Source organism: Talpa europaea, assembly GCF_964194135.1.
Source record: "Talpa europaea genome assembly, chromosome: 3".
Classification (NCBI taxonomy): Eukaryota; Metazoa; Chordata; class Mammalia; order Eulipotyphla; family Talpidae; genus Talpa; species Talpa europaea.
The window spans coordinates 96,966,462-97,038,550 of record NC_140069.1 but is presented as its reverse complement, the minus strand read 5'-3'; the positions used below and the strand labels follow the sequence as shown (position 1 = coordinate 97,038,550).

The 72,089-nt window shown below is 34.3% G+C and overlaps 1 protein-coding gene across 2 annotated transcripts; it reads left to right on the top strand.

The window, feature by feature from the left end:
• Positions 1-16,465: 16,465 nt before the first annotated feature.
• On the top strand, positions 16,466-48,039 carry HYCC1 (hyccin PI4KA lipid kinase complex subunit 1; the record flags this gene model as incomplete). Of its 2 annotated transcripts, none has more annotated exons than XM_084229381.1 (10): positions 16,466-16,516; positions 22,820-22,921; positions 27,531-27,710; positions 28,572-28,652; positions 29,149-29,264; positions 30,231-30,326; positions 36,495-36,611; positions 39,988-40,075; positions 40,593-40,752; positions 47,465-48,039. In XM_084229381.1, 10 exons carry the CDS (start codon positions 16,466-16,468, stop codon positions 48,037-48,039), a joined length of 1,566 nt encoding a protein of 521 aa, XP_084085507.1. The 2 variants fall into 2 exon arrangements, with proteins under 2 accessions (XP_084085507.1, XP_084085508.1); XM_084229382.1 differs by lacking the exon at positions 47,465-48,039 and adding an exon at positions 46,387-46,655.
• Positions 48,040-72,089: the final 24,050 nt, after the last annotated feature.

Below are 72,089 nucleotides of genomic sequence, written 5' to 3'. Positions count from 1 at the left end.
GAGATTCATAACACAGAATTAGCATTTTAAAGGCTCTGAGAAATCTTTTGATTAAAAAGAAGAAATTCAGGGCTTCCCTGGTGGCATAGGGGTTGAAGTCTCAGCACTATCAAACTATCACCAGCCACTAAAGCATGAGTTTCTTCTGCCAGGGAGCTAACCCACATGGCATAGCAGGCCTCTCCTGTCTGGTCTGCTACTCCCCTCAGCAGTGTATTTCAGTAGATCTGCCTGTTCTGCTCCCTGCTTTCTCTGGTGAATTCTCTCACCACCTTCCTACTGCCCCCGCCCCCCCAGCCTATACACCAGTTCTTGTATACATAAATAAATAAATCTTTTTAAAAAAAAGAAATTCAACTTCTTGAATAGTTACAATTTTCACAGGGAGAGACTTCTTTAGTACAACTGTTAATGTCTTTCAGAATAGTTTTTTTTTTTTAATGTCAGTTTAGGGAGTGCTGGCCTAAATGATTAATTTGCATTTATCTAGTTTGATGAATTGATACAGTGATCTTTTTATTTTTTCCAATTATTCTGCAATGATTATATGATAATATCTGAGAGAAACCAGGAATTTGGGATTCTAGCAATAGATATATAACTAACTAGGAGAGTGATCTGGAATTTAACCTCTAAATGTGCTTTGATTTCTTAGTGTGAGATGGGTAGACTAGATCACTGAAGTTCTTTTGTTTTACCTCTGAAATTCTGAATGAGGTTTTTTATTTTTTCTTTTATCTTTTATTTACAGATATTTCAAAGAACATATGTGTGTGTGTGTGTGTGTGTATACACACATACATATACACATACATGCACATATATTGTAATTGAAATAATGTTGGTTTACATTGTTGTTGGTATTTTGGAAATATAGAATCTCCCCCTTCAGGTGTAGTGTTCTAGTGCTCCTGTCACCAAAGCACCTATAGTCTACAGCAATAGACCATTGTGCACTGTCCCCACTTTTTTCTCATCCCTCTTCCTCCTCACCTCCCATGCTTCAGTTCTGTATTTAACTTTCAAATGTTAGGTTTTAAGTTTGTCTTTATCTGACTCTTTGTTTTCTTTCTCTATAGACTATATCTTTTTCAAAGTAGCAAAATAAATGGGGCAAATGACTATTGGCATTTAATTAATGATGAGTCTTTGAAATGAATTGCCTACTAGATTTGACTTTTTTGTCCTTAGTACTAACTACAGTACAACCAGCCTTGCAAATATATTCTAGGAATAAGAGAGGTATGTTCTAGTTCAAATCCCTGATATCAAATTCATTAGATGTAGTTGCAAACAAAACTATAGCAATTTTGAGGAATCTGGTAAAAATGTTTCTTGGAGGAGTTCAAATTCTAGATATCTAAGTTTGAGGCATTTTTTTTTTTTTTTACAAACTTAAGTTAGATTTCTTTGTCATATTCTGATAAATTTATAGCCTGACTTAAATAAAAAATAAGAAAATCTATCCTCATATATAGATCATTTGTTCAATAGCATTTGCCTAAACCAATACTAATCATGATACTTTACATTCATTTATCATTCTATAATGTTTTCATTTCTCAGTTATGTGTGGTAGGTAGGATAGCACTTCAATGTCACTTAACACACAAATCACTAAATCTTTCTGAGCCTTAGTTTCTGTATTTGCCCAATCACATTTATACCAATGGATAGCTAGAAAATTAAAGATAATAAATTGAAGAATGAGTAGAACTGTTAATAATTAAGATTTTTTAGAAATGAAATAAACAATGTATTTGACATAAACATGATGGCTTTTCTAAAAACTTTAGATAACTAATGATAACTGCAAATAATAAAACATAAAATGTAAAAAAATAAAACTCATTCATATTCATAGCATAAACTAAACCCTACCAGATAATATGTGCTTTATAGCACAGACCATTGGTCATTCACAAATATTTTTCAGTTTTTCCTTAAGAGTAGAACCCCAATGTTTAACTACATTGTCACCTTGTGAAAGATGATTTTGGTTAGCTTCCCACAATGCTGTGTGTGACCAAGATTACTAAATTCTAGTCAATGAGATATATGTATAAGTTTATAATGGGACCAGAGAAGGAAGGAAGAATGCCTAGGGAGGCCATTCTTTTTCTTCCTTATTCCATTTCTTGGATTGTAGACATGATGAGTACAGCAACCATCTTGAGATTCAAAGTAGTCTTGACAATGAAAGCCATTTTGCTAAGGTAGTGGGGTAAAATAGATAGTCGCCACCATACTGACCCTGGACTTCCAGCCTTTGTATTCATTTTCAATGAGAAGGTAATAAGCTTTCTTTCATTTAAGTCATTGTTACTTTGGATTTTGCACTTAATGAAATTCCTAACCAATAAAACACTTAAGTTATAGTAATTAACATAGTATGGTACAGATAGAGGAATAATAAAAAAAATCATTGTAATAGGATAGAGAGTCCAGAAACAGACCGAAGTATATGGCAATTGGGTACATATTTAAAGGGACAAGTTCAGATCAATGGGAAATGATTTAGTAAATGATATTGGTATAATTACTTTTTTGTTTGGGAGAATAAAGTTAGAATCATATCTTGTGTGTATGCATACAAAATCCAGATGCATTAATCACAGAAATATCACATAGAAAAAAACTGTATTGATTCTAGAGGAGAACACTGGAGCAAAATTCTATGAAACTAAAATCAGTATTTATAAAGGAAAACTGTCCAAGGTCTTTTCTTAAGTGGTATCCCTGAGCTTTTTTTTAGCATGGTGGCTACCTTTAAGAGGGAGTATTTCAAGAGGACATGGCCCAAGCATCAGCTTTTATTGAAGCTCTGCTGGCATCATACTAAAGTCCATTGGTCAAAACAGGTCACATTGTCAAGCCTAGCAACAATGTAGTATAAGAATAGTAGGAGAGGTAATAATCTACCATTCATGAATAAAAAAAGTCCAGGATATATTAGATGGAAATAAATCAATTGTCAATACAGAGTGATTGCATCTTTTTGGTAAAAAAGGTCAAAACACAAATTGACTATTATACAGTGTGAATTAAGTAGTTAGAAGATTCCAATTGTGTTCTAAAGTTTGCAAAATTGTGAAACTCTACCAGCCTTCTCAATATTTTTTTAATTTTTCTCAATATTTCCTTTTGTTTAGGAAAACTATTACTTTATTTTTTTTAAAGATTTATTTATTTATTTATTCATTCATTCATTCATACAAGAACCAGAGTACAGGCCAGATGCATGGGAGGGTGAGAGGATTCAGCCGAGACAGAGCAGGGAACAGAACAGGCAGACTGACGAAATACACTGCTGAGGAGAGCAGTGGGCGAGACAGGAGAGGTCTGCCGCACAATGTGGGACTCTCACCAGCCGGTCAAGATCGAACTGGCGCTGCAGAGGCAGCGGACAGCTGCACAGCGCTGCACTCAACCGCCTGTGCCACTAGGGGAGGCCCAGGAAAATTGTTACTTTTTAATAAAGTTATGTATTCATGTTGATTTAATGGAGTAATTACTGTAATGTTTAACTTTTTATTAAAAATATCAAGTATGATCAATGTCAGTTAATATAACCATAAAAGGCTTTTTGGGGGTTCTTAATAATTTTCAAGAGTAAGAGTTTTGAGAACTGCTGATTATATATATATGCATAGAAAATTTTGAAATAATGCACAACTATATGATAATATTTTCTTTTGAAGAGTGGGATAGCAGCAGCAATTGTATGGAAAAGATTTAAGTGCAGCAATTAAAACTCTAATAAAGAAAAATACTAGTGGGAATAAATATTCTACTAAAGTGTATATAACTTGTTTTATTCTTTCTTAATGAGAAAACTTCTAATTTTGTTATTATATAATAATAGAATCCTTGTTTGTACTCTGCATTGTTGACTTTGTGTATCTCTGATCATTTTATTATGGTTCTAGCACATGTAATTATTCATCTAAAATATCGAGGGTGTTTTCTTGATTCAGTTTCCCCTCATCTATGCTCTTCTCTTCCTTTGCCATGTGGATTGTAGAGTCCATGTGGACACACCCTATTTTTTTTTAATTGTTCTTTTGCCTCTAGTACAAAGCAATAGAAACAGTTTGTATTATACTCTGTAGGCACTCAAGGGTTTGTTGAATTATTAATGCTACGATTTGAACATATAGTGATACTGACTTTTCGCATTTGTAAAATTATTGACTGAAGTACTCACTTGACTTCCCATTGTGTTTAGTTCAATTCTTGTTCTCTTTGTTTCCACTCTGGCCCTTCCCAGTTTACAATATTGATAAATTATCATCTTGAGGTTCTGATCTAGTGAATATGTTCAAAGTATTACTGATAACTATGCCACCTACCATGCAATTATCAATAATCATTGTTAATGAATGGTATTGAGGTATTTTTATATATTGAAGCTTTTACATTAATGTCTTCAAATTTGTCGATAAAAATCTTAGTTTGTGTCTTAGTTATCAGGGCCTAATGGACATTTATTTACTGAGGTGTAAGACATGAATCACTTAATATATTGATATATTATACTATAATTGTATTTTATAAAAAATGGTATAAACATTTTAGAAAATTTTATTTCAGTCAATATTAGTTCCTATTGATTTCCACCTATTATTAAATTTAAAAACATTCAATTTGGGGTACTTTTATTGTAATGAAATACATTTATTAGTGGGCTTTTTTAGAATTCTTACAAAATTATGATAGATTTTCTAAGTCAAGTTTGTCTATGTCAATCAATCAATCTTTAAAATAACCAGACCATGCCATTGTGACTCACAGATGCAGTGCCATAATTCTCTCCTGACAGTTTACCTTACCAACCCATATACTTCCTCAATATGCATTGAGTTTTCCTGGTTAGATTGTAAAACTCTGAGGAGTAAGTGGGAAAACATAGGCAAAGACATATTGGTTTGAAAGACATGGTGTGTTTTGGAGAGTAGTGATAAAATTTACAGAGGTAAATTATGACCAATTATAGGGGGTGTTTGAGGTGGAAGATCTGATAGGTATGACGTGGGAAAATGTCTTATTATGTTTCAGGAAGATTAGTCTGGCAATCACTTGCATGGTATGCTGGAGAGGAAACAGGAACACAAAAGTTGTGTGAACTGAGTATGCAGAAGCAATAAATGCCCAGACTGAGGGTGTTACTGTAGTGACGGAGAGTAGATAGTAAATGTGACAGGCATTATGAAGTGGGAAATTTATTCAACAAATATTTATTGAATACTTTATGTATATATTTTATGCTTTTAATATCCTGACTGAACTGCCCCTGTAATTACAACACATTCTGTACTTTAAAATTAAATATACTGGTGAAATAAGCCGGAAGGAAAAAGAAAAGTATCGCATGGTTTCACTTATAGCAGAAATATAGGGGAACCAAATAAGACATCAATGTAAAAAAATAATAACAGTACAAAGCACAACAAAGCAAAAACAGACAATTGTAAATCGGAGACATGTTGTGGGGGAGGATGAGGGATTAGAAGGAGGAAAGAGCACAGGGGACTGGGGTGATGGTGCACGGGTGCATTGGTGAAGGAAACTCTATGGGGACTACATCTGAGGGGGTGGGGGGAAGCAAATATTGTTTATAAATGAACAATGATATAAAAAATAAAAAATTAATTAAAAAATTAAATATGCTGGTGATGAAGTTCTTGATTTTCTCTCGTGATTTGTAATTTTAAAAATAATCTTAAAGATCTTTGTAAATGAAAAGTAAACATTTTTCTTAATCTTACAAAACATTTGTACTTTAACAAATTGAAATGCACCTATTAATTGTGCATATAAGAAATCCTCTGGCAAACAAATGAAAGTTTCTTTAGAGAGGATTTTGCTTTTCAAGGAATCTTACATTAATGGTCTTGAATGATTAAGAGTGTCGGAGAATGTAAAAAGTCTTTTCTCTGCAATTTATAATGCCAACTATTACTTTGTTCCATACTTTTAGCATCTTGTAAGTGTGATTTCTACGTCAAACAATACTTAAAATATGTTGTTAGTTTAAAAGAAACTGAAAGTAGTTTAATCTTGAGATCATGTCATTTTTTTCTGGTGAAAGCCAATGACATAAATTATGTATAAATTCACTCAAAGAGCCACTTTAATCATTCTTTTAAGATAAGAGAATTTTCATTAAATAATATTGATGATGCATAATAATTTGCATGTTGGAATTTTACAGTTGCAAGCATACAGGCAGGGTGAGGTAATGTGAAATCATCGTGTATCATAATTTATACCTTAGTTTGCTGATAGGAAAGTCACCTTGAAAATTTCACCTTATTTTTCAGATGAGGTGAATTAAGGTAAATGTTATATTAAAAACTCAGAATGGATTTTAGGGCCTAAAGAAGCAAAGATCAAAGGTTTGTTTATTTATACATTCACTGAACAAATGTTTATAAACCTGTTATGTGTGGACCAATTTAATAAGTCTAAATTGTAATTTAGATATTTAAAAAGTGGCTGTGTAAGTGCAAGATAGGAGTGACTTGGTTTGGAAGCTGTTTGTATGAAAAAGGTCTTAGAACTTAACTACTCAAACCTTTATGTTGAATTGACTGCTAAGGAAAGAGTTACATAATTTTAGGTTTCCCTTATTGAAATCATGTGTCCTGTGATCCAGCTTATTAGATTTCTTGTGGGATATATGTATTGTAAATATTAGATATGTTCATCATTTCTGCCCATACAAAGCCTCTTCTAAATAAGTCTGTATCTACACAATGGAATACTACTCATAATCAAAAAAGATAAACTCATGCTATTCACAGGCAATGTGGATGGAGCTGGAAGAGATTATGCTTTATTGAAATAAGTCAGAAGGAAAAAGAAAAATATTGGATGATATCACATATAGCAGGAATATAGGGAAACTGAACAAAGGGTCAAAAAAAAAAAAAGACAAAACTTGTAGGCAACTATAGATCTGAGGCTTAAAGCAGGGAAGGGGAGGAAAAGGGATCAAAACAGGAGTGGAAAGAGCATGGTGTTGGCAAAGGAATGGAAAGGGCCATGGTGATGGTTCACAGGTGATGTGATTTTGGGATATTTATGGGCACTACACCTGGGGGAGAAATCAAATATTGTACAATTATGGACAACAGTGTTTTAAGAAAATTTAAAAAATTAATAAAAGAGGGCCTCCCTTGGTGGCGCAGGTGGTTGAGCACAGCACTGTGAAGCTGTCCACAACCTCTGCAGCGTGGGTTCGAATCCGGCCGACCGGGCGAGAGTCCCACATGACACGGCAGACCTCTCCTGTCTTGCCCACTGCTCCCCTCAGCAGTGTATTTCGTCAGTCTGCCTGTTCTGTTTTCTGCTCTGTCTCTGGTGAATTCTCTCACCTTCCTGTGCATCTGGCCTGTAGCCTGTAGCCTGGTTCTTGTATAAATAAATAAATAAAATAAAATCTTAAAAAAAATTAATAAAAGGAAAAGTCTGTATCTATATGAGTTTATACCCAACTGTTGGACCAAGGAGAGCTATCTGTCCCAAGGACTGCCAGGCTCTAGGCTGACTACTGAGTTGCAGTCATGATCAAAATAAAGCACTGGCACAAAAAGAGATTTATTTAAAGAATTTAGATTTAGGGAAATGAGAAATATTGGTAGAGTACAGAGGACAGTATGTTTCTGGAGTGAAAGATCATGGTAGTTAGGACTAGAATAGCCGTAATAGGTCATAGGCAGGATGAGTAAACTAGGAAACCATTCAACAAATAAAGATGGAATTGCAAAACAAGAGTGGTGGGAATTGTATGGGGACTATAACCAAGATGAAAATGCATACATTGTACAAAAATGAAAAGTGACGTTAAAAATATACAAAATTAAAAAACAAAAACAAACAAACAAAAATAAGAATGGAACTGATGCACTAAGCAGAGAATTTACAGTAACATAGAGATACAGGTTCTAGTTTTGAAATCTAATCTCCTTAAGCCCCTTTTGTGCTATCATTCTTGCCCTTGGATTTCTTTAAGATTCTTTGCAAATATTCTCCCTCTTTCTTTGCGTTAGCATTCAGATATCCCTGACTAAAATAATGTGCAATATATCGACAGATAAAATTTATTTTATGTAAGAACAGTCAGGGAACTGCCCGCCTCCCATGACTGAGATGAATACTTCTTGTTGATAGTAAGAAGTACTATCACGCATGCCTCACTTGTTCAACATTATCTTTTAAGTGTTCTCTTTCATACTGTGGTTTGTGATGGCTTCCTGGTAGAGTGACCTGTGGCTTCCTCATGGGGTAAAAATATGTTTCTTGGCGGTTTTAATCTACGGTTACTATTTCTATTGTCTCTATCTTTCTCCCCAACTTCTGCAGAATGGAAGAGTTTGTAAGTTCCAATATATTCAGGTTTAGCTTAATGGCATTTTACATAGAATTATGCTCAGAATTTTAGCATCAAATTAACAAAAATTTTTCCTTTGGAAAATATCAATGCTATGAAAGCAACCTGTGTTCATCCTGTGCTTTGAAATATGGGTTTGGACATTTGAGTTTTGTGGTCTTCTACATATATTCTTTTCTGGGACATTTAAGGTGGTACACTATTAGAAAATGTCTAACAATGTAATAACATATTTTACTAAACTTTCTTCTAAATAATTTGTTTTTAACATGGTTCAAGGATGATTAAGGGATTTAAAAATATTCTGTTTTATCCCTAAGATTCATGAGAGTTTTACTTAAAAATTTCTAGACAGATGGAAAATCTATCACAGTCTTAAGGAATTTTGAAAGTTGTGTATTTTCTCTCAGTCGCCTATTTTATATTAAAGTTCCAATACTAAGGGTTATTAATTATTCTGTCAAACCTGAGTCCCTTATTGTATCCCTGAACTTGTATGGTATAGCATGTCTAAAAACTTGCAAAAATGCTACACAAGAAAGCAGAAAATTGAGATGTAGTTTCATTTTTCTTAACCAAAAATGTAAATGAAAACATTCAAATATCTAAGGAAAGTTCTGAGGTGGTGGTTATATGTACAAAATAAAATCGCTTCAACTAATGAATAAAAAGTGGTTGTGATGTTTACAGTGATGTGTTGGCTCTTTTGATTAAACATAACATTTGTGATAAGATGTATATTAGTTTGTAGGTTTGTTTTGTTCTCTGGCCATGGACTTCACTAAACTTTAAATTCTAGCTGACTATTTCACAGTGTCTGCCATTAATAAGATCAGGAAAAAAAAGTAGACACTGGCAGGTTATAATCATTTATTGGACATTCATAGATATCTGTGTCTATTTGCAATAGGTTTTACTACAACTTTTCAGAGAAAAATCTAAATACTTGGTGGCAGGCACTAAGTCTTGATAAATCTAAAGTTCTCTGATAGGAATGAATACATGCCTTGACCAAAAAATGTATGCCCATAATGTTTGATTAAGTCAGTGTTGTGGTTATCTGTTGCTGCCTAACAAACCATCCCCAAATCTAGTGGCTTCAATCAGAAAGTATTTTTTATCTCACAAATCCAAGGTTAACTTGGATTTAATCGGACATATCTTCTGCTCCATGTTGTTAGCCGAAACTGCAGTCATCTGGAGGCTTGACTTAGCTGGAATGTCTGAATGTCTCAGTCACATCTGGCATTGGTACTGATTCTCATGTGGGCTCAGCAAGCTCCTCTATTCTTTTCCAGCTTTTTGGAGTGGGTTGGACTCCTCGTAGCATGGTGACTGGTTTCCAAAGGCATGTAAGTGGAAACTACAGATTGCTCCACAGCAATATGTTCACTGCTTCATTTTGTTAAAACAAGTCATAGGCCCTGTCAAGATATCAATATGGTTGGTGACAAATAGTTTTTTTTTTTATTTCTCTAATTAGAGTTTAAATTAGATATCACCTGGACAAAATATTCTTTTGAAGTCCTGGAGGATTTGAGAAGAATGGCAAGATGGAAATGAGAAAAAGAATTGTTATTTTTCTTTCTAATTGTTCTCACATTTTCAACAGAAACATAGTGGTCTGGTTGCTATAGCACTGGGATACCCCAACATAATTTTATTTGTCCTTGGGGTAGGAAAAAGATGCTTTTAGTCAAAAACATTTCCCTGAGTAAAAATCTCTGCTCTATTCTTGATAACCAAATACTTGTTTTGTGATTTATGTGTAAAAACAGATCTAAGTTATGGGTTTTGGAAAGTCTTCCCCCACTCCTCTTGTTAGCCCTATTAAGTTATATTTTGTTCTCCCTGTGCTTTGAGAAGCAACTTTATTCACTTGACACAGGTAGACACTGAGTCAATCAGAAGCACTTCCATTAGAGGACTCCAGTTATTCTGTCAGCTTCTTGGCAATAAATTCCCTGAGATAAACTGATTTTATTTTGTAATATGAATGGAACATTTCCTTTTGCTCTCTTCTCCTGAAGTTCAGCTCAGAATATTGATAATCTGTTGGGGGTGCTGAAGTTAGCTTTTGTAAGGTCCCATTAATTGGGCCAGCAGTTTAAAGCATTGTGATGTGTCACAGTCCTTTTATAGAAATTTGGTTGTTCTATAGATTTATGGAAACCTGATTTTCAGAATAGTATATAAAGTAAATGTTTATAAAAATTGTTAGGAATTATAGGAATTATAGGAATTAATGTGAATAATAGTAAGATAAGGAATTTTTTTAGAGTTTCACAGTCAAAGTTATAAATACATTCTTTTTTTTATTTTCTTCCATAATCAGATAATAGTAAGACAATTATAATATTGAATGTCTCTGATGATAGTATTTTTATGGTATGCTTTGTAGAGATCTTGATGAATTTGGGAATCATAACTAGGATTAAAATAAGAATATAATGTAGAGATTGAAAAATAAGACTTTAGATTTAGAAAGATTTTATGTACTGAATGTCAAAAGTTAATTTCACATAGACTAGCTCTGCTTGTGACATACTGTATAGAGTCCTACCAAGCTTTTTAATACCATTTATAACATTCTGTTCCAAGATGTATTTGAGGCAAAAAGGATGTTAATTACACAGCAGGAAACATCTATCTTATTTTCATTCCTTTTGCCTTGGAACAGAATGAAAAAATTTGATATGTGTAAGTTTTGAATATTACTTGAGATATCTAATTAGGTTATAAAGCTGCAAAGGTACATATTCAAGTCTTTGCCATAAATTTCAATGGGTTACTTATTAGATATGCAGTGTTGGGGTGGTTTAGCAACTGTAGAGAACCTCTTGCTGAGTGCTGGCAGACAGAAACAGTTTTTAACTCACTGTTTCCATTTTGTGGTCACTTTACTTCTTTCCCTACCTAGTCTTTTGTGTACCTTTAGTCATAACTATTACTTATCTTGGATCCCAGGGATAATGTAAACATTTTTTTTTTCTATTGTTGCTCTTTGTGGTAAAAAGCAAGAAATAGGTAAGGAGAGAATTTGAAGTGGGGAGGTAACAATATGTCCTGGTATGGTCAAAAGGTTTTGGAGTTTGAGTACAGCTAACGGTACGCTGAAGAGACAGTGGAGAGGTCAGAGTGAATAAGGATGAAAGCTAGGGCACTGTCATCTGGGGACTTCTTTGGAGTCCCCAAGATTCTTTCATGTAGTCTGCAAGCTCAAAACTATTTTTATAATAATATCAGGACTTTGGAAGTGAAGGAGGGGTATGTGGGGACTTTGCTTAACAAAATGTCGGGGGAAAGACAAATACTAGATGATTTCAGTCATGTGAGGAAAGAAACAAAACAAAGGAAGTGACAAAATGAAACCAAAACATACCCATAAATCTGAGGTTACCAGAAGGGGAGAGTGGGGTAGAAGGCAAAGGGGGAGGAAGGCCCAGTGGACTATGGTGGAATATTATTGGTGTTTGGTGGTGAATGTGGTATGGTAACCTACATTTAAGAGGTGTAATTTTGTACCCCTAAGACATACAATATTGTAAACCAATATTACCTCAATAAAATAATAGTACCATTTAAAAATTAATACTAGGACTTTATTTGCCCCCTTTATTCATTTTCTCATGAGTATATACTTTCCTGACACTACATAATAGGTGATGACTAGGACATTTGCTGTCTCGCCTGCTGCTCCCCTCAGCTATATATTTCAGTAGATCTGCCTGTTCTGTTCCCTCCTCTGTCTCTGGTGAATCCTCTCACCCCCTGCACCTCTGGCCTGTACCCCAGTTCTTGTATGCATAAATAAATAAATCTTTTTTAAAAAAAAGACTACCCTTTATGCATTGCAGTGTCATTGTTGCCATGCATCAGGTGACCATGTATGTGTTGATCTGTTTCTGGCTGCTCTGTTTTGTTCCATTGGTTTTTTTGGTTTCCTTGTGATAATACCGCACTGACTTAATTGCTATGTTTTTTTTTTTTATGTTTTATAATAAGCCTTGCTATTTAGAAATCCAAATCTTTCAGTTCTATTGTTCTTTAAGATTGCCTTGCCTATTCTTGATCCTTTGCACGTTTCTCTTGATTCCTTTTAACCTTTACGAAAATAATCTTAACTAGAGATTGATTTTTAATTTTAATAAGTTTTACTTCTCCAGTTCCCTATAATTTGAAGTATCATGGTTCTGTTCGTGATAACTTTCCGTCCTAATTTAGTAAACAATGGTTAAGTACAAAAGAAAGCTGATGTACATTTATATTTACTTTCCTTCATTTATTTGTATAGCAAGATAAAAATAAGTAGATCCAGGCAGAAAGAAAATAAGGCTAAGAATATAATTTGAAATAATAGATATGTTTAACCCAGATCTACATTTTGTGGACAGAATTAGAGCAGAAACTTTGTCTCCGAGGTTATTAGAATCAAAGTGAAGAGCATCACAGTGTCAATAATATTAAAGCTAACCATTCCTCTAAAGGAGAGTTGTTCCTGGTACTAAAAATCGAAGATGTAAATTTTCTCCTCTGTTGGATTTTAAAGCAAATAATGTGATCTAGCAATGTTTTCATGTAATTCTAAAGCCAAATTTATCTGAATGGACAACTGTATAAAATTAATTATATGTGGTTTTCTAATTTACTTGATCCAAGGATAAAATTTAGAATAGAAAAATCTGTAAAATAAGTGGGTTATTCTTTATTTAAAAAGTGTATATTTCAAGTAATTCTTCTTAATGAATAAATTAACATATATTCATTTTTTTCTTAATCATGTTTTTATGGGAATTAGAAACTATAATCTTTTGGCAAGAACTTTTATTGTTTGTTAAGGTATGTTTGTATACTTCGATAGGCAGCCAAGCAGAGACCATGTAAGTTGATGTTCTTTAATAATAATAATATTGCATAATAATACTTTATTGCCAGGTACTGTAATAAGTAATTTTATTTGCATTTTAAACTTAATCTACATAAAAAACCCTTGATATAGTAGGTATTGTGGTACAACTGTTTCACAGATAATTATCTTGCTTAAGGTTCTATCTGCTACAAGTAATAGGATAAAGATTCAGCTTCTGATGATTCTTTTACATAATGCTGATAAATATTAAGAAACCTTACTGGATTTTTGCTTGAATTAGGAGATTCAGAAATTCTGATAGCGCTAAGATATTCTCTCAAGCATGTTCTCATGTAGATGGATAGGTGAAGAAGCTACATTTTTCTTGAATAAAATTTTGCCTGAGATGAAACTGTTTGCATTTCCAGTGATTTACTTTTTTAAAAATATTTATTTATGCATGCATACAAGAACTAGGGCACAGGCTAGAGGTGTGGGGGGTGAGAGGATTCACCAGAGACAGAGTGGGGAACAGAACAGGCAGACTGACTGAAATACACTGCTGAGGGGAGCAGCAGGCGAGACAGGAGAGGTCTGCTGTGCCATATGGGTAGCTCCCTGTCCGGGAATTGCACTCATGTTGCAGTGGAATAGCTTCATAGGTTACATCTTAACCCCTTGCACCACCAGGGAGGCCCTACTTTTTTTTTTAATTTTAATTAATTTTTTTTACATCATTGTTCATTTTTAAACAATATTTGCTTCCCCCTACCCCCTCAGGTGTAGTCCCCATAGAATTTCCTTCACCAGTGCATCCGTGCACCATCACCTCAGTCCCTTATGCTCCTCTCTCCTTCCCTCTGATCCCTCTCCCGCCCCCTCCCCTGCAGTATGTCTCTGATTTATAATTGTCTGTTTTTCTTTGTTGTGCTTTATATTGTTACTATTTTTTTACACCAATGTTTTATTTGGTTCCCTATATTCCTGCTATAAGTGAAACCATCCAATATTTTTCTTTTTCCTTCTGACTTATTTCACTCAGCATAATTCCTTCTAGCTCCATCCATGTTGCTGTGAATGGCATGAGTTTCTCTTTTTTGATTGCTGAATAATATTCCATTGTATATATATATCACATCTTCCTGATCCAGTCATCTATTTTGGGGCATTTGGGTTGTTTCTAGGTTTTACCTATTGTAAATAGTGCTGCAATAAACATAGGGATACAGGTGGTCTTTTGAATTAATGTGTTTGTGTCCTTTGGGTAGATTCCCCAGGAGTGGAATTGCCAGGTCATATGGTAGCTCCATTTTTAGTAGACTGAGGAACCTATAGACAGCTTTCCATAGTGGTTGGACCAGTTTGCACTCCCACCAGAAAAGTAGGAGAGTTCCTTTTTCACCACATCCTCGCTAACATTTGTTGTTGTGGGGGGCTCCCCTGGTGGCGCAGGCACTGTGAAACTGTCCGCAGCCTCTGCAGTGCCCATTCGATCCCCACCAGCCTCGGAGCAACCCACATGGCGAGCAGGCCTCTTCTGTCTCGCCCGCTGCTCCCCTCAGCAGTGTATTTCGTGAGTCTGCCTGTTCTGTTCCCCACTCTGTCTCTGGTGAATCTTCTCACCCTCCTGCGTATCTGGCCTATGCCCCTGTTCTTGTATAAATAAACAAATAAATCTTTAAAAAAAACCCACATTTGTTGTTGCTTGTTTTTTTGATGTGTGCCATTCTTACTGGTGTAAGGTGGTATTTCAATGTGGTTTTGATTTGTATTTCCCTGATTATAAGGGATGTTGAACATTTTCTCATATGCCTGTTGGCCATTTGCATTTCTTCTTTGGAGAAATGTCTTTTAAGTTCTTCTGCCCATTTCTTGACTGGGCTGTTTATTTTGTTTTTGCGAGTTGTATTCCAATAAAAATCTCAGTGACATTCTTCAAAGAAATAGAACAAATACTAATGAAATTCATATGGAAACACAAAAACCACGAATAGTCAAAGCCCTACTGATGAAAACAAAGGAGAAAGGAGGCATCACACTTCCAAACTTAAAGCTATACTACAAAGCCATAATAATTAAAACAGTTTGATATTGGAACACAGACAGACACATAGACCAATGGAACCGAATAGAGAGCCCAGAAATAAAACCATAGTTATGTGGACAACTTGTCTTTGACAAAGGAGCAAGAACATGCAATGGAACATGGAAAGTTTGTTCAATAAATGGTGCTGGAAAAACTAGACCACCATATTGCAAAAAAAATGAAACTAGACCACTACCTCTCACCATGCACAAAATCAACTCAAAATGGATAAGAGAACTGGACATAAGACCTGAAACCATAAAATATATAGAAGAAAATGTAGGTAAAACACTACAAGACATATATCACAATAACATCTTTAAAGACTCATCACCAAAAGCAAAGATAGTCAAGGAAAAGATGAACACATGGGATTACATCAAACTGAAAAGCTTCTGTTCAGCAAAAGAGACATTAACCAAAACAGAGAGACACCCCACTAATTGGGAAAAAAATCTTTGCACTCCATTCAACTGATAAGGGACTGATCACAAAGATATACAGTGATTTACTTTTTAAATTTAATTTATACTTAAGTATAACCCAATCTGAGTAACTTGTTGAACATAGTCATTACTTTGTATATTGTCACTTTTACTTTTGTTTTAGGAATATTAAGCTTTCATGGAACCAAGTGGTTTATCTAGTTACTGTTGTAAATAACTAAAATATGAAAGAATTAAGTTACTTTAATGTTTTCTATAAAGTCAGTTGTGGATGATTTTTGTATTTTCACAGTTTTAAAACATTGAAATGTTTTAAAACATTTTAAAACATTTCCCGCAAGTTCCTTAAGATGCATGATTTCTTGGAATTATTTAATTGAAACTAGAGAAAAATGTCCAGTATGTTCTACAGTTGACATTTCTGAAAGCTGAATGAAAATTGTAGAGCGAATTTCATCATGCTATATTTATACTTTTGTCAAAATTCTTTCATTTTTGCACTTGTTTGTGTACTCACTTTTGATATGAACCCAGTAATTTATGTTTGAAACTGCTTCAATTTCACAAATAAGAAGTAGCTATATATTTTTTGTAAGATTAACTCTATTCATGGTCATTTCAACATAAAGAAATTTTTAATATTTTCTATGTTTATTTGCAGGTTGAAGGTTTAGAACAGATGTGGAAAGATGTTCACTTCAGAGAAAGGGGTTGTGGAGGAGTGGTTGTCTGAGTTTAAGGTAAAATTTACTGTTTTGATTTAATAATTATATTCCAATGTATTTTTTCCGGGGCTTGAATTCCATTGACTTTTTAAAAAGATGACAAAAAAGTTATGTTTGTAACATTTGATTAATTGACAAAGCAAATCAAATTTCTGTTCCTTGTCTCACGAATCTTCACTGTGATAGTTAAAATTATGTTTTTTTTTTAACCACTAATCGCCTTCTCCTTGTCCTCTGGCACTCATTGTTACACATCATTTTGTGAACTTCATCATCATGAACCACAGGAAGGGAGGGTTTGGGTTTCTATTGCATTTTGATTTTGTCGAGCCCAGTCAGCCAAGACCTTCAGGGACCAATGAATAGTCTGACAAAAGTCAGACTTACTGACTTATTTAGTGAGGAAATCTACACAAGAGGAACCATGGGGACAGCTCATCAAAGAGAAATACAAAATTATATTAGAGGATTTGGAGTGGAGGGGATTTAGATGAAATTTAAATGAAGTGTGATTTTTATGGGCTCAAAACAAAATAGAGCTGTACGTAATGGCATAAAAATATGTTTTGGACTGTGAAATGGACCAAGGGTCTGTCATCTTAGAAGCTACAAATTGGACATCTGTGTGGAAGATTGTGTTCAGAGGCTACTTCTCTGTCAAAGTGACTTTGATTTTCCAGATAAGAGGGGGATGTTTCACTTTTTCTAATATGTTTTTAAATATCAGAGTTTTTGATATCTGTGATTTTAGATGAGACTTTTTAGTGAGTAGGAATATGGTAGTCACTCAAGAAAGGAGGCTATTATGACACTTTTCATCTGCAATGTGTCCTTGGGAGAAGCAATGATTCCTGTTAATTTGCAGCTGGCCTTATCTATCGTTATCATCTTATCCTGGAGAATGACTAGGCAGATTTTATTTCCTCAGCTTTTATAGTTACCACTTGAGTATCCTTTTGTGGATCTTATAAGTCTTCATAGGATGATGTAGACTATTATAAAAGTGCACAGTGTATAGTGCCTTCTATATTTTATAATAGTTTGATTATATCTTGTTTATGATTTTTCCCCCCTACACATGTTGTCTTTGTGAATAAGTATTCAAAGTGTTTTTTAGACCTTTTGCTACTTCAAGAGTGTTTAATATGGTTAATTTTATGTTGATTTTTTGGGGAGCAGGTTGATCGAAATTTTCAAGTTTAACAGCTAGAATGCCACTTTTCTAGGGCATTCCTGAGTTTAATGGAGAAGTCAATTTTAAAAAGCAATTATTATTAAATTTTCATTCTTTAATATGGGAATTATAAAAAAAGGACATATAACAAGGTGGGGCATAGGGATCAACTATGAAGGAAAATAATTGAAAATTGTAATTGATTCCCTTCCCTTCTCCTCCTTTTGTCTCTTTTCTTCCCACTCCTGACTTGGATACGCAGACATCCAAAGGAAATATGTCAATGAGTGATGAAGGGTAGGGTAGCAGTGTGCCCTGGTCTCTGGCAAAGAGGGTGGTTAGGGTGAAGGCTTGCAGAACTGGCATGTAAAACCAGTCAGACAGAATGGCTTTATTGGTGGAGTGGAGTACATTGAACAAATAAATAAATATATGGAGCATAACGAGAGTTTGGTTTCTGTGTCTCAGAAAGAAATTGTAAACATGGAATGAAAAAAGACAAGAAAGAACCCTGAAATGTGTTGCACTGAGACCAGAAAAATCATTATGAACTCATGTAACTGAATATATATATATATTCAGTTATATGAATATACATATATATATATATATATATATGTCCACACATATATACACAGACATTTCTTAGCTTTGTTCACTGAGGGCCAAGAAACAATAGCATACCTGTCCCAACGAGTACTCCAAACATTTTGTTTTCTAAAAAAGCATCTTCCACTAAAAAAAATTAGGATTTGAAGAGACAAAATATATTTCCAATTGTTATTTAACCAATAGAACATTATTTTCTGGTAGTAATACTGTTATAGTGTTACAGGACAGGAAGAGGGGCAGCCCAAACCCCGCAAACCTGCCTATTCTAAATGGGTTCTGCCATCCGCCGCATCAACACAAAACATAGGAGACTTTAAGGGGAAGGAACTTTAATTAAACTAGGAAACAATACAGGTAAGGCAGAGTCTAGTTTTTAAATGAAGCACCCAAAGTTACCCGTCCCCTCGTGGGTAAAAGTCCATCCAAATGGGACTGGCCCAGAGCAAGGCCCCAAAGCCTGCCACAAGTCTAAAGCATCTTCCAGTGGGGACCCACAGAAAAGGGCCAGAAACAACCAGACAAGCCCGGAAGGAAAGGAGCAAAATCAACATCAAGATAAAAGCTGCCATTGTCCCCTCCCCATGGGTCTCACCCACATCTGTGTCACCCAGTCCATGACCAAAAGACAAGCGCATTTTTTTCACGTGTCTCTAGGCTCCATGCGCCTCCTCCAGGTCTCCTTGCTCCATCCTGCTTCCTTCCTCAGTCTCTTCTGCAGCTTCTCCTCTCCCTGCTCAGCTCCACCCTCCCTTGGGTGGGGCAGGGAACCTCCCTAGGGTGGGGCAGGGAACCTCCCCCTTTCCTCGGGACCACCCTGTTACAATACTTCATTAATTTTTTAATAAATTTAATTCAGGGGTAAGGAACTTTTTCCATTGAGAGGAGGGGTGTGAAATCATGTGTCTCATGAAATGAAAGTAATTTAATTTTTCTGTATTTCCTCAATTAAATTTGCCCAATTTTAAATCAACTTAATATAAGAAATGTTTCAAATTATTGTCAAGACTATATTATAGGTAGTTAAAGGTAAGGTATTTCCCTTTCCTTTTTTAATTTGGTAGATGTTTCTAAAAATTATTTTTTTAAAAGATTGATTTTATTTATTCATGCATACAAGAGCTGGGGTACAGGCCAGAGGTGTGGGGGGTGAGAGTATTCACGAGAGACAGAGTGGGGAACAGAACAGGCAGATCTACTGTAATACACTGCTGAGGAAAGTAGCTGGTGAGACAGGAGAAATCTGCTGCACGATGTGGGCTAGTCCCACTGGGGAATCAAGCCTGTGCTGCAGTGGCTGCCAATAGCTAGATAGTGCTGAGACTTAACCCCTTGTGCCAACAGGGAGGCCCCAAATTATTTTGAGCAGTATTCTGAGTTGTATTGGTATATGATGAATTCTACTGTTAGTTTGAGAAAGAGATTAAGGTTGTTGGGCAAAATCAGCAGCATACTAGAGGTAATGGAAGATAAAAAAGTGCTTGAGAACAAATCTGTTAGTACTTTTTAATTTAGAGTATCTTGTCCTTTGAAATGACTAATGATGTTAAATTGCATTAAAATATTCAAGGAAGGAAGTTTGTAGGTATTTATATATTTAGAAAAGCCTGTTGTTTAATTGCTTTGGTTGTTAAATTTAATAGCTATGGGCTTAATGAAATCAAGGTCATCATGACTGAAAGTGGTACAAAGTACTTTGGGCTGTGAAGTCAGAAACCCTTTGATATCATCAAGATACTTCTGCTGGCTGTAGACCCTCACTGAATCTGTTTATATACAAACAAAGCGATTAGAATGGGACTTCATTGTTTTGTGATTTTGTGACTAGTTTAAAGATTTACTTGTAAAATATTTTCACATTGTATTATGTTTTTCTTAATATTATGTGTAGATTTACTGGCAGATTTCCAGACTCCTAATTTTTTCAGTTTTCTGGTAGTCACTGAATATCAATATATGACTCAAAGTTCAGCCTTATGTGTAAAGTTGAACAGAGTTATTTTATTTATTGGTTCTCCACCCATCTGTCCATCTTCATTAATTCTTTTCCACCAACCCATATCATATCCTTACATTTAAAAAGAACCATCTGTCCAAATGATACTTTTGTATGAAGCATCTGTCTTTTTCAAATTTTGCCAAGACTAATTTCCCAACATACTTTCCCATTACTACTTGCTTTTTGTTCTTCAGTTTTGCCTTCTGAAAAGTGAGAAAGCTTAGTGCTAGAAAATGTAACTGATGTTAGACATTTTTGGATCTTAGGTTTTCCTGACCACTATTTTCATATATACAACAATTTTATTTTCTCCCCATCTTTAGACAAAAGTAACTTTCTCTACACTCACAGAATAAAATACTAACAGAACTGTGGTAAAATCTAATTGTTCATTACACTAATTTTTTGGACCCTTTCTCTTATTTAGCAACAGTCACCTAGGTCCAGGTATTTTCTAGATCTTGTCTTTTAGAAAAGAGCTATCCTTTTGTCTAAGGCTGAAAATATTTTACTTTAGGAGGGTTAATTGGAAATAGGTATATAAACCGAAAATTGTAATATTTTTGAGTGTTTCAGTTTTAACCTAGATAGTATATGGGATATTATAATAATCCTTTTATTCACTAATAATTTTAAAAAGAATTATATTTCAGTTCATTTGTTTAAAATTTAATAGTTAGGCACACATATATTGTGTTTTGCATGGACAATCAGGTTTATTTCCATTCAGGGGATTAGAAATCAGCTCTATATTTGACTTTTATTACCTTTTATATAAATTCCTTCAGTGTTATGTTACTCTTGATCAAATAATGGAAATGGAATGTTGCCTGGAGATCTTTTGTTACAATGCTTTTGAAATATTGAAGAATGCTCTAATCTCCTCTTTATGTAAGTGGTTGAATTGAAAATATTTCCCCTCCCTACCTCTAAAGAATGGTGGGAGGTTCCAGATCACGTTTACTAACCATTCTGGTAAACAAAACTCTCTTAGGAAAAAAAAAATCTATTTACTTATATATCCTAAGGTAAAATGTGACCTATTTTTAAAGAATCTACTTAAGTATAAATAGTAACAGTGTTTATTTCTTATTCTGTTCTATGATAAGTTCCTTCAGCAAAGATTTTGGTATGAGGCCTTGTGGTGAATGCTGTGGAGAGATGATAAGGTAGTTCTTGCCCTCAAGGAACTCACAGTGAAGTAAAAATGAATCAAATATTCTTAATATAAAAATATATGCTGTTTCATTTGCTATGTCTGTTTATGCATACTCCTGCACCTATATTTTAAATCATGAAAACACTAGGATATGGAACAGCTAAGAATAGAATCAGAATATTTTAGGATATATCTGCTTCAGGATTAATATTTGTTGATTAATTAAAGGAGTAATTTGCTTGAGAGTTATACTCTAGAAGGATAGGATTTTATCACTTGTAATGGTAGTGTTTTGTTTTTGTCCTTTCCAGACTTACTTGTACTCAAAACCAGTTGACTTATTTTTGACCTTCTATCTCGCCCCCTTCCTCTCTGGCTATGGTATCTTTTTTGGATGGTTGATGCTGGCAAGCTGTGATTAGTTGTCAGTATTTTATTTTATTTTATTAAAAGATTTGTTTATTTATTTATACAAGCACTGGGTACAGTCAGAAGCACGGGGTGGGGTGAGAGAATTCACCAGAGCCAGAGCGGGGAACAGAACAGGCAGACTGATGAAATACACTGCTGAGGGGAGCAGCAGACACAGCAGGAGAGGTCTGCGTGCCATGTGTGACCCTCGCCGGTGGCTGGGAATCAAACCGATGCTGCAGAGGCTATGGGCAGCTTTGCAGCCCAGCGCTCAACCGCTGCGCCACCAGGGGAGGCCTAGTTGTCAATATTTTTAATGGCACTAGAAAAAAAACTCGGGTTTTGGTGGTGTGGCTCTCTTTTTCGCTAATTCTGAGAAGTCTAAAAATGTCCCATAGTTCTGTAACAGAGCAGCCTTACCTAACTTAACAATCTCAATATGTAACTCAGGAATTATCAGATGATTTGTGACCTTTTAGGTTTCAAGCATTTTCAGATTCTTATATAATAACTTTATCAAGAAGCAGGATCAATATAGATAATGAGATTTGTAATTTATATGATGCTATTAAAAATACATCTTTGGCTTTACACATAATTCATATTCTCATTTCTAACCCCTAGATCAAAGATGAGCTGTTGATGTTAATTTGTGTTCCTTTTGATGACAAGATAAATATATTTTTTATGTTTACAATTTTATTATTGAGATATAATTCATATAACATAAAATTCACTGATTTAAGGTGATAAGGCAATGGTTTTTAATATTTTTACCATGTTGTATAACTAAAATCAGCAACTAAATTCCAGGACATTTCCATCACCCTGAAAAGAAACTGCAGACTTCTTAAACATTCCCAATTTCCCTTATCCCCCAGTCTCTAGCAACAATCAATCTACTTTTCCACCTGTATTGATTTGCTTATCACAATATTTCATAATGTATTTTTAAAATTTGTTTAGACACTACCGGAAACATCTTTATCAAATTATGCTACAAATTTGAAAGACAAGAATTCTTTAGTTTCTTCTCTCTATAAAGTTATCCAGGAGCCTCAAAGTGAGGTAAGTACTCTTACTTTATTGTGCTAGTACTATTGAGTCAGTTAATTTTAATGTTTTTTTAATAATGAAATATAGCATATGTGAAAGAGTATGAAAATGTATCTGTTTAAAAACTATAATAAAATGAACTCCAGGGTGCTATCACGTAGACCAAAAATAGAATTATTTCCATATTCTAAAAGCCATCTTGAAATAGTTCTTCCTCTTTTTTCTATTATCTATCTATCTTATCTATCAATCAATCAATCATCTATCCACCCACCCACCTGTCTATTTTGTTAGAGGAGCCTAGAACAGTGTGGGTCACTGCATTTATTCATGCAGCACATATTTGTGTGCCCATTATGAGCAATCTGAAAAGTTAGGCAATAGAAAGAAGAGGCTTGGAAATAGTATAGAAAATAAAAAAAAGCATGGCATTTGGGGGAAAAAGCTGATAGTCTAATGCAGTTGTTACCAAGAGAGGATAAGAATGTTAGGAACTGAAGCTGGGAGGATAGGTTTAAGTTGTAACCATGGTGGGCCTGGAATTCCATCATAAGCTTTTCAGACATTTTTTTTTTTTTTTTTTTACAGTAAAGGGGTAAGTTGATCAGATTATTGTTTTAGGAAGGTGGCTATCTGGAACATAGGTTGGAGAATGGAAAAATTGAAAGAAGACTAGGAGACTGTGACAATAGCCTAGGAAGGAACTGTTGAGAACCTGAATGAGGGCAGTGCCTTACTGGGAATGGAAACTTCTAAATTTGTGTAGTATGTATAGATAGCGTGTTTTCTTTAAGGGTTTTACTTTTTAAATATTTGTGTGGAAGCCAGTTTGAAGTTCTCCATATTTGATTGAGAATTACTTCACCAAATAGAGTAAGTATAGCTATGTGCTTTATTATTTTTAAAACAAATTAAATATTGTTTATATTTTTTACTGCTTAGTATTTTAATAGACCTAAAAATTTTATTACTTTTTTGGAGTGTATTTTAACTAAGCTCTTTGAATGGAGTTTGTGTGGCAGATTGTGATATACTTAGAATATCTGCCATTAAATACAGCTCTACTAGTTTAGAGCAGTATTTCTCAAACTATTTGTGTGATGGACTATTTTATATTAAAAAAATCCCTAATTTTAAGATAGACATATGATTAGAAGCTAATAATGTACAAGACTGTTATGAAACCAGGTGTTTTGAAAGAGTCAAAGAAGGTCTTTTTGGTGTTATACACAGAGGGAACCCAGAATGAGAAGTCCATTCAGTGGCTACTGACACCTGAATATTAGTGTCCTTCCAACTTTTCTGTGTCTTTTTCCTACCTGTATTCCTCTGTAATTGTTCAATGCAAAAAAAATTTGCAATATTTTCTTGCAAATTTATTCAGCTTTAGCTGTTTCCTGTCTTCTATCTCTGCCTTAGTCATTTATAGGCATTTAAATGTCAATCCTTTTAACATTAGAAATCTCTCTTAGGATACAGACTTCTTACTTATGAATGGATTATTATAAAAGCTTGCTTGTAATTTAGTTTTTTTTAGAATTGAGAATGTGTTTTAGAATGAAGAAAAAGGTATCTTGATGGTTCACATGAAAATATACTTGAGGTGCAGTTCTTTCTTAATGGTATTGTAAAACCTAACCATCAAATATGACAATATTTCTATAAGAAAAGACATTTAAAAATTCAACCCAAACACTAGAAACACAGCATGTTCTAATGCCGCATTTGTTATCTCAAATGTATTTAAGTTATGTAGGTCCAACATTGTTTTTCCAACATTATCATTTTTTTCTTTTCTCACATTTTTCAGGATATTTGTAAAGGGTCAACAGCCATGGCTGAAAGTTGTGAGCTGTGTGATTTTGGTCATGGTAGATAGCTTCTTTGTTTAATTTCTATATGCACTAAGTATGGATAAGGCATTCCCTTGAAGTTTGTATTCATTTGGTTCTGCTTTCATAAAGCAAAAACCTTTTCAATTTTGGATTTTAAATGTATCATAAGGCCTTTTTGAGGGTATTTTGGGTAAAGTTATGTGTCCATGCAGGTTATTGAATACACTTTCAACATAGGCTTCATAATTTTGCAAATAGTTGCTAGACACATATCAGTTGATTTTATCAGTTTTCCCAGGTGTATGAACTCCACCCTGAAAGCTAAATAGTCCCCTACTAGTCTTTCTTCATACCACCTCCAACTCCATTCCTCTAAATTCCTGCCCTAAAAACTTTTCTTGCTCTTTATGAAGGAGCTTACTTTCCCTCCTGATCCTCCAGTTTCCAGTTAATTTCAAGGGTGATAGTAGACATTTGTTGCCTTCTAATAAAAAATTTCAAAATTTTCCATTTTGAAAGTAGACAAGTATTTCTTTCTTTTTTTAAAGATTTATTTATTTATATAAGCACTGGGTACAGTCAGAAGCACGGGAGGGTGAGAGAATTCACCAGAGCCAGAGGGGAGAGCAGAGCAGGCAGACTGACAGTACACTGCTGAGGGGAGCAGTGGGCGGCAGGAGAGTTCTGCGTGCCATGTGGGACCCTCCTCTGGTGGCCGGGGAGCAGCCGGGGATTGAACCGGTGTTATAGGACAGGGAGAGGGGTAGCCCAAACCCCGCAAACCTGCCTATTCTAAATGGGTTCTGCCATCCGCCGCATCAACACAAAACACATGAGACTTTAATGGGAAGGAACTTTAATAAAACTAGGAAACAATACAGGTAAGGCAAAGAGTCTAGTTTCTAAGTGAAGCACCCAAAGTTACCCGTCCCCTCGTGGGTAAAAGTCCATCCAAATGGGACTGGCCCAGAGCAAGGCCCCAAAGCCTGCCATGAGTCTAAAACACCTTCCAGTGGGGACCCACAGCAAAGGGTCAGAAACAATCAGACAAGCCCAGAAGGAAAAGAGCAAAATCAACATCAAGATAAAAGCTGCCATTGTCACCTCCCCACGGGTCTCACCCACATCTGTGTCACCCAGTCCACGACCAAAAGACAAGCGCAGTTTCTTCACGTGTCTCTAGGCTCCATGCGCCTCCTCCAGGTCTCCTGGCTCCATCCTGCTTCCTTCCTTCCTCAGTCTCTTCTGCAGCTTCTCTTCCTGCTCAGCTCCACCCTTCCTTGGGTGGGGCAGGGAACCTGGAACCTCCCCCTTTCCTGGGGACCACCCTGTTACACCGGCACTGCAGAGGCTGCAGGCAGCTTCGCAACCCAGTACTCAGCCGCTGCACCACCAGGGAGGCCCTAGACAAGTATTTCTTTCTTTTCTTTTTTTTTTAATTTTTTTTTTAAAGATTTATTTATTTATTTATACAAGCACTGGGTACAGTCAGAAGCGCGGGAGGGTGAGAGAATTCACCAGAGCCAGAGCAGGGAGTAGAGCAGGCAGAAGGACCGAAGTACACTGCTGAGGGGAGCAGCGGGCGGCAGGAGAGGTCTAGCGCGCCATGTGGGACCCTCCTCTGGTGGCTGGGGAGCAGCCAGGGATCGAACCAGCACTGCAAAGGCTGCGGGCAGCTTCGCAACCCAGCGCTCAACCGCTGCACCACCGGGGAGGCCCTAGACAAGTATTTCTTAATGTCAGAAATTAGATAATTTTTCAATCAGAAAGATTAGTCTGACTTATTCAATGTTCACTGAAGTATAACTTTTTCTATACCTCTTATAAATAATACTGATTTGAATTATACTCAGTTTATTTTATATATTTAATTTATTTGAAATCAAAACATCTGCTATAAATTAGGTTATATTCATTACAATTATTAGTAAATTATCTGTTTAATACATTGACTTAAATCTTTTGCCAAAGTTAGTGAAATGAATGAATTGAAAATATAATACCTTGATGGTTTGAAAAATCAGTAGACTGTGACTCTCTTGACATGGGATTATGACTTGTGATCATTGTGTATGCTTTAAGATAATACTTTTAAGAGTCTCTTTTATTGCCTGTCTGATTTTAAAAAATGCCCATTATAAAGATAAAGCCAACTCTATTGACTGGATAATGTTGGGGGTGTGATGGGAGAAGAAAGTTATAGATAACTCCAAATCATGCTTAAAACAAAATGACAGCAATATTTAGATTACCAATGGGCAATTAACTATGGTTATAATAGGGTTCTAGATCTAGGGGTTCAATAATTATTCAACTACCCCACACACCAGTTATGGCTGTCAGATGCTGTGTATCACATCAGGAGGGAAAGATATGACAGCGACCTCCTAGGATTGATTCCCATTTCAATTTCTGCAGTCTTGTAGCCAATACTTGGTATATTTTATCAGGAAAAAAGAATATTTAGGAAGAAACTTCTTACAACCTAGTTAGTTAATTTAAGAAGTTATAAAGATACAATTTAATAACAATACTACCTTAGATTTAAAGAATATTATAAAGTTTTCAAAGTGCTTTCACATACATTTCTTATGCACTGTCTGACCTTCCACCAGAGTTGAAAGTTGTATTACATTGCTTACCCATGAATAGTTTTGTTTTTAATAAGATGGAAACATTTATTTATTTTAGTAATTACCAATCAGGGAAGACCTTTTGTATTTCATGTATCAATATCATTCAAAACATTTTAGTCCTTAAATTAACATTTTGTCTTTTTTTTTCAGTTGCTAGAACCTGTCTGTCACCAGCTCTTTGAGTTCTATCGCAGTGGAGAGGAGCAGTTACTTCGATTTACGCTGCAGTTTCTCCCAGAACTGATTTGGTGCTACCTTGCTGTCTCAGCCAGCAGAAATGTTCATAGCAGTGGATGCATTGAAGCTCTTCTTCTAGGGGTTTATAATTTGGTTTGTATTTTATGTAGTTAACAAAATGTTTTTCAGCAAAAACAAATATGTAATAGCAACTATTTTTCATTTTAGTAAAACTAATACTTGTTTTTCATACATCAAATTACTCATAGCTCATTCTCCAAAAAATAACTTTATGGTGGTTGAGGGCTATATAAGTATACATATAATTATGTAAATGTGCATTTTGAATTGACTGGACTGGAAATCATAACATTTTAGTTCTCTTATAGAGATATCTGAAAATGTGTTGAATTTTAAAGTTTTAAATTTAAAAACATTGTCTATGTAGCATCTTCACTAAAATTTTAGGAGAAAATAACTAGCTTAAAATTTACTGGTAATTCCATAAAATTTGAACCATCTTGGAGTTTACAACACTGATTTTAATACATAGTTTGCATTAGTAGTGTTTATATGAATTAGTATGGTATTCTAGATACTTGATGTTTGTACTTCTTAAAATATAAAAAGAAATTTAAAGGCCTTCTATTTACGTATTTTATAACTGTGTTAATTAGTACTGAAATTATAACTTATTAATCTGAGAAATATCAATGATTATTAAGACACAAAAGATGCTGGTTTTTAAACTTTCCTTGTTTAAAAAAGATTGAGCCAAAGGATTGGGTAAATAAATTATGATAATCCTTGGGTACTTTTCAGCCATCCTTAAAACTATATGTTACTTATATTTTAAAAGTAATATTTAATAGTTGGTAGTTTAAAGTCATAGTTTAAATTTTTAGTTGAGTTTAAGATTCATTTCTTAGTTCTTTTTAAACTAATAATTTTAAGTTAACTTTTAAATTATGTGTACAAAATGAAATATTTTAAGATCTTTTTTCACTTTTGTAGGAAATAGTTGACAAACAGGGACATAGCAAAGTATTGTGCTTTACAATTCCATCTTTATCCAAACCATCTGTATATCATGAAGTAAGTAACATTTTATCAAAGTTTATTGGTTCTAAGTTCTGAAGTTGCTATAAATTAGGGTCTGGTTATTGAGGCAAAATAAATCAGTTTATTTTGTACCTTAAAAAGTATAAATACCACACAAAGTATTTACTATTCCCCAAATGAAATGAGAAATCAAAATCATTAAATTTTAAAATTTGGTAATAAGAGATCTATTGAAGGTATTCATTTTGAAATACTTTTTTTATATAATCAGAAGAAAACTAGTCTATTTTTGTGTGCGTGGCAATTATGTATAAACATAGTAGAACTTTTGAAGTTAAACTTTTTTTTTTCTATTTGTGGTATGGTTTTTAGTTACTTGTTAACTTGTTCTTTGTTTAAATAGAAAATTTAGTAAGCAGTCTGAATACTTTTAAGACATTTGATCTTCATTCTTTGTGATGTATACATTCTAATTTTTATATTTTTGACAGAATGACTTTCCTCCCTCATTTAAATGTCTTTTCTTTAGCCTTCCAGCATTGGGTCCATGGCTCTGACGGAGAGTGCACTATCCCAGCATGGTTTATCAAAGGTCGTGTACAGTGGACCTCACCCCCAAAGAGAGATGCTGACAGCACAGAATAGGTATACTGTAGAGATCTTACCACACCGAGTTAACAAAATTATTTCAGTAGATTTATAAATAATGTTTAATGACTTGTGTGTAAGAATTTTTTAAAATATTGAGTCATTTCATATAAGAGAAAAACATATCTCAATTTGTCACTTTGTTTGCTTCAGATGTAATCTAGATCATTGAATTTTTTTATTTATATATTTTTACATCATTTTACATGATTAATTTTTTTGTACAATGTTTGATTTCTCCTCTCAGGTGTTGCCCCCATAAAATTACCACCACCTAGGCACCTGTGAACCATTACCATAGACTCTTGTGCTCTTGTCTCTCACTTTGATCTCTTTCTTGTTCCCTCTCCCTCCCCTCATAAATATCTCCAATTTGTAGTTTGACTGCTAGTTTTGTCTTTTTTTTTCTAATCCCTTGTATGGTTTCCCTAGGTTCCTCCTATAAGTGAAACCATGAGATACTTTTCTTTTTCCTGTTGACTTATTTTACATAAGCATAATCCCTTTCCGTTCCGTCCATGTTGCTGTAGATCATTGAATTTTTTTTTTAAAGATTTATTTTTATTTATGCATACAAGAACTGGGGTGTAGGCCAAAGGTGCAGGGGGTGAGAGGATTCACCAGAGACAGAGTGGGGAGCAAAACAGGCTGATCTACTGAAATACACTGCTGCACCACCTCGGTTAGCTCCCTGGCTGGGGATTGAACTCTTGCTGCAGGGGCTTTAGATAGCTTGATAACACTGAGACTTTAACCCCTGTGCCACCAGGGAGGCCTGATCATTGCATTTTAAAGATGATTTTTGTGACTGTTACTTTTTCTTTTTAGTTTGGTTTTGTTATTGTATGATTATACTGTACAGGTCTATTCCATAACATAATACCTCTCCTCAATGCCTGCTTAATTATGGTTGACTAATTAGAATTTTAAAGATTTATAAATATTCTTTTGGTTTGTCTTTAGGTTTGAAGTGTTGACATTCCTTTTGTTGTGTTACAATGCTGCCTTAACCTATATGCCCAGTGTTTCTCTTCAATCGCTGTGTCAAATTTGTTCAAGGTAAATTAAAATTCAAATGTTTTTAATATTGAAACATATGAACTTAGGATTCCTAAGTTATTTTTGTTTTGTTTAATTATTTGTTTAAAATATTAAATGAGTTAATATTAAGTTCAGCCTACTCAATACCTAGAAAGCTCCCTGTAAATGATATCCACAAAAACATGACAAAGAGTGTAAAGCTAAATATAATTCAGTGGATTATTTAATTAGAAAAGGGTCATAATATATATATAAAAGGATAGAACTATATGATTTCAATTTTTAGTATGTGATTAGCTTATATTTTCTTTACCTTTTATTATTTACTTTTACTGTGCTCTAATTAGGTACCAAGAAATCGTAAGAGATAATGGTTTTTAAGCTTTTGTTGTTGAAAAAAATTGAGCCAAAGGACTGACTAAATTATGGTAGTCCTTTAGTATGCTATGCAGCATTTAAAAATTCTGATTTTAAAGACTATTTAATGATAGTATATATGATATGATTCTAACATTGGCTGGATATGATCAGAATATTAACAGTATTTATTTCTAATTGATGAACTTATAACTAATTTAAAATTTTCTCATGTTGATGTTCTGTCATTCCCTAGATTTCCTATATGAATATTTTATCTTTAGAAAGAAAAGCAAAATGAAAAAAAAAAGTCATAGAGAAAATGCTTTTGATAATTCAAGTAAAATTAGGGAAAATATAGAAATAAAGAACTTGTAGAGTAATTTAGATTTAGGGTATTGATTCAGAAAATACAACCAGGGAAATTTAGTCAGAAGAAGAGCAATACTAGAAATCAAATCAAAGCAAAGTAAAACAGCAAAAACTGATATTGAATAAATTAAAAAATTGCACAGGACTAGAGGGAGAAGGGAGATAGCAAGGCAAAGGGCTTGAGAAAAAAGGAAGAGAAGTGGAGAGTCTTCCGATGATTCCTGTATTTGAAAATACTTACTTACATTTCCTAGACCTTGGAAGGTGGTACCAATTTTCTTTCTCCTTCACTTACTAAATCTTTGTAATATGTTTCTTGTTTTAATTCTTTTAAAGCAGAGATGCCCCAAGTTTTGAATTTCACGGATCTATAAAATTCAAAACAATCTAGAGTGGATGGGGTATCTGCATCGTGTTGTGGACGTTATATAATGAGTGTAAGAATAAACACTTTGTTTAAGGAATAAATTGATGCAACAGTTTTTACCTGTGGAACTTAAACCATACTGTAAAGCCTATATATATATATATATATATATATATATATATATATCTTTACCAGAAAGATTTCATGGACTATCTGTGGTAGATTAAGTGACAAATGTACCCATTCTTTTTTTGATCATCTGGTTTTGAAGTGAAATGCAAATATTTAAGCTAAAACTGTACTAAAATGGTAAGTTAAATTCTCTCCCATTGTATAAGGGACTCTCCTGATTTTGTTCGCCTGGTGACTCAGCTAGCTATCTGACTTGGATATGGACTGCTATGAATTCTTGATCAATCTATTTGTTCGTGTGTATTGTTATCACCCCAAAATGGTAGCTATTGTATACGGTACTCTAGTGATGAAGATACATGTTCACTATGGATGCACAACAGCTTTTTCTTCTTACCTGTGTGCTATTATCTTACCAGCAGGTCTAGAGTGTATCTTATCCTAGGCTATCCCTTGTTGAAAGAACCCACAGTTGACTTTTCATTGCTTACTATTCTATTTGTAAACATTTTACCTATCAAAATCTTGTCACTCTTCTGCAACCCAATTAAAATAATCTTTTCTCCAACTATGTGAGCATTATTTTTGTGTGTGCTAGTCTCTGAAGGAAACTGATACAAGATGGAGCTTTTATTAGGATTTTTAAAGAGCAGGGGTTTGAGAACAGAAAAATGCTCATTTCTAGCGCTATTTCTACGTAGCATTCTTCCATTTTCTATTTCCTCCCTTACTTCCCCCTTTTCTACTCTCCTGACTTTTCTACCTTCCTCACTACTTAAAAAACAGAGCAGAAAAGAAAGAGGTTTTGAAATTGGTGAGTTTTATTTCACATTCCTCTCTTTTACCCAAGTGCATAGGAAATAGAACTAGACCAAATTTTAATATTTCCCAAATGAAAAGCTAGAAGAATAATCCTCTTTTTCAGGCTATTTCTACTCACTGGTCTGATGATAGTATTACAAAATGATTAGTGTGACTTGTAACTTAGAATATATTGATAACAATTCCAAGAGTTTACATTTCAGTGTAAGAATGTGACACTGTCTCTCAACAGATAATCAGAATCATGGCAAGAGTTTCCTCACTTAAAAATTGATACTCAGAGCTTTCCCATATACACACCAACAAAATATGTCTTCTAAAAGGATTTTTGCTTCAACGTGGTTTATGAAATACATACGTATTTTCTGTTGAGTAAATTAATACAAAAATTGGAGTTACGCCATCTCAGCTACCTTAGTTACTCTTTTGTGTGGGATTTATAAAGGGAAATCAGATAACTTCCAGGATACTCTTCTGATGAACAGAGGAGTCAGGTATTCATGTAGCATGTAATGTTAATGATTGTTTTTGTTTCCCTCTGAATTTTATTTAAATTTAGTGAAGAATCTATGAGAAAATAATATCCTTAAATAGAGAGATCAAGAACTAAAGAGTAAATCACAGAATTTTTAAGTTTTAAAAGAATGGAATGGAGAAATGAGGGTAGTGATATCATTCTCAGTTTAATGATACAGCTGAACAAGATTAGATTGGGTCTCAGCTCAAGTGTTAGCTTGTGGGAAAGACCTTCATAACTGTCTTTTAAAAAATAGTGCCTTCCCACTTCAGTTTACTTCCTTTTAGCACTTCTAACACTATAATTACCTTGTTTGTTCATTTGGTGTAGTCTTTCAACTGCAGGAACTTCATGAGGTCAAGAGCTTTGATGTTCTCTTCATTGGTCTGTAGAGTTTACGGAAATAACTGGCATACAATAGAAACTTAACTATTTGTTGAATAAATAGAATGATAGATGAACTCTGCTACTTTATGATTAAAGGAAATAATTAGTTTTACTTTTTAAAATCTTTCATTGATATATGCAGAATTTCTGTTGTCAATTTCCAAAGTTTGAGTAAAGTTTTAGTAGTTACAAAAAACTAATTGCTGTGGTCTGAATGGTTGTGTCTTCCCTCCCCAAATTTATATGTTGAAATCAATACTGGTGTGACAGTATTAGGAGGTGAGGTCTTTGGGAGATGCTTAGAACCATGGGCAGAGCCCTCATGAATGGGATTAGTGCTCTTATATAAGAGACCCCACAGAGTTTCCTTACCCTTTCTGCCATGTTTAATGAAAAAAACTATAGCCTTAAAGCGAGCCCTCATCCAGCTACACTGGTGCCCTCACCTCAGACTTCCAGACTTCAAAATTGCTCAAAATGAATTTCTGTGTTTATCAACTACCCAGTCTGCAATATTTGTTACAGTAGCCAATGCCTTAACTCTAATCCTTTGCATTTCTGTATAAAGATTCTAGTTGAACCTCTAGTAGATGATTGCTTATTTTAAAAAAATCATTAATTCTTTTCATTGAGGTAATATTTGTATCCTGCCATCAGCTATAGCCACTGTAGTGCACCCTCACCAGATCACCCATAATCTACCCTATAGCCCATTGTGCTTCCTTCCCTCTTTGTCTTTAGCCTTCCCCCTCCCCTTCACCCCTCTTGATTGCTTATTTCTTAAATGGATAGCTATTAGAGAAAATGAGAGAATCTGGAATCTTATCCCCCTGACTGACTCTTTCAAGCATTTTGATATTTGAGAAAATTGCCCTTTAGTTCTTAGAAATTTTAAATACTTAAGTCATTACATTAAAAAATATGAAAAAGCAAATGAAGTCAGTTTAAATAGTTTGAATTCAATATGTCCTAAATAGTATCATTTTTACATGTATTCAGTATAATTTAAGATATTTTTTTTTTCATAAAAAAAAAGTTGATTGACCATCTTAAAACTATGGCAAAGTTGTCTTTGAAAGAGCTATGGAAAAAGTTGCTTTCCTGAACAATATACTTGTCTCTTCATTTTTAAATTTGTATATCCAGAGCAGTAATCATCTCTATCACTATATCCCATAGATAACTTATCAAAGTTAGAACTCTTTGTATTGCAACTAACTCATAACTATGTAAAAATAGATTATACCAAAGAGAAAACTTTGTGGCTTTTGGTACATTGGGAAAACAGGGGTGGAACTGATCTCAGGGTCAGTTAGATCCAGAGGCTCAAATGTTATGAGGATATCCTCTCCCAATTCTTCATCGGTTGGTGTTTACTTTCTTTCTGAAGGTAAACTTCTTTCATGTGGTAAGAATAGTGACCACAGGCAGCTGAAAGTTTACACTGTCTACTTTTACTGAACTCAGAAGAAAAAACAACTCTCCCAGCTTCTCTGTGAAAAACAATCCAGCAAAAACGCTCTGATTGTGCCAGCCTGTGGCTTCTACAAACCCCTCTGGGGCCATCTTGAGTACTATTATTAAAAGAGCATACTGTATCAGTTTAAATATTGATTTGGCTCTAATAACATAGAAAAGTCATGCTTACAAATCAAGTGGATGTTTGTTTATTTACTCTGTCCAAGTTGGTTGATGGCCTGGGAGTATATTGGCTGTTTCTAAAGTCTTCAGGCTCCTTCTTTCTTGGATTTCTGCCATTCCGTAGAAAGTGACCCTTGCGTGTATAGACCACTGTTATTACATCTGCTTTCTGTCTTGCAACCAAGGAACCAGCATGCAGCTGCTTCTATTAATAAACCATTGTCTAGAACAAGCTGCATGATCATAATGCAAGGAAGGCTAGCTTTATGATATTCCCTATCATAAAGCTGTAAAGTGTAAGACATTTTTTTCTAAGTTTGCTTCTTTAGGTTATAAGAGAAGAATCTCTGTTCTAGTTTGGATGTACATTTTTTATAACATCAAACAAAATTTGAATTGGTTTTATTTGAAGCACAGCTAATTTGTCTTAGTTTCTGTCTTAGTCAGATGAGGTTACAATAATAAAAGACCATAGATTAATTGACTTAGCCAGTATGCATTTGTTTCTCACAATTCTATAGGCTGGAAAATCGAAGGTCAAGGTGCTGACAGTTTTTGATTCCTGGTAAAACAATTTTCCAGGCTTGTAGGTAACTGCCTTCTCACTATGTCTTCACATGACAGAGACAAAATTTGGTGAACCAAACTGAGAATCTGATTCACTTGCTATATAATAATATACCTCTAGTTTTATATGTTTCTAGTAAATGTTGCAAGCAAATGTTCTACTTGGAAAGAGTCTTGGTTTCATATAGATATTAGATTTGTTAAAAGAACAAGTACCTTGTTGACTTATACATGTTAAAAAAACTACTTAATTTTTGAAAAAGATTTATTTATTTATTTATTTGTTTTTTAAATTTTATTTTTATATTCCCCATACAATTGCAACCCCCCCATTTTGACCCCAATCCCTCCCCTCCCCCCCCACCCCCCAAAAAGTGTCTCTGGTTCATAGTTTTTTATTGATTTTGATTTTCACTTTCTTATAGTTATTCATTTTCCTGGTCCCTTATTTAAGTTTTCTAGATTCCTGCTATGAGTGAGACCATCCAGTATTTTTCTTTTTCTTTCTGGCTTATTTCGCTGAGCATGATCCCTTCCAGTGCCATCCATGTTGCTGCAAATTGCATGTGTTTGTCTTTTTTGAATGCTGAGTAATATTCCATGGTGTATATGTACTACATCTTCTTGATCCAGTCATCTATTTTTGGGCATTTGGGCTGTTTCCAAAGCTTAGCTATTGTAAACAGTGCTGCTATAAACATAGGGGTGCAGGTGTTCTTTGGAATTGATGTTTCTGTGTCCTTTGGGTTAATACCTAGGAGTGGAATTGCTGGATCATATGGAAGCTCTATGTTTAGTAGGTCCAGAAATCTCCACACAGCTCTCCATAGTGGTTGGACCAGTTTGCACTCCCACCAGCAGTGCAGGAGAGTTCCTTTTTCTCCACACCCTCGCCAACATTTGTTGTTGCTAGTTTTTTTAATATGTGCCATTCTCACTGGTGTAAGATGGTATCTCATGGTAGTAAAAAAAACTACTTAAATTTTTACCAATTTTACAAATATATTTATTTTCATCTTTCTAGGATCTGTGTTTGTGGATACCCTCGACAGCATATAAGAAAATACAAAGGTATAAGTAGTAGGATTCCAGTTTCTTCAGGATTCATGGTGCAAATGTTAACGGGGATTTATTTTGCTTTGTAAGTTTATTTCATATATGAAGTAAACCTAGATGTCTGTGGAAACGATAGTCAGTTTTTATTGTTACTGTGTTATAATCTCATCAGAAAAAATCAACAATCATATTTTTGCAAAAGTATGAATCAAAATTTTGATAATAGTTTTATTTAAATTATACTTTTAATAGAAGAATTTGTAACCAACTGAAATACTTCATCCTCTTTCTTTAATTCAAGTACAGTATGAAAATAAGTAACATTCAGTTATACTCAAAGTCACTTTCTTCATTATTCTTTTTTAACATAATTTCCAAATAACTTTTACCCCGATGAATTTTTTTCAATATCCAGAAATTTTTGCCCTTAAAAAAACTTAGAGACTTTTTGATAAGAAGCAATATATTAGGAGTCAAGTATTAACTTCTAATATTGATACTTGGTTTTATTTAATGCCAGATACTAGTATTTTTCTACTACTTTTCAATTCTCTTACTACACGGCATTATATTCAGTTGATACTGAATATAAATGATTATAAATGAACTTCCTGACTAAAGACAGGAAGTTTATTATAAAATTTATTATAAATGAACTTCCTGACTAAAGACAGAATTTATGATCTTTAGGCCATATCTGGCTTGTGGCCTATTTTGGTAAAGTTTTATTGAACTATAGTCGCATCCATTTGTTTACATATTGTGTATGACTACTTTTGTGCCACAATGATAGAGAAGTTGTGGTAGAGAATATGACCCACAAGTCTATAATACTTATTTTTGGGCTCTTTAAAAAAGGTTTATTGATCCCTATGTTAGACCATTAATATTGTCCCACAGTTCTTGGATGCTATGATGTATTTTATTTTCTCTCTCTCTCTCTCTCTCTCTCTCTCTCTCTCTCTCTCTCATCAGAGAAAAAAAGCCATAGAGAAGTTTTTTGGTTTTTTTTTTTTAGATTTTTATTTTTTATTTATACAAGAGCTGGGGCATAGGCCAGAGGCATGGGAGGGTGAGAGGATTCACCAGAGACAAAATGGGGAGCAGAACAGGCAGATGGACCAAAAGCACTGCTGAGGGGAACAGCGGGCGAGACAGGAGAGGTCTGCTGCGCCATGTGGGAATCTCCCTGGCTGGCCAAGAATCGAACCCGTGCTGCAGAGGCTGTGGACAGCTTCACAGCGCTGCGCTCAACCCGCTGCGCCACCAGGGAGGCCCGAAAAGTTTAATAATACCATGTCTACCTCCTATATACATTGGAGAGACCCAGCATGATGGAGAACTCCTATTTTCTCCCTTTTTTGCTTTGTGATCAGATTAAGTAATTTCTGTTATTCTATCTTCACATTCACTGATTTTTTCCTTGTTTTTCCTGGACTGTATTGACTCTACCAGTGAGTCTGCTGAAGGGGTTCTTCATTGTTACTGTTTCATTTCTGACCTTTCCTGCACATTGCCCATCTTTTCTGCTAGAACCTTTAATATGATAATCACAATTCCTTTAATTTTCCTGGTAATTATGATATCACAGTTTCTTTAATTTCCCTGGTAAACTACAAATTCTGAATTTGGTATTGTTCTTTGCCTCTTGACAGTGGGTGGTTTTGTATTTTGAACACCTTGAACTATTTAATTGATCAGTATTTTGTTCATGGGTTGATCAATCGCAACTGCGGTCACTATTATTTATGTCTGGAAATAAGCCTGCCTCTTTTCTTCTAGGGGTCTTGTTGGATTTTTTTTGTTTCTGTTGTTACTTTCAGGGCACCACATACTTCAAATTCCTCTCCTATTACCTGGCACTTAGGGTAAGAGCTAGATTGCTGGAGGGTTTTTCTCAATATTCTTTCTCCATCCTCAGTTTCTGGCTTTCCCAATGTTTCTGCACCCAGAGTCTCTCCATGTTGTCACCCCTCCTGTTACAGGAGAGTGCTTGTTTCTAGATGTGTACTAGCTTGGTTGAGCCAGTAGCCGGGAGGGGCACTGGAAGGAGGGAGAGTGGTGTTCTCTGTTGTGCTGGCCTAGCCTCCTCAGTTCTGAGCAGGTGCTAAGTCCCTGCCTCAGGGGGAAGGGGTGTGTGAAGGCAAGGGTGGAGATGTGAGTTTCTCAGTGGTCCTGTTCCAAGGTAAAAGACCTCTAGTAGACTCTGTATGGGATAATTCCTGATTGTCTCCCATAGGTAGAGTGTCTTTTATTTTATTTTTTTTCTTTTCCTCACAGTAATAGTCCACTCAGTCTTCACCTCTGCCCTCAAGGTGAATGGTTTGCTGCTCTTTCTTTAGAAGCTTTAAAACTTTTTGTTTCACATGAGAAAAGGGTCTGGCTGGATCTTCTTGCCTTTTCTGCACAAGTGGCCACTCTTATTTAAAAGGCCTGCCCTCACAAGAGGAGCTTTTTCTGTTCCCCTGCCTTGGCCCCAGTTTTCTTGTGGGTGCCAAAGGAGGTTTGTGGAGAGGAACTTGTAAGTGGTTGCAAGCTCTGTTTGTATCTGCTCGCAGTGATGCTGCACGGTATTATTAGCCCTCTGTTTGCATTTTAGCAATTTATTAGAACATTTAGCTGAATTCTTTTGGACCCTTGCATGATGTACTGTCTCTTTAGAGGCACTAGTCTAACCTTAGATTTCAGGCTGTTTGGGTGCTCTGGGACCTCAGCTTCTGCTAAATTTGTGAAAAGCCATGATTTTGTACATTACATGGTTCTATCTTGCTTTTCGGGTAGGAACAATGCTCTTTCCAGTTTTGAGGGCTCACTTGATATTTTGATGTAATTCACATTTTTTATTTTGTTGGCAGATAATCAGGCCATTATTTCTCAGTCCATTTTCAACATTAGCTTACTTTAAGGAAGTGTTTGACCATACCTTTGTAAATTAATACACACACACACCTTTTCTCTCAGTATCACTCTGGTATTTCCCACAAACATCCCTTGTACTTCTAAATAACTGTCAAAATACAAAGAAGTAACAATTTAGGATGCCACAAGCCATACTAGTTGTAGATTCTCATTAAAAACTGTGGGAGTTAAAGAGTAATTTGACCATAAAGTGTTCTGTACAGTATTCGAAGGTATATAATTTACTATGCTCTGCTTTCCTTGAAAATGTAAAGTGCTTTGAGATTGCCTTAGCTTTTTTTTTGTTCTATAAATAGACATGTTCTTTAGAGAAGAAATGTACATGTATAAAATTTCTTTGCTATTAATAGTCTTCCAGATACAATTGAAAGGAATTCAAAGATTTAAAAATATGTTTTTAAGAAAGGAGGAAGCTAAGCAAAGTGCTAAAATGATCTGTTAATTTCCTCACTAATCATAAGCAGTTTCTTTTTATATTTTAATTATATAGAATTAATTAGCAGTAATTGTGCTTTCTTCATTTAACTCATTTAATTTTACAGTTATAATGGAGAATGGGATCTAGCTCAAAAAGCATTGGATGATATCATATATAGAGCTCAGCTAGAATTATATCCAGAGCCATTACTGGTAGGTACCTTATTTGTTTGTATAAATTTTGTAATTTAAAATTTCTCAATTAAGAAATAGAAATTGAAAGGTTGCCATTGATAGTGCATTAGTATGTCTTTACTATGCAGTGACTCATGCTTCTGTTATACTAGAAATTTGACACTAGAAAAGGTATATATAACAAAATTTGAAAATTTCATTAGTTTAACTTCCAGATACCTGAAAAACATAACTTTTTGTATGTTCTTTATACCATGCTGGAGCTGCATTTATTAATTAGCACTAGGCATTTAGAAATATAAGTTTATATTTTGGAATTCTTTTTAAAATATTTTGGAACTCAATGACTTTATACTAATTACGTAAGTTTCCTTCTGAGCTCTTACTCCATATTCTAGAGAATTTAGGTGTTATCTTATGAAATGCCTTGGAGAAAGTAATCTTTTAAAAAACCTGTTAAAATTAGCATCTTGTTTTATCTAAGAGTATGCACGTCTGTTAATTTTCAGTTTTAAGCTATATGTTTTCTCTTTAGGTTGCTAATGCAATAAAGGCTTCATTGCCTCATGGTGCCATGAAATCTAGTAAGGAGGGTACAAGGTGCATTCAAGTTGAAATCACACCAACTGCCTCTAGAATTTCAAGAAATGCAGTAACCAGTATGTCAATAAGAGGTCATAGGTGGAAAAGACACGGTAAGAAATAGACAACTCTTCAAATTGGAGGATTGCTGATTCTGTCACATTTTTCTCTACATTTACAGTGCTATAATTTCCAATTTTAGTAAAAAGTATCATGTGGCATGGATCAAAAAGTCTTTGGATCTCCTTTAACTCCCAATTTATTATTTATCATGACAGGCAGGAAAGTGGTGTCCCTTATATTTAAGCGACAATTTATTTTAAAATTGTACGATTTGTAAATTTTGTTTCAATAGAGGGGAGCGTAGGAAAGATCATTTTAAAATTATTCATACTTTTTGGGTTTCTAGTCACAATTATTAGCATATATTCCTTAATGTTTCAGATTTCAACTAACTCTTTCGTTGTAAACTAGCATATTGAAGTAGAACAACTAATAAGGACTTTAACATATTCTTCAGGACTTCCTGGCAAAGCACTAATGCAACTCTAGGTGTTTCCATTTTCTGGAAGTTAATTTTTATTCCAAGGTTCTTTGTTTTCATATACCTTCTTGACTTCCTCATATTATTATTTAGCAGTTTTAATGGAAGCAAAATTTCAGTGGCCTTCTCAATGTTTTTCCCTTTCTCGTATAATTTATTATATTTTAATTTGATTTCTTGATTCTTTGTGTAACTTTTCTCCTACCTAGAAGGGTTGTAGTGGCAAGAATCAGTGTAAGGAAAAAAAAAAAAAAGGTGATAATGATTATCACCTTCCTCAAAGGTAACCATTAGAATGGGAAGCAGGAGTCACTTTTTTACCCAACCAAATATGTTAGGGGTAAAACAAATGTCATTGTTCATTCTTTCTATAAAACTGAAGTGAAAATAGTAGTTCCTTTTGATATATTTGGTTCTAGTTTTCTCTGTGGTCTCTATAGAGGAAATTCAAAAATGAAGAAAGAACAAAGTTATACCTGGTGAAACTGAAGGTCGATGATGAGAACAGTTGCTAGTTTTCCTATTCAGGGAAGATAGTAGCTAGCATGTCAAAAAAGAACAATGATGAAAACTTCCAGCTAAACCAGTGATCATTTTCATTTTTAAAGTAGTGTGACAACTTTTATAATTTTTTATGAATATGTAAAAGAGGCAGTATGTTCACCATTTGTGCAAATTATGCTACTATTTAAAACATACAGTCAGAATCTAAACATGCTTCAGTTTCTTCAATGAAAATGACATTATTGAATGGGGCTAGATTAAAAGTAGAAAGTCATTTAATTGAATATGGTAAAGTGTGAGCAACTTGTATCTTCTTTTCTTGTTTTATTGAAAAACAGTATAACAAATGATAGTAAACTGGGTAGGACATATGCTCACTTATGTTCCCAGTATTTAAAGAGTTATTGTTTTATAGGTTTTTTCCATGTGTGTATGTATTTTTCATATTTGCACTTTACTTTTTTTCACTATTTTGCCTTTATTCACTTAACTTTGTTGAATATATTTCCAAGTTCTTCTATAATTCCAGTTATTTTAATGGCTACATAATACCACACTTAGTTGATATTCCATTATTTACTTAACCATTTCCTGACTATGATAATTTGTTTCTAATTTTTTGCTATTATAGATAACACTGCAATGAATAGCTTAATCAATATAGATATTTTTCTTCCAGTGAATAAAATGAATTATAAACATAAAATGTCTAGATTAAAGGGTATGAAGTTATTCAGGTATTCTATGACATTTAAAATATTTATGCCTTATAGTTGTAAAGAATTTTCTTTTGAGGTTTACTCTAAAATACTTTTCATAATATCAGATATTTTATGATGTAGATATTTAAGATTATTTTTTAAAGCTTCATCTTATGTTATTATTTTTGCCAATAATTTTGTAAGTGCTTTGTGTTATAATGAGAATCCTTTAAACTCATAAAGTAGTCTGTGTATAGAGTGGTATAAATCCTATGAACTAATAAGTTGTTTTTTTCTTAAAATTATCACTATTTGTATAGGTCAACTCTAAAATATAAGAGCAAAAGTTAGGATAAAGAGTTTCATGCATGTTATAATGGATTAGATATTTAGGATAATAAAATTACATTTGAGAAAAATCACTACTTAACATGATCATTTTTAATATTTACAATTTGTTTCACTTTTTTTCCCATTAAGCCAGAAGGAATTTTTAGGGAGAAATTATTTGAGTGCCTTTGAGAGCCAGTTTGGAAATGTCTATTAAAAGTATTTTTTAACTCTCTTCATTTCTGTATATGGAGAGGAGGTTATCTATTAATAGTGGTTATAAAAATAAAATATTCTGAGAAGTTTCCCTTTGGATCTTTTTTTGTGAACTTTTTGAATTATTTGAAGTCAAATGTAAGTATTGTTTTATAGTTATAGAACAACCTGACACTTTTTGCATAGATTTTTAAGTTCTGAGCTTTTAAACATTTTCTAATGTACTTATATTCCCTTAAAGCATCTTCTAATATATATTTTAAAAGGGATTTATAAAAAGGAAATTAACTTCTTTCTTAGCTATTTATATTATTCTCTGACAAACATAAGAAAGCTATAGATTAAAAAAATCTTTTGGATATTACTAAAAATTTCTACAAACCTACATTTAAGTACTATTTCACTTTTCCAAAAAGAGAACCCATTTCTGTTTTTTTTCTGCCATCTAATAATTCTTACTAGCATAAACTGTATATTATTTTTTCCTCTTATTAAGTCAAGTAAGACATTCTCAGCTTACCTTTCTTATGTCTTTTGCATGTCTTTTCACCTTTATTTATTATAATAATTTCATCTCATAATAAGAGATTCATTCAACTCATTAAACAAATATTTATTGTTTGCAAAAATGCTATATACCATCTACTTTCCCAGGTACTAGATATATAGTAGTGACCAGACAAAAATCCCTCCTTCTTGGAACTTAAATCCAATAGACAGATAAATAAATAATTTTAGGCTAAAGAGTAATTAAGTGCTAAGAAAAAAATAGAGAAGAAGGTATATGAAATATGGAGAATATTGACATGTAAGAAAGAAGTAAGGTGGTGAACCATGTAGTTTGTGGGCAAGAGCATTCCAGACCTAAGGAGCAGAAAGATCAGTATGAATGTGTCTGTCGGTGGATTGGGTCTCAGAATTATACAAGGGAAGAAGTTGGAAAGATGATAAAACATGAGATCATGTAACAGATGTTTGTTTGGGTTACAAAATTATCTCTATTGTGTAGTTTTCCTGAGAATTGTTTCTGTTCTTTCTAGCTCTGTCCAGAATTACATGCTTTTGATGGATCTACTTAAATAAGCAGTTTTTTGAGATCTGCCATTTTAACCATTTATGAGTGATAATATAATTATCAAAGAGTCATGATCTCATTTGTGTAGTTACCATTTAATTTCATAATTAAGAAAATGAATACCATTGTTTCTTGGATTATGGATTTGTACCACTGTCCCAGTAAATAAGATTAGCAATTCATTTTCCCGGTGTTGCTTTATATCCTTTTAGTCTATTTTTCATTTTTCTTGCAAAATTCTAAATTTTCAGTAAACAAGTTAAACTCCATTAGAGGTTATCAGAGGATATTTAAATCTAATTGACTTTCATGAGTTGGAGATAAAGATTTATAATTAGAATGGACATTTGAAGCCAAAAGATTGTATCATTCTGATCCTCCACTGAATAGCTGGGTAGCTCTTTCTGAACTTTAGTTTCCTTTTCTATAAATGAAAATCAAATTGCCTACTTCAGAAGAAACTCACCAAATGCTGTTTTGAGATATAATTGAATAACATGTGAATGCTTTCACAAAATTATTTTGTGCCTGTTAATATAAGTAGTATTGTTTTTTATTGTTAGCCATCTCTATGTGTATCTACTAAAACTTAAATTTTAATATTCATTGCCTTTGTTATCTTTCTCTCTCTCTTTTAATTTTTTTGGACTGATGGTCCCTTTAAAAGATTTTTTTGTGAGAACTGCTCTGCACTGTAAACAGACAAGTCTTGGTTGTCACTCAGCAGTGCTTTGGTGGTTTTACTCTTAGTTGCAGTGGCCTCTGGCATTTACCTCAGTAAGATTTTACTTGTCCTGGCTTTGAAGACAGCTGTCAGCCATGGGCAACAGCATGACTGGAATGTTTTAGTCTCATGAAACCATTATCAGGGTGCAGCCACAAATGGCAGTGTGATACTACCTGCCTTGTTCTAGCTAGCAAAAAAAAAATCATTTAGAGAACTTTCAGTCAAAAATTCATGAAGTACTAAGTAAATGGGAAGTGATTATACCAACACATTGGTCCATGAGCCCAGGGCAACACAAGGCTTTGAGGATCTCCAGAACTAATATTGCTGCAGGGTAAGGGGTAGCTAAGGCATTCATAATAACTTTTGTTCCCCGTTTTTAAAATCTGAAATAATTAGAATAAAGTAGTGATTTCCATATTTGCTGCACATTAGTCACCTGAGAACTTAAAAAAAATCCCAATGCCCGATCAGATCTCATACTAATTAAATCAGATTGTCTAGGGTTAGAGTCACTCATCAGTAGTTCTTAAAGAAACCGTGGTTTTACCAAGTGTCGCAAAGTTTGGGATTCACAGGAAAATTTGAGGCTCTGGCCCCAATCTTTTATTACCTTTATTGTTTCATGGTTTTTAGAATTATTAGGGAAAGTCAGATAATCCTGTTATGAGAAACATTTGTAAGTATGTGGTCTATATATTTTGAGTATGTACTATTTTTAGAGTCTTATGTTGTTTTGAGCTGTTTGTTTCGTTACTGAATCATAATATATTCATGTTATTTTTCCCATTACAGATATTTTCTTGACAGTTTTAAATAAGCCATGCTTTGTGATTTAAGTCAGAATAAAATGTCTATAAGTATTAACTCCTAAGGAATTTAATTCCTTCATTTCTTTTACAATATAATTTTCAGAATAAGGAACCAAGAGCCAACTTGTTTTTCCAAACCTGTTTTGCTCTAGTGTGGTAATGAACTGTTACAAGCCAGCCTGTATTTGTGGAATAAGTATGAATCTGACAGAAAATAGACTACTTAATTATATCACAGCTATATTAATATTTACTAATAGACAATTGATGTGTGAGACAAAAACATCTGTAGTATTACTAACTTTGATATCATAAATGAATAAGCATTTTTCCAGTATCATGACTTAGTGAGTCTTTCTCAGTGTAATCTAATTTAAAAAAAATGCAATTTTAAGTGTGTACAGGGGAATTTCTAAGTGACTTGGTTCCACATATTGCTAAGAGCTAGAGTTTTGGCTGTACTTCCTTGGTCATTTGGCTAAGACTTGACATAAGTTTAGATGGTCACAGTCTTATCTTAAAAATAAAGGAGATTTTATTTTGTTTTGTAAAAAATTTCTGCCTCATCGTCCATGTCAAAATGTATGTGAAGAAATGCAGAACATGAATTGATGCTTTGTGAGTTTTTTCATTGTCATTTAAAATTAAAATATGACCCTGTTGTCTCCCAGAGCTGTAAGAGTATTGTAAATTTGGAACTTTTTACAGTGCAAATATTTGGCTTAATTCATAACATCCAGTCATCCAATTTTTGTTTGGGTCTTTTGTTTTTCTTGTTTTGCATTTTTATTTTGTTTTGTTTTCAGCCATCATTTTGTCTTATCATCTTCAATTCTAGAGCAACCTGACAACAATAATGATACTACTGAATTGGGCATCCTTGTCATTCCTGAGATTAGTGTCACAAATGTGGCCGGAGAAAGAACCGGGAATGGGGAAAAAGGCAGAACACTAGGCGATATTGATGCTCAGCATATACAGGGTGTGCAGGAAACAGCCACAGATCCTAGAACTGAGAGCAAAGTCTTGCCAGAGATCAGGAGGCAAAAATCTGTAAGAAAAATGATGGAGGATGGAATAAACTCACCTGGCAGAGTGCAGTTTTAGCAGAGCACTATATAGTCGCACTCCAAGGTATCTCCTGGCAAAGGGACACTGCTGCATGTTTTAAGCAACAGTTACACAGTCACAAAAATTTTGCATGTTATCTAATAATCAAAATGCATGAATTATGCACCAGAATTTCTCGATGATTCTTAATGCTCTTTGGAATGGTCATACCTATATTGTCTTTGAGTAAATTGTTATGAAAACTGAGGCAGAAAATTACTTCCAAAATAATTTCTGCTTATGCGTGGAACTCAAATATATATTTTTTCATTTCTGTATTTTTGTCTTCTTTGATATGAAGGTTAATGTATATGAATAAAAAGTTTGAACTTGCAAGCTATATATTTTTTATTTTAGTAGAATAATCTACAATGTAAAATGCAAACTTCTAAAAACCTTTAAAGTATTTTAGTGGCTATTTTTTTTAAAGTTCCTTGGTAAGAGTTTTGATTTTGTACTGGCTTGCTATACTAGGGGAGAGGTTATCCCTAGTTTAACTGTGTGGTACTTTTCCTAATTGTTTCTGATCTTTTGCATGAATAGTAGAGATCTCTTTCTAAAAACACAGTGGGATGTGGTTGGCATGCTTTTTGTTTAATTTACTCAAAATTAATGCTATTTAATTATAGTGAACTATTTTTGCATTTTTAGAATGTTTTGATTTATACTTTGATTTTGGTCTGTAATCTGTTGCTTTATGTAATTATGCTAAAGTTTAATTTGCTTAAAGTATAACTGATTTGGTATTAATCACTAAAAAATTGCTTAAAATAATGTTAATTCATCTTTGTTATTTCTTTGTTTAGGAAATGCAGAATTAACAGGTCAAGAAGAACTGATGGAGATATCTGAAGTTGACGAGGGATTTTATTCCAGGGCCGCGTCTAGTACTAGCCAGTCTGGTTTATCAAACAGTAGTCACAATTCTAGTAACAAGACAAGTGTAGGAAAGACTCAGAGACGTTCAGGAGGAAGCAAAATTGGAGGAAAAGAAAAAGAAACTTCAGGGGAATTTTGCAAAGATCATTTTGGTCGAAAACAAACCCAAAGAGCCCAAAGTGAGAATCTTGAGCTTCTCTCTTTGAAGAGACTTACATTAACAACCAGCCAGTCCCTTCCTAAGCCTAGTAGCCATGGTTTGGCTAAGACCGCTGCAACCGTATTTAGTAAATCCTTTGAACAAGTCAGTGGTGTCACAGTCCCACATAACCCATCACCTGCTATTGGCTGTGGGACTGGGACAGATGCCAACAGGTTTTCCGCTTGTAGTCTCCAAGAAGAAAAGCTTATTTATGTTTCTGAAAGGACTGAACTTCCAATGAAGCATCAATCAGGTCAGCAGAGACCTCCTAGTATTAGCATTACCCTGTCCACAGATTAATTTGTAATAGTTCTCTCACCTAACTGGTGAATCCGGGAGTACGACTTTGCTTCTTTATGAAAGTGTGCAGGGTCTTGCATTCCTGTTCCTGACAGGAGCCCTGTGTCTTAAATTCTGAAGCCTACCTTGACTTTATGAAGGGAGTAATCTCTAGGTTGCAGTTAGTTGACATAATGTTTTGTTACTTCGTGGTTGTTTTTTCTCCCTTGATTTGAGTCTTTTTTTCTTATTTGTTGCTGTTGCCCTAAGATTGTCAGAGTGAAAATACATTTTGGCAGGTTCCCTGATCAGACTGGTCACATCTCATGTGAGGTTGTGAGGTGGGTTTGTGTGTGTGTGTGTGTGTGTGTTTAATAACTCCCATTTTGGTAGCTGTAGGTTTGCCCTACAGCAGGGAATCTGTAAAAGGGAATCTCCATGTATGGGAACTGTTTTTTAAAGGATGAGGCAGAGGTACAATTCCAGGAATTCTAAGCTGGCTGTTCAGCAAGTCAGTCTGAAAAACAGGCTAGCAGAAAAAACAAAAATGATGTGTATGAAAAGTGCTTGTTAATAATGTTTGTAGCCGGATCATCTTTAAGATTAAAACAGTGTATATAAGGTGCTGGAAAATGCCTGTTAACTCAGTAGCTAGACTGTTTGATGATTTCAGGGGATGGGTAGAGGATGTTAACTTTGGAACATTTTTATATCAAAAATCAAAAACTGCAAGTAGGTTTGTTGTTTCAAAGTGTTTGATCTGGATTTAGCAAGTAAAAATTCTTTCACTTCCTAAGATATAGTAGGCCATACAGTTAACTTATTCTGCTGCTGGACTTCGAAAATCCTAGTTAATCTGGATTCCTATAATTCAGAGCACATGTCATTGAAGACTTCCTGGAAATCACTGTAAATCTTGCAACATAACTTTCAAGATGCCAGAAACAACTATGTACTATTGAATTGTTTGTCTGCAAATGAAGGAAATTAGGTAAATTTTTCATCTTTAAAATGTCATGAAAGAAAATAAAAACTTGATATATGGACAAAGGGCATTTATATATTAACTAATTTTGGTTATTTATGTTCAAGTTCTTTAATTTGAAATTATAAAATATGAAAAGAATGAATGGGTTTCTTTGTAAACAGGTCTATTTCAAAAGAAATTATTATAATAGAAATAATAATCAATGTAGTTGTCCCCACCCAAAAAATAAAAATAAAAAAAGGCAATCTGGCTTAAAAAAAATATGTAGCTATAGGAAACTGTGACCTAGATAGATGTGAAAGTTTGGTGATTGTTGTTGGTGGTCATTTCAGCCATGATTGAGGTTTCTGGTAAATCAAGTATACTTTAAGTATACTTAAGTAATAATCCAACGTACAAGGGAGAATGTAGGGCTGAGGAGGAGAGTAAGTTGACTGGGGAGGAAGGCTTAGGGAACCATCTCCCTGCTCTCTTTCATTATTTGTACACATTGGTTTTCTTATTCCTAGTCCCTAGCTGTGGTCACACAGAATTTGCTAATTTCCTCTTGTACAGGTTATGCAGAGGTCAAGTATATGAAAAGTTTGTTTGTCTTGAAGAGTGCCAAAGCACTTGACTATGAATGCAGTTTTTACCATAACTACTTTGGCTATCCTTTTAAATCAAATATTCCAAAAAGTCTGAACTGTTTTCATTCATGAACCCTGAATATAATTTTTAACATATATTAATTTGATTATTTTATTTTCAGTAATACAAATATAAGATTAATTGACATAAATTTAGTAAAAAAAAAATCCAAACACTTAAGGCAAACAGAAAAGGAAAATTGATACTGTTTTTACTTAATAGGTATCCTCTGTACAGTTTAAAATAATTGTAAAATGCCACTGTGAATTTCATGTGATTCTTTTGTAATTTTTTAAAAGAATTTCTCCACAGCTCCTAACAGCGTTAATAGTCTTAAGAACTAATTTAAAAGACTGGCATTTTAAGCAAATTAAGGTGATTAAGAAATCTTGTAGAATTATTTTGAGGAAACATTATCTGGAACAAAAGAAAGATCAGATTTTAATATTCAGCCACTATTATGGAACCTCATTTTGGTATTACTCTAGATCTTTGCTATTTGTGTGGTCTGAGGACGAGCAAGTAGCATTGGCATCACCTGGCATCTTGTTAAAAATGCAGAGTATCCTGGAGCTACTGAATTAGATTCTATTTTTTTTTTATTGAGGATTATGGTAAGTGAAATAGACTCTGCACTTTTACAAGATCTTAAAGTGATTTTTATACATGTTAAAGTTTTAGAAGAGAGTATCAAACTGCAAAGCAAATCACTTATCTCATATTTAGAGTTCTCAGTGCTCTCACATCCCAAGATCAAATATTTTAGCTAACTAGATCAATATAGTTTTGTTTTTTGCAGGTAATTAATTTTTAATAACATTAACACCTGGCCTCATAAGTTATCTAATTTAAAAATATTAATGATTCTCATCTACTTTTACAATAAAGATGTAACATTTTGTATTTTATTATAATCATAATGCATCAGGGCAGTAGATACCTACTTTTAAGTATAAACGGGTTATCATCCTCTTATAGAATGCACAAAAAAAACTACATGTGTAATTATTAAAAATCTCTGAAGGCTTACTCAAAACCAGTGGAGTGGTTCTGAACTTTTGCTCCAAGTAATAAGCACCAGTTAATTTTCTGGAGTGTGGAGTTATGTTGACAGTAAAATTCTTTTTATATGACCTTTGATACTATTTCAAATGAGGGTTATACATTTGAAAAAAATTTATAGCAATTTTAAATATTGGATTATGCTATGTTAACAATTGTTATTATCCCTGTTACTCTCTTCCTACTCACCTTTCTAAATTTGAAAGTTAGAATGACTTTTGTAAGTCAAATTTCCCTGAAAATGTTGAATTGACCATTTGGTCACTGATCTTTTGTATATCTAGAATAATAGCTTTTATCACAAGAATGATTCTGTACAAATTTTGGGCCTTGTACCCCATGACCCAGAGGATCTGAGCAGATCCATTCCATATTTTAAACCTCTAATGATTTTTGTAATTACCCAACCTCTCACTCTTGAAGTACCAACTACCTGGGGTTTACTAGTGAAACAGGGACTCAGAATTTGCCTTTTAAATTACAAGTAGGGTGAGAAACAAAGTAGACTAGACAAGTGAGCAAACTGAAATCCCCTGTACACCACTGTGGAACTGTTTTAAGGCAGCTCTGTAGACTTGAAAGTAGAAATTTTCAGTTCTTAAGTGATGAATGACAAAATTGATTTGAAATTTTCATTGCTCATTTCAATAATGAAGCAACTACTCAGTGAACATTATTCATTTAAAAATAAAAGTTGAGTTAAAGAAAAATATATTTTAAACCAAAATAGATAAAAATGATCCCAGTTTTAAGGGAGTTTGGCTATTTTGGAACAACAAAATTAATGTGTAAAAGCTTAAATTATAAAGAAAAATGTGCTCTGAGACCATAATTTTAACCAAATATCTATAATAAGGCTGTTTAACATGAATCTTTAGGAACAATAAATCTATACTTTATTAAAGGGAAGCACATCAAGGAAATATATATATTAAATAATGTTACTGAAAAATTATTTTTTTAAAAACCATTTAAAGGAAGGATAATTTGATGAGTACTTAAATTAAGCACTGTAGATAGAAATCAGTGTATCATAATATCTTCCCAGGTTTTGGATGAAAAAAACTCTCTACTCCTTTAATTAGCATGAAATTGTACTTTTAGATTTGTTTCTTTGTAAAAGTGTACTGAATACTTTGAGTTAGTCACATTAGTGTTTAATATTATTAAATTCTTCATCAGTGAGCATAAATTTGTTTTATTCTGTGTTTTGTAACTTGTGCATGTCTAGAGAGACTAGCAGTGAACATTTTGGAAATTTTTTTTTTTGATAGTAGAGTTCTAGAGTACCAGTCTTGATAAGAAGATTCTACTAGTACGCACAAGATGCTGTTTCACATACTGTTCCTTTCTCATGTGAAGTTTATTGTGTATCTCTTCTCTTCTAATTATGTAGTGATACTAATCATAGTAAATATGCTTAATTCTAATTGAATTCCTAGAGTTTACATTCCTAAAGAACAAACTATGACTTTGTATATTTTTATGTGTTCTCTACATTTTTAAGGCTGTGGAAATAAACTGGAGTTTAGTTTTTTGAAGTTTTGTATATTTGTGTAAATGTTCTCCATATGCAATACTTTATACAGCAGTGTTGCCCTTTGTTTTATTGAAATAAAAACTGAAAAAATGTTTTTTCCAGATCATTTTACTCATTAAAAATGCGTCATAAAAATTTTCAAAAGTCATGATGTGGAGGAAGAAAGTAAAGGAGGAAGACTTAGGTGAGTTGAGCTATTGAGAGCTTTGGGGAGTAAGTTATAGGACAATGACTTCTCATTCCTGGCTTTATGTTTTACATGGCCTAATGATGAGAAGTGTGACAGGTCCATTAGTGAACATCCAATAGAAGATTAGCTCCATGGGTGATGTTATACCAGATTGTTATACCAGAAGCACAGGCAATCTTAGATAACAATGCTTTGCCCTTTTAACTTTGAGTCTTTATCTCTTGATTTCAGAGATTATATACCCCTAGTACCTAGCATAGGATTTTGTACATGGGTGGTATTGAGACATATAATGAATGGGGAGCGTAGGTTGCTATTAGTTTCAGAAAAGAATCAAAGATAAGATCTCCAGATAGGATCTCTAGTTCAGCAAAGTTTTAGAATTTTATTTTTTGGCTCTAGGAAATCTCTGGTGTTAGTTGAATTACATTACTGTGTGTGCTTAGAAACAAAACCCTCTTAGAAACTTTAAAAAGTGTCCGATGTGTAGTTGATTACATATTTGAATAAATCCACTTCATGTAAGAACTAACATTTCCTAAACTATTATTGGGGGAGCACTTGTAGAGGACCCAAGCAGTGATTTAGTGAGCAGGATGTTACCCCTATGAAGTATGCACTTTTCTAGTGGCTTCAGTAGTCCCAAGAAATTATCAACTCACCTAATAGAATCTGACTTTGACAATACCAATATAAGTATTTTATAATTATTAAGAATGAATTTTATAAATAATTCTAGTGATTCTGTAATTTCCTTGCATTGTAATTGTAGTAGTAATAGCTAATTTTGTCATTCAAATTATAATTTCATTTAGCCTTTATTTTACAAAAGAGGAAATGGAAGCTCTCAAGAGGGCAGGAGACTTGTCCAAGGTCACGTAGCTTCTGGGTGGCAAAGGTAGGCCTTGAACACAGGTTTTATGACTCTCACTTTGATAACACTTGGTAAAAGAAAATGCTAAGTAAATACTGAGTAGTGAACATATATTTGAATTTCATCCATCCTATCTGTTTTATAGTTTTAAGTTAAAAGTTTTCCGAAAATAATTAACATATTTTGTAGAACTTTAGTTAATTATGTTTTAGTGGTAAACTGAATAGTGGTTTTTCTGCTGTCTAAAACATGGTAAAATGCAAATTAAAATAAGATTTTTTTTAACCTAACTGATAAAGATTAAAAAGATTCCTACTATTGTTACAAGTGTGGGTAAATCATTAGTCTCAAGCCTTTGGCAAAGACTGTAAATTGGTACAACTAAGTTGGTCGGTAATCCAGCAGGATCTATCAAATTTTAAAGTGCACATATTTTCTGACCTAGCAATCTTACTCTTCTGTGTCAATTCTCTATTCTACAGAAATTTTAGTACAAATGTATAAACAAAAGCATGCAAGGTATTCATTGCAGCAATGCTTATAATAGCAAAAAAGAAAAAAGCAATCTCAATGACCCTTAATGGAGGAAGGGTGAATTACATGCATACAGTAGAATATGATGTAGCCGTTAAAAACAGTGCAGATCAATCTTAATTTTTTAAAAATGTAGATCCATATGTTTTTTGATATCATCAGATGACCCTTAATAAAACAAAACTAAGTACTAAAACTTACTGCAATAAGAAAGCCACCTTGATATGTTTAGCTGTGTCTCAGAACTAGAAAATAAGGTGTTTGTAGAACTTTAGAACCTGTGCTCAAAAGATAGGTCTGTCAAGACAGGGAACTGAATGCATTTGGCAAGGTTAATGAAATCATTTAGGATTGGTAGACACAGCAAACAAGAGTCATGGTAAGTAAACTGTAATTTGATAAGACAGGTGCTTGCCCAGGTAAGCTGGTATTGTTTCCCTCCTATAGGAATTTCCTTATGTGAACAACAAATTAGAGATTGATTTTGTTTTGTTTATAGTTTTGCCAAGGTTTCCTGGAATAAATAACTAAGTTATGTTAACATAGGTGGGGCATATTCTTTCCTAAGCTGCATTGACATTGATGTCTTTAGGTCTGTTTGTCTCTTCCTGTTCAAAGAGTGTAAGCCAAAATTATAAATGTAGCATACTGATATATCTTTAGTGAGTTTTTGGGTTCATCAAAGATTTCCTCTAGAGCTTCTTGACCCCCGTGTACTTGGTTCTCATTCATGGTGTTCTGACATAATCCTTATCACATTGTACTATGATTATCGTTTTACTAATCTGTCCCTCTCAGAAATCCAGTACTCTATGGATGTTAAATACCTAATGCATGATAGAGAAAAAAAGATTTGTTTTACAAAACAGAATCCAATCAGGAAATGGGTGGCAATATAAAAGATACTGGAGTACTTTTTTGTCATTCAGAAGTCTCCCAAACTTGTTTGATTTTCTAATGTATATCTGCAAGAAATGAAGCTGAAGCACGTATAACTTCACTGCTTTGATTCTTCAAGCTGTAGCTGCATAAAGATTCTTTTTTAAAAAAAAGATTTATTTATTTATTTATTTATTTATTTATTTATTTATTTATTTATTTATTTATACAAGCACTGGGTACAGTCAGAAGCACGGGAGGGTAAGAGAATTCACCAGAGGCAGAGCAGGGAGCAGAGCAGACAGACTGACGAAATACACTGCTGAGGGGTGCAGCGGGCGGCAGGAGAGTCTGCGCGCCATGTGGGACCCTCACCTGGTGACCAGGGATCATACCGGTGCTGCAGAGGCTGTGGGCAGCTTTGCAACCCAGAGCTCAACCACTGCGCCACTGGGGAGGCCCTGCATAAAGATTCTTTAAAAAGTAAATTATGATACATCTTGTTTCTTTTTACTTGGAGTAATGAATGATAGGAAGACTTTTCTGGGCTGGTTTGAAATTTCTTTCTTATTTTTGCACATGAGTAATATCTAGCTTAATCAGAAAATAAAGTAGGAAAGATATAACTTCAACACTACAAATTCTCACTTCTTGCCTAACTGGCTTTTTAAAATAGAAACTGCAAGTTTATTTTACTTTTGTATCCATTATTACCTAATGAAAGCTTGCAAAGTGCATTTATCTTAATAATTTTTCTCTCTTCTTTCAGCCAAAATGCTATTCATAGATTTCAACAATATGGGAATTTTTTTTTCAGGACTAGCCTGATTACTGTTACAACTAAAAAACCAATCTACCAGGAGCAGTGACCAATGCTTGATATCATGCCCTAGAGTGACTAAATACTCACTAAGTACCAAATCTCTTTTCTCATGGAGAGGCAGATTTTGTCCTCATGGAATAGACACTTTGAATCTAGGTTTATATTTGCCTTTCCTGTATGCCATGCTTCTGTGTACATGCTAAGCGCCCTATTCATTATCAAAACATTACATCTAAGCAACTTCTTTTACAGTGTAAGAAGTAAAGTAGAAAGGAAATACTACTTCCAGTAATGGCAGAATAGGTAATTAACATGAAAATTCTATGGCCAACTAAGTAATCTGTATGAAATTTTTTAAAAATATGATCTTCTAAAGAGACAATTTCAGTATTTGGGTCACTTTTTACCTGGATGGATTGGCTAATTCTAAAAGAAATCTTTAAGGGGATAAGCAGTACTTTTTTACTACTTCCAAGATACTGGAAGGAGAAAAATTGGATACTAGTGTCTGCCAAGTTATGGGTCAGTCTTAGAAAGCTCCAAGTCTTGGGTTTGAGACCCACAAAAGCTATACCATGGAAATAAGAGCAAATTAAAGGTACATTCCCCCCCGCTCTGCACATATATATACCAGGAATTCAACACAGTCTCAAATCACCCAGGTTTCCAAAATTGAGATAAAGTGATCGCTTAGATGTCTGGTAATGAATATCCCATAGAAGAATGGAAAATCCATTATCTTAAGTTTCAAATGTTATAATTTTTTTCAAATTAATGTCTAGCAGAGAAGAAAAATAACCAGGTGCTTCTACAGCAGAGCAACACATTGAGAACTAGTAACATTGGATAAAATTGTTTAAAATCACTGAAGCCATAGAAGTTTTAATCAAATAGAAGCCAGAATCCCAGGGAGAACTTGCAGAAAAGAGCTAACATAGCTGGCCTGAGACACTATCCTGGGAAAGTCCTGTTGCAAGCTTGGTCTTTGTCCAACATCTGGCAACTTCGTTTACAGCAATATTCCCCTTATTCCCAAACTGATAAAGTAGGCTACTAGGTGTTAACTGTTTATACAAGCAGTATGCTAACCATAAGGTGCCTGTATGACCTGTTCCCAATACAAACCCTGTGCAGTAAATCTCTAAGGCCACGTATTTCACTTATGTCGCACATCAATCCTGAAAGAATTAAGCACATCTGGTTTGATTCCATTGGAGAAAGTATTCTCTAAATTCATTCTATGCATATTTTCCCTTTGCTGATTTTGCACCTATTGTTTTGCTGTTATAAATTATACCCATGAATATGACTGTATGCTGAGTCATGTAGCCCTCCTGAATTACTGAACTTGAGGGTTGTCTTGGGGACTCTTACCACAGAAGGTAACCAGAGAAGTGAAAAACACCTGCAGCTACTTATTCTTTATGGAATTTGCCAGGTTTTTGACACAATCTGAATGGAAAGTTCAGGAACAAAGTTACTACTAGAAATCAGAAAAGTAAAGAGACTATGATGACTAAATAAGTCTGGAGAGACAAAAATATTTAGGATCATCAAACCAACCAGCACCTGGAAAACCTAAGATACTTAAGAGAAGTGAGCCTGATATTCATCTGGCTTTCTGCCTTGAGTATTAGCTAAATTCTTGCACTGCTTAGAGAGGAAAAATTAAAAAAAGGGAAACAACAGAAAGTCAAAGCAGAGGTACTTCACATATATATATATACATATGTATGAGGCAAAATTTGGATTGCAAGGCCCATTAAGAAGGAGAGACCTTAGTACACACCCTAAGGTGTGTAGAATTAAAGATTATAGGGTGTGTACTAAGAGTTACACTCTAGGAAGAGGAGAAATCAGAGTAAATAATAAACCTTATAAAAATTGCTAACTAGTTTCAAGTTTTCAAGTCAACTGGATTATTTTTGGATTAATGTGATCTACCTGCCATTACTCTTATCTTCCTGCCAGGGAATAGAGAGATCCTGTTCTATAATGGAGATATCAAAGATATCATCCAGAGACTGCACAATGCATCATGTACAATATCTAGCATTAAGTAAAAAATATATATAAACCCAGTCAAAAAACAGAACTATGAGGAAAAGGCAATAAGACCAGATTCAAAGGTGATTCAGTTATTGGTGTTAGAGATAGAAATAAAAATAGCATTGATAATGAGTCAAGATGGAAAATTGCACGAGAACCAGAATTCGTTTTTTAAAAATCAAGTTTTATGGTTATATATTGAAAAAAAAAATCAATTTGAGGAGAATGGCAAGATGGCAGCAGAGTGAAAATGTTGGGCTCACTTCCACCATATTCTCACCACCAGAGTGAAGTAGGACAAAGTCAATAACTCCTGAAAGGAAAACACAGAATTATAGCACACAGTAGGAGCAACATCCAAAGGAGGGGCCCCCAAGTATGCAGTGGAATGGGCCTATTGGCTAGCCAAGTTATGTGAGGTGAGCCCTGCTAGCCCACAGGAATTATAGTGGAACTGATAAGTGGCCCAGATGTAGTAGGCCCCAGCAGACCCCAGTGAGCCCTAGGACTGAGCCTGGAAGCAACCTCACCACAGCAAACCCCAGCAAAGATCCCAGTGAGCACCAGGGCAAGAACTTGAAGCAGTCCAGACCTGGTAGACCCTAGCAAACAGTGGAGCAGACTCTGTCAAGGGCTCATATGAAACAGGCTTCAGCACAGGCAACAACAGGGACTGGTTCCCACCAACTGCCACTTTTGTAGCAGCAAGTAAGAGGAACACTGTTCAGGAGTGGGATTGACATATCCCTTGGACAGTAGAGATTAATACATGCTTTAACAGGGTGGACTCCAAAGACATTCACATTACATGGAACAGGAGGAATATGTAAAGAAAAACCTGGGGGTTGTTCTGGAGTAAGAGACACAAGTAGGAGCTGTTTTGATAGTAATCAAAACTGCATAGTAGGGCCTCCCCGGTGGCGCAGCGGTTGAACGCTGGGTTGCGATGCTGCCCGTGGCCTCTGCAGCGCTGGTTCGATCCCCGGCTGCTCCCCGGCCACCGGAGGAGGGTCCCACATGGCGCGCAGACCTCTCCTGCTGCCCGCTGCTCCCCTCAGCAGTGTACTTCGGTCCTTCTGCCTGTTCTGTTCCCCACTCTGGCTCTGGTGAATTTTCTCACCCTCCCGCACTTCTGACTGTGCCCAGTGCTTGTATAAACAAACAAACAAACAAATAAATAAAATAAATAAAAAAAACTGCATAGTATTGGAATAAAAATAGACACACAGACCAATAGAACGGAGAGCAGAGAAATAAACCCACATATATGGACACCTAATCTGTGACAAAGGAGCCAAAAGTATACAATGGAGAAAGGAAAGTGTCTTTGAAAAATGGTGCTGGGAAAACTGGACCACTCTCTTGCACTCACACGAAAATTAACTCAAAAATGAATTAAAGACTTAGATGTAAAATCAGAAGCCATAAAATACATAGAAGAAAACACATGCAAAATACACATTGCTTCAGTCTTAGGGGATTCAACTCCAATGTCAAGGAAAACAAAAGCAAAACTAAGCAGGATTACATCAAATTGAAAAGCTTCTGTACAGTGAAAGAAGCTGTCATTAAAACAAAAAGACACCCTACTAAATGGGAAGAAACATTTCTACATCACACTTCCAACAAGTAGTTAATATTCCAAGTCTACAAAGAACTCATACAATTCAACAAAAAGAAAACAATGAACCCAATTTAAAAAATGGGCAGAAGAGTTAGACACTTCTCCAAAGAAGACAGTTGGCTAACCAGTACATGAATAAATATTCAACATCATTTATCATCAGGGAAATGCAAATCAAAATCACAACAAGATACCACCTTACTCCAGCGAGAATCAAAATGATGAAAATCACAAGTGCTGGTGAGGGTGTGGAGAAAAAGCAAGCTTCTTACATTGTTAGTTGAAGTATAGAGGGATTCTGCCCCATGGAAAACAATGAGGAGGTTCCTCAAAATATTAAAAATAGCCATACCATGTGACTTAGCAAGTCTACTCCCAGATATCTATAAATATAAAAATGCTAATTCAAAAGGCTATATGTACTCTGATATTCATCGCACCACTATTTACAATAGCCAAGTTATGGGATCAACTTAAATGCCCAATAACAGAGGAGTGGATTAAGAAGATGTGGGGTGTGTGTGTGTGTGTGTGTATATATATATATATATATATATATATATATATATATATATATATGAATGAGATGGAATCTCACTCAGCTATTTAAAAAAGGAGATGAATTCTTGCCATTTGGAACAACAGGGGTGGAACTGAAGGGGCTTATGATAAGAGGAATAAGTTAGAAGGAAAAAGACAAATACCAGATGATTTCACTTATGTGGAATATATAGAAACAAAACAAAAGAACTGGCAAGACGAAACAAATAAAAACCCTAGAAATATGACTGCAGAATTGAGGCTACTAAAGAGGGAAGACAGTTGAGTTTGGGAATAAAGGGCGGAGGGTGTCCAGTGGTCTATGGTAACCCATATGTACTTTGAGACATGGTTTAGATTTTTTTTCTAGAATCTCTATACTCTAAAATTGAATGTATTATAGAACAATCTATGGCCAGTTGTGGAAGAGTCTACATACAACTATGTTTCATGGTGTTTGGGGAAAATCCTTTTGACTTGTTGGCTATACCATTCAATATGGGTGTGTAGCTCCTTGAGTTTTTGAATACATTGGTGGACATGGTGTCATCTATTCTCAGCCATGAGAATAGCCTACAATTAAAATGCCTATTGAAAATCTTTATTGATATTTTTTATGATACCCAAAGATGTCTAAAGGTCATGTTTGATTAGAATGTACAGAATCCTACAGTTTCTAGCTTGTATAGACCTATTATATATGGACTAATAAGAAGTAACTTCTTTTGAGATTTGACCTTTTGAGTGATTTTGGATTTCTATATGACGGTCCTAACAGCCATAGCTTTTCTGTTGATAAGAATGTTTTTGTCTTCATTCTTAGTTAGAACACATTGCAAAGATACAGGAGTAGGATTAGACACATTTCACAGAAATTGTACTTTAATGTAGACTTGTGAACAAAAAATGATTGCTCCATATGAATTATTTTGGGGATCAATTAAATATCTTGCTGGACATTGCTAAAGTTTTAAAACTTCAAGACTAATTATCAGAGAGTATCTGGTATTAAAAACAAAACCAAATACCACTCTAGTACTAGGGCAATTTGGTTGTGTTTATAAATTAACAAAAGAGCTAAGAAAAACAAAACAAAACCAACCTACATACTGCCGCTCTCATTTATAAAGTCCTGTTAGCTGATACCTTCTAAGGTTAAGGACCTTTAAGCAACCATCAAATTGATGGCAACCCTAAGATCCAATTCCAGTAATTATCCTCAGATGCTATCATATAAAGCCAAAAGTTCACAAAATCCTTCCTCTCTGTTCCTGAAGCCAGAAATCGCATAAATAAATACTTTGCAATTTCACAGCCTTACTGTGAAATGCTAGATGCTTTCATTAAACTAAAACTCAGGTATTCAAAATGTAGAAATCTAAATAATTTGCCCTAATTGAATGGTCTAACATACTAGAACATAGCAGAACATGAAATAATGACAGCAACATAATTTCTGTGGCATTTTTTGGGGTTTATTTTTTCAGTAAGAATAATCATATTTTTGAAATATATTCTTATAGTAGCTCACTAGAAGTTAACTAAGATTAGTTGACCAGAAAAACAGTAAGAAAATGTAGTGATGTATTTTATTTCTCAGAGTAACTGAGTTGCTAAAACAAATCTTCATAAATTTAAAATAAGAAGATTTACCTATTTTAGTAACATTTTGCACCTCATATTTTATGTGCCTAATCCTAAAAGTGTATATGTGCTTCTTTGGTAGATAGTTATTATTGTAGCAGCCCAAACCTCATTTTGCATATTTTTAAAAGCCATCCCTTTCAGATTAATGAAGATAGTTAATATTAAATATTAAATGATATTACTTGACATTCCTTAGTAATTAATACTTATTAATGATCTTATGTATTTTTCACTGAGTTGTGCTTTATTTGTGCCTACTTTCTAGTCTTTTTTCCCACCTTTATTTCAAAACTTGTGACAATTTATTTCATTCAATCCATGCACAGTACTTAAGATCTACTATGTACTGCATAGGCTACTGGGTACTGGGATGCATAGATGAGAAGGACATGGTTATTTGGCTTAAATGTCCTGATAGAATTGTGAGAGCACAGTGTGAATGTGTGTGTGGCAGGGGGGAGGCTGGTAGACTACTTTTGTCGAAAGAGGGATGTGGTAAGAACTCAACAGAAGAGATGTTGTTTAATTATCCTTAATATAAGAACAGGATTTGCCAGATGATTAAGGGAGAGGTGGGTTATGGGAAAAAAGGGACACTAGATAAAAGGTACAGTAGGAGGAAATGTCTAGAAGAATGAAAGACCCCGATTTGCTCAGAACATTCCAGGCATGCAGAGTTAGGGAAATGCTGAGACCATCCTTAGGTTCAACAATTCACTAGAAGGTCTCACAAAACTCACTAGAAGCTATTACACTTGTGGTTATAGTTCCTTATAGCAAATGGATACAAATTAAAATCAGCCTGTGGAAGAGGAGCAAGGAGCAGTGTCCAAAATTCCATGTATGCTGTTTCCAGCTGTCCTCTTCCAGTGGAGCTCTGGACAGCACTAACTCTAGCAATGATGTATAACCATACGCATGGAGTATTGCCAACTAGGGAAGCTCATCTGAGCCTTGGTATTTAGAGTTTTTACTGGGGCTTAGTCATGTACATATGGTTGACCAGGCTGTATGGCTAACTTTTAATCTCTAGCTCCTTTGAAAGTTATTCTGTGCTGATTAGTTTGACATCCCCACAAAAATCACATTGTTAGACTGCCCAATGTGATCTAAGGCCCCCAGGTATGCAAAGGTATCTTATTAGGCAGTGTTCCAAGGCCTTAGGGATCCCCTCACAAGAACTGAGGGCAAAGCCATACCTGTCTTTGGGCTAGGTCAATCCTTAACTACACAAGGCATGGGGAATGCAGAATGTACTAGAGGCTGGAGAGATGGTTAAGTGGTAGGACAGAGAATCAACGATGGAATGACAAATGGAGAAGGGGTAAAATGCCATTGACAGAAGATACAAATCCTAGATGTGCATGAAATTTGCCAGCATTTTGGGGAATGTGGTTTTCATCACTACTTTCCTCCATGTAGTGCCAGGAAGACCACAACAGGTATATAATAAAACCAAAATCATAAGCAAAGAAAAGCCAAGTGTGTTTGTGGGCAGGAGCCTTGGTTCTGTGTTTCATGACAGTTCTGTGCCAGAATATCTAATCAATGAAACTACTTAAATTGAGCATACACTGGAAATCAATTAATTAACTGAAGAGCACCAAGTCCGCTAAAAGAAATTTATCAAATGGACCTTTCTGCTATTCGGTTCTTGGAGGCAAGAAATATCTTAAAGTTCCTGTAAGTTCACATTTTTATTTTAAGGATAGCCTCAGACTTCCTACATCAGAATCTTGTCAGATTTCTCTGTCCCATCAAAGGAGATTTTAGTGTGGGGTCGGAGGGAGCAGAGCCCAGGAACCTTCATATTAACAAGCATGTCAGTCTGGATCTACCTATATGTCCTGCAAAATATTTTTGCACACTTGAAATTATTTCCTTATGATGATTAGATAAGTTTCAGGAAAACTGCTTCTGCAAAGTGTCTAACACCTAGAATACAAATGTTTTTCAAATAGTTGCTGACTCTCTTATTTTTTTTAATTAATTAGGTTTTTTTTTTTTTTTACAACATTTTCTTTCTTTTCTCAGGTGAAGTCCCATAGAATTTGCACCACCAATTCACTAGTGTACTGTTACCATAGTCCCTTGTGTTCTTCCCGTCCTCGCCTTGGTCTCTTTCCCTCCCCAACTCCTGCAGAATGCCACTGATTTGTAGTTGTCTTTTTATTGTTGTTTGGTTTTGTTACGATTTTTGTTATTATTTTCCCCCCTTGGTCCCTTCACTTGGTTCCCCTATATTCCCCCTATAAGTGAAATATCCGATATTTTTCTTTTTCCTTCTGACTTATTTCATTGAGCATGATCCCTTCTAGCTCCATTCATGTTGCTGTGAATGGCATTATTTTATCTTTTTGATTGCTGCATACTATTCCATTGTGTATAAAAATGGAGCTACCATATGACCCGGCAATTCCACTCCTAGGAAGCTACCTAAGAACACAAAACATTAATTCAGAAGGATACTTGCACCCCTATGTTTATTGCAGCATTATTTATAATAAGCAAAACATAGAAACAACCCAAATGCCCAAAAATAGATGACTGGATAAAGAAGATGTAGTATATATACACAATGCAATACTATGCAGCAATCGAAAAGACTCTCTTATTCTAACAGAGCTCCTAGATTTAAGGGTCTCTTAGTTGGAGGGTACTGAGGTCACCTGGAGAAGCTAGGGTAGTATGTTGACCTCAGCCAGTCTCTGGTTAAAAATCACCAGGTACTGATGTATTTTTCTTATTTTTACCTTTGTTTCATATGATAAGTTTGCTTTTAAAAATCTAGGCATAGCTTGCCTGAACTAAGGTACAAAGGAAAGTTTTCATACCTTTCCCAAACAGCCCTGTTTGGTGGGAGTTTGGACAAACCCTGGCCAGGTCCTATACTAAACTCACACACCATATGTGAGAACCATTCCATCAGCCTAACCCTTCACATACAGTTAGATGAACAAACCAGAGCAGTTAAAACACTTGTCTAGGCTAATATCAGCACGTTGAACATACTGGTTGAAATGATTGCTTTTATAGTTCTCTAAGCAAAATTGCCAACTTAAAAGACATTAGTTCTTTTATGGATCATTGCTAGATAGATTTCTGAATGGTAAAAAAAAAGAAAAGTGCATTGCTTAAAATTATGCACACATCTATGCAGCGGCATCTCTATGTTGCTGCTAGCCCTTCAACCCCAACTTCACCAATTCATGCTTCCAAGTTCAGGCTTTTAAAATTTTTAATTCATGCATTTTTCATTTTAGTAATTTGATGTCTGTAAGTCTGCAAGTGTAAATGATTTGTCCATGTTGACTATAGAGTAAGATCTAATCTTCTATATTTGAAATTGTTGTTCAGTAAGGATAATAAACATCTATCAATAGTTTATTACAGGGCCTCCCCGGTGGTGCAGCGGTTGAGTGCTGGGCTGCGAAGCTACCCGCGGCCTCTGCGGCGCCGGTTCGATCCCCGGCTGCTCCCCGGCCACCGGAGGAGGGTCCCACATGGCGTGCAGACCTCTCCTGCCGCCCGCTGCTCCCCTCAGCAGTGTACTTTGGTCCTTCTACCTGCCCTGCTCCCCTCTCTGGCCGTGGTGAATTCTCTCACCCTCCTGCGCTTCTGACTGTCCACAGTGCTTGTATAAATAAATAAAAATAAATCTTTAAAAAAATAGTTTATTACATATTTCTCTCTCTTCTATTGCTTTTCTTTAAATATCTTTATACTATTACAAATTTTGATAATATATATATATTAAAGTGGCCTCCATTTTGTCATATCATTCTTCCAGACCTGGGATCAATATACCAGTCCATCTTTTCCTAGCTTTAAAAATAGCTTTTAATGTTTCATGCTAACCTGTTTAGGATTATTTTCAGACTAAATACATCAAATTTTGATGCATTAAAAACTCTCTCTAATCTATCCTCTTGAGTTATTCCTAATCTACTTGCTTGTTTTTAATATTGGTATGTGAATTTTCTTAACTAAAGAGTCTTCGGAGATGGAAACATTAATTGATCTGCATATCTTTGTCATTAGGGGAAAAAGGGTGCCAACATTCAGATTATGCTGAAGACATTACTGCTACTGTTATTTATCATCATCATAAAATAACATTAATGGCAGTGTATGATAGGCTTACTCATGAAACTTTCCAGATAAATTTCACTATTAATTTGTCAACAGAGTGGGCTGGAGACCGTAACTGGAATTTAATTTAATCTAATTTAGGAAACATGTTAATATTTTACTTAATCTTCTGAGACAAGAACAGGGCATATGTCTTCATACATTTATTTCCTCCCATTAGACTTTTGATTTTTCCTGTAAACAAATATGTTTTATTAGGTTATAAAGTTAATAATTATGTTAAAAAATCCTCATGACTGGGCCTCCCCGGTGGCGCAGCGGTTGAGCGCTGGGTTGCGAAGCTGCCCGCGGCCTCTGCGGTGCCGGTTCGATCCCCGGCTGCTCCCCGGCCACCGGAGGAGGGTCCCACATGGCGCGCAGACCTCTCCTGCCGCCCGCTGCTCCCCTCAGCAGTGTACCTCCGTCCTTCTGCCTGCTCTGCTGCCCGCTCTGGCTCTGGTGAATTCTCTCACCCTCCCGCGCTTCTGACTGTACCCAGTGCATGTATAAACAAAAAACAAACAAACAAACAAATAAATAAATAAACATGCCTCTATTAAAAAAAAATTTTAAAAAATAAATAAAAAATCCTCATGACTAATATGTCATTTTTATTAAGTAACTTGTATAGAAATGAAATATATTTGTCATCTTAAGTGAAAAACCAGACTGCATAATGCCATGTAAAAATACATCTGCATTTGGGGAAAGATTGAAAAGAGATATAGAAAAATTATAACTTACACACCTAAGATGTGACCCTATTCTCCTAAATTATATACAATATTGTAAACCAATGTTACCTTAATGACAAAAAAATTTAATAAGAAAAGAAAAAATTAAGACATGAAATTGTAGTTCTTTCCCTTTTGGGCAAATTTTCTTTAATGATACTAAAGATACTGACTTTTATAAAAATATTTTCTTTTAAGAAGTGACGTTTTCTTCAAAGCATGATGAATCATGCTCTATTTTACCTTGCATTATGAGATAAGCAGTATGAGATCCCAAGACAAATTCTGTTAATGCTTTAATTATTAAGCTTTCTTCAGGATTTGATGATTTTTACACTTTCTATCATATTGGTATTGTGTTGCCTATTTTCTTGCTTTTATCAGCTTTAATATTGCAGTTATAGTATTTTTATATTTGTCAACCTCTAGATAGTAATGAAATTTGTTAGCATATAAGAAACTTTTATATCCCTAATTTTTCTTTCAATACTTTATGGTCAAAATTTTTGCACTACATTGGTATGTAAACTGATGCCTAGAATCAACAATATTAATATTTTGTCATGTTTGCTTTATGTATCTTACAGATAAATTTAAATTTCTCTTATTTTTAACTATTTATGTTTGTTTTGTCTTTTCTTGTTTCCTTAATTTGTTCTTCAACAAATATTTATTATCCAACAGTTAGTTCTATAACTAACTGTTATAGAACCAACCTTTGATGTTATTTTACTTTTCCTTCTCCATAGTATGTGTTTACTCTTATTTTTATTATTGTCCTATTTCTACTTTCTTCTGGCTTACTGTTTAGTTTTTTTCCCTCAATATTTCAGGTAGGAACCTGGTTAATTTTCTCTTTTTATGTCTTAGTGGTAGAAACATTTGGGACAATGGAATTTTCTTCATTGTTTTGCTTTTTCAATATTTCACAAATACAAAATTTGTGGGACAATATATTTGTATGTTGTATTATTTAGCCATGCATCAGAAAAGCAAATAAAAATATACTTCTATTTTGGATAATTTTAAGCTCCATGTTTGCTGTATATAATTTTACTGGAATCTGAGTACATAGTTTATAGAATTTCTGCCTTTGTGTATTCCCAGTTACATAATTGTTTCAAAAAATATGGTTACTTTTTGTGAAAAATTCTTAATTAAAAATGTGCATTTTCATGCCTTACCTTTAATTATTTTTATAAATTGAGATCACTACAACATTTATTATTTTATTCAATTTTTAATGCTTAAGAAAACATTGGTCTATATGTGTGTTTTGTCATATTCTGGTAATGGAGTAATGAGATTTTAGACTTTATTTTTATATCCTTTTTTGAATTTCTGGCACTTTTTAATGTGTTTTGTTGGGATGTATAATTTTTTATACTATATATAAAACATATAACATATATAATTATGTTTTCGCAATATTATACAATCTCATGGTGAGCTTGTTTTTTTTTAGCAAACTTTTTGCTAAGAAATCTATTCACTATTTCGATTGTAATCCTTCCTTACTTTTTATGTATTAACAACTTTAGACTGATTACAGTTTAGATCATTCTTATTTTAGCTCTTCTGTGTTGTTTGATTTTTCAGTTGTCCCTCGAAGGCATCAGATTTGTTGCATTTCCTTTAAATCCAGATACATACCTTTCTATAAAAGGAAGTTTAGCCAAATCATATTTCTTAGCTGACTCCTTTGAATTCACATTATTCCATCTCTACATAAGCTTAAATGTTATTGCTATATTACTATACTTTAATTTTTATTTTCCTTGAGGAGAAACTAAAGTTTTCTTGTGCCTCTTTAGGAGCTATCCCTCCCTCCAATTCCACCCCAAGGCAATCACTGATGCATTTTCTGTCACTAAAGATTAGTTTCCATTTTCTAGAATTACATTATAGAATCGTAAAGCACATCCTTTTTTGTCTGGCATCTTTCATTCTGCATAATTATTCTGAGATTTATCCACATTATGGTGTGAATCAATAATCTATCCTTTTTTGTAATTAAGAAAGCTAAATGGTATTCTAATACATGAATATACTGTCTTTGTCTTTTTCAGCCACTCTAACAAAATATCACATACTGAGTAGCTTATAAATAGAAATTTCTCATAGTTCTGCAGCTGGAGTCTGAGTTCGAGGAAGCAGCGAGGTTGAATGAGCGCCCTCTTCAGTGTGGCAGAGTTCCTTCTATGACCTCTATGGTGGTGCTGGGTCGGGGGTGTTGATGAACAATGTGTTATCTCTTTTATAGAGCACCAGTGCCATTCATGGGGGCTCTACTTTGATGACTTAAGTATTCCCAAGCCCCCACCTCCTAATACTATCACACTAAGCATTAAGATTTCAGCATACACATTTGGGGGAAAGAGACACCAACATTCTGACAACATCAGAGTGATATTATTGTATAGCAATTGTATGTTTAACCTTTTAGGATATCATCCAACTGTTTTCTACAGTAGTTGTACCCTTTTATATGCCCCCCCCGCCAGTCTATGAAGCTTGCCATTTCCTCTCCTTACCATCACCTGTTACTGTCTTTTTCATTCTAGCCGTCTTAGTGTGTGTGAAGTGGTGTCTTATTATGGTTTCAATTTGCATTTTTCTAATGACTAATGACACTGAACATCTTTTTCACATGGTTACTGACCATTTGTATGTCTTCTTTGGTTGTTTAATTTCAGTCTAGTGTTTTTTCTTTATATGATCCATGTTTTAGTGTTTCAATTAAGGAAATGTTCATCCCAAGGTTACAAAAATTTTATGTTTTATTTTCTCCTGGAAGTTTTATAGTTTTGTCTGTGATTCAGTCGGACTTAATTTTCGTGTATGATTTGAAGAGAGGATTGATGTTTATTTTTTTCTCCTTTGTTAATAATCTGGCTTCTCTGGCAACATGTGTTAAAAGATATTTTAACAAATTCCTATTGAATTGCCTTGGAAATTTTTTTAAAATTAATTGGCTATGGCTATTCATATGGATCTATTTCTGGGTTATAGTCTGTGCTATATGTATCTTTTTGCCAGAATCAAACTGTCTTGATCACTATAGCTGGGGATTTCAGATATTTTAACAAATTCCTATTGAATTGCCTTGGAAATTTTTTTAAAATTAATTGGCTATGGCTATTCATATGGATCTATTTCTGGGTTATAGTCTGTGCTATATGTATCTTTTTGCCAGAATCAAACTGTCTTGATCACTATAGCTGGGGATTTCTCAATTTCAGCACCATTAGAATTGTGGCCCCAATAATTCTTTGTTGGAGAGGGTCAGCAACAGCATTCTTGGCCTTATCCAGTGGCCTGCTATCACTGTAGTCAGCATGTACTTGGGTACTATTCTTTTACCCACTCTGATAATCTTTATCATCTATTTGGTATGTTTATACCATTTACTTTTAAGGTATTATTTATTAATTATGTTGGGTCTTAAATATACCTCTCTGTATTTGTTTTCTATTAGTTCCCTCTGTTTTTTGTTTGCTTAATTTTTTCTGACTTCATCTGAATTGCTTTAATATTATTTTAGATTTCATGACTTATTTTTTATTCCATTTTCTTTCAAAACTGTTTGTTTGCTGAAAGTATGTCTCTTATGGGAAGATTATAGTTAGGTCTAGATTTTTATCCACTCAGATAATCTTGACCTTTTAAATGATAGGTTTATACTATTAACCTAGTATAATTATTGATACAGTTGGATTTAGAGGTACCATTTCTCATCTCTGATTTTTGTTCTTTTGCTTCTTTTTTTGTTTAAATTTTTTCTTAGTATTCCATTTTAATTTATATGATGGCATTTTAGCTACACCTCTTTGTGTTACTATTTTTTTGTGCCTGCTTTAGGAATTACAGTATACATCCCTAATTACAGTTTGTCTTTTTAGAACAATGGATTAAAACCTATCCTAGAAGGTCATCAAGTAGATGTCTTTACATCTCATTGGCTAAAACTGGGTCTCATCTCCACCTTTATAGCAGTCATTGTCTGCAGGTAGAAATTGGGTTAGATAAATTAAGATTCATATTCTGAAATGGAGAAGAAATCCATCAACACTGAATTAGAAAGGTCTTCGCCTTCTACCTTAATAAGTGGATGCTTGTTAGCAGCAAAGAAGGGGTGTGAATATAGGATAAATAGTAGTCAGTGTCTGCCATAGTAATTAATCTTTTCTAATATACTTAGTATGTCAAATTTTTAACCTCAGTACATTTTAACACAATTATTTTTGTGGTTATTTCTAAATTAATGATTAATTTTTTTAACTAAAGAAAATTAAGAACTTCAAAGAATTACATGAAGTCCAGTTTTTAGTATTTGATGTTCCTATATCTCCTCTCCATTTTGTTCTTTATTTGGGCTAGGAATGCTCTTTAGAATAAATTTTGAAAATTTGTTCAAAACAAAGTAATTTTTACCTAGTACTGAAAATAAAATTTGACAAAAAATCAGTTCAATTTTGTGCTAGCATATCAGAATTCCTACCAGTGAGCTTTTTTGCCATAAGGAGACAATCATAATGAAAATACAAACAAAGTAAAATAGAAAAAAAACTTAATTTGTGCCATTCAGTTGTTTCCTTTCCCATTTTTAAAAGAAGGTGGGTGCCACAAGCAATGTTATTTGTAATTTTGTTTTTAAAAGCCTAAATAGTGTCTTGAGCATCTTTTACTTAATATGTCTTTTTATGCAATATGGATATACTTGGAAAATATGCTTGACTAAAGAAAAAAGAATTAGCATTTGCAAAGTTTAATTAAATATAAAATATTTGGCTTGTGAAAACCAGGCCTGTGATTTTGAAAGCACATTTCCTACTTTCTTCTCTAATGAGAGCTTGCAGTGCTTCATTAAGGATGATTGAATTATAAATTCTCTAGGGAAGAAATTATTTTCTTTTTTTTTTTGCTTATTATTCTAGATGCATGATTGTTTATTTCTCTGATTTTCAAATAAGTATTTCCACAAGTACTGAAAAAGTTATGGATTATTTTTTAGTTTCTTTATATATGTGTGTGTATATATATATATTTTTTTTAATTCAGGTATTGATTTACAACACCGTGTATGTTTTAGGAGTCCAGGTTCATACTTCTTCAAATGCATGTTACTACACAATTCTCACCATCAAAGTACCAATAACCCTCCACCACAATCCACTGGACCCCCTCACTCTTTGTCCCTATCTTCTTTCCCAATACAGTATTTTCTATCTCATTAGCAGTACGTGTGTGCAGAGAGATAGGCTCAGCCTTACAATGATTTATAATTCAATAAATGTATACACAAGCATTTTCTTAACTGAATTTTCTTACATTCCGAAGAGGAAATCAAGGAAAATTCTCCCATTTTAGGGATAGGGAAGCTAAGGCTCAATAACAATGAATGAAATATCTGAATTCACATGACTTGTACTCTTAGAGCGGAGACTGAGCCCAGATCCTCAACCCAACACTCTTTCCTCTATCCCAGTCTCCCCAGTTCCCCATCTCCCCTAGCTACCATCTCACTACACTACTTCCATGGAGTTGGGTCATGTACAGCTTTCATGGCTAGTCTATGACATTTGAGGAAATGCTTAGAGGGAATGAAGAAGTATTTGATATCCCTCTAGCAAGAGGTGGGGTACCAAAGCTTAGAAAAGGAGTGAAGAGTTGGAGTAGAAGAATCAGCTCTAAATAATAATACTGCTATCTCTGAGTTATTCCTATGTAGTAGGTGGTATGTTAAGCCACTTAAATGTATTCTCCTATTTAATTCTCACAACAGTGCCATTGTGGCTTCAATTGCCCTCGTTTTATAGATCAGTG